The sequence below is a fragment of the Hemitrygon akajei genome, unplaced genomic scaffold (genome assembly GCF_048418815.1).
Source record: "Hemitrygon akajei unplaced genomic scaffold, sHemAka1.3 Scf000047, whole genome shotgun sequence".
In the NCBI taxonomy this organism is placed as follows: Eukaryota; Metazoa; Chordata; class Chondrichthyes; order Myliobatiformes; family Dasyatidae; genus Hemitrygon; species Hemitrygon akajei.
In genome coordinates this window covers 3,974,968-4,047,056 of record NW_027331933.1, presented here as the reverse complement: position 1 = coordinate 4,047,056, position 72,089 = coordinate 3,974,968, and the positions used below count along the sequence as shown (strand labels likewise).

Here is a 72,089-nt window from a genome sequence, read left to right as displayed (position 1 = left end):
AGACGTGGATTTAGCTGAGACGTTTTATCCGACCCTGTATCGGAAGGGGTTAGAGGATGAGAAGAAAGAGGATAGTAGAGCTGAGTAAGGAAAGGTGGTTGGATTTACCATTAGCGAGGAAGGAACTTATAAAGGAGCAGAGACGTGATGAGGAGCTTGTGGCATTGAAGGAGACAGCTCTCTCTGAAGCGGGATTTAAGAAGGAACCAGTGGGCTACTATATGAAGGAGGGAGTATTAATGAGAAAGTGGAGGACGACCACCGTGCCGGAAGATGAGGAATGGGCGGTGGTACACCAGGTGAGTGGTTCCGAAGGTTCATCGGAACATAATATTGAACCTGATCAAACAAGATACCCCTATGTGTACACTTTGGAGTGAGGGAAACGGTACATAGGGTTAAGAGGGACACGATTGAGGAGACCCTGGGGTTCAGCCCATTTGAGATTGTTTTCGGTCACAGGTCCAAGGGACCTCTGGCCTTACTTAAAGTTAAATGGTCTAACCCGACAGTGCATGTCAATGTGATTGACTATGTTTTGAATTTCCGAGAGAGGCTCAGCATAATATGTGACATTGCCGAGGAAAATTTGCGAGACTCCCAAATTAAAATGAAGCAGTGGTATGATAGACGAGCACGAGAACAGGGATTTCAAATGGGCGATAAGGTCTTGGTTCTGTTCCCATTAGTGACCAACCCCCTACAGGCGAGCTTCCAAGGTCGGTACAAGGTAATTAAGAAAATTCACTCTCTGAACTATGTTATCGAAACACCTGACAGGAGGAAGCCGAGCCAGTTGGTAAACGTTGATGTGCTGAAAGGTTATCGTGATTCATAAGCTGCGCCAGTCGGTGCTGTCACGAAAACAAATGAGGCTGTAAGGTCTGATAAGGAGGGGCCCGAGCATCTTGAAAAGATAAACATAGGGCCCACCAGACTAGAGAACTCTGTTATTTTGGCCAATTTTGCTGATAAGTTCAGTCATTTGAAGCCTGGACAGAGGGAGCAGCTGACAAAGCTAATTGACCGGTATGCAGATTTATGTCCAGACGTTCCGAGGAGATGCGAGGGAACAACACATGATGTTATTGTTACTTCAGCCCAACCTATTAAGCAGCCCCCCCATCGGATGAATTTGGAAAAGATCAAGCCAGTGGAAAAAAAAAATTGAACATATGCTAGCTGCTGGTATTATCCAGGAATCTTCCTCAGCGTGGGCATCTCCATGTGTGGTTGTCCCGAAGCCTGATGGTAGTGGTAAGGTTCTGTACAGATTACAGAAAGGTGAACGCCATCACAAAATCTGATGCTTACCCTATCCCAAGGGTGGATGATTGCATTGATAAAGAGGGTAAAGCGAGATACATCACCAAGATTGACTTGCTAGAAGGATACTGGTGGGTTCCTTTAACTGACAGGGCTCGAGAAATTTCAGCATTTGTCACTCCATCAGGGTTATATGAGTACAATGTCTTGCCTTCTGGAATGAAAAAAGCTCCAGGGACATTTCAGAGAATGATTGACTCAGTGATTAAAGTATTAAAGAACACTTACATCGACGATTTAGTGGTTTGGAGTGATACGTAGGACGAGCACATTGAGGCTGTGGAGGAGTTGTTTAAACGAATATCTGCAGCCAATCTCACAGTGAACCTCGCCAAAAGTGAGTTCGGCCATGCCACGGTCACGTACCTGGGGTATGTGGTAGGACAGGGGCAGCTGGCTCCGGTGCAGGCGAAAGTACAGGCTATTTCTGAAGTTCCCGTGCCGACTGATAAGAGGGCACTGAGAAGGTTTCTGGAAATGGTGGGGTACTATCGGAAGTTTTGTAAGAACTTTGCGGATATTGCCGACTGATAAGAGGGCACTGAGAAGGTTTTTGGGAATGGTAGGGTACTATCGGAAGTTTTGTGAGGACTTTGCGGATATTGCCCTCCCGCTTACAAAGCTCTTGCAAAAGGATGAAACGTTTGTGTGGAGCAATCCTTGCCAAGAAGCCTTTGAGAGGCTGAGAACTATACTATGTTACCTCCCTGAGTTAAAAGCACCTGACTTCGAAACCCTTCTCCCTGGCAACCGACGCAAGTGACGAGGCTGCAGGGGCAGTCCTACTACAGAGAGCTGAGGGCGAAATTGAACACCCAGTGGCTTATTTCTCTAGGAAGTTCAATGTGCATCAGAGGTATTATTCCCCTGTAGAAAAAGAATTACAGTCACTTGTTCTGCAGTAACAGCATTTTGAGGTTTACATTTGTCTGGCACAGAAGCAAGTGATAGTTTATACTGATCACAACCCATTGGTATTTTTGACTAACATGAAGAATCAAAATAGACAGTTATTAAGTTGGAGCCTGGTGTTATAAGAATTTGATATTAAAATACAACATGTAAAGGGAACTGACACTGTAATTGCTGATTGTTTATCTAGATGTTAGATTTGAAATTATATCTGTGTTACTCTGTTGTTTAATGACTGCATCTGTATTATATTAGATCCTGTAATGTGCCCTCCTATTGAATTCCCCCCCCCCGTAAAAATACTTTTAAGGGTGGGGGGTGTTATGTGTGATGAGAAAACCAGTTGGAGATGGGGTCCAGAGTTGACCTTCCTGTGAACTATGCTGCTAACGAGAGAGAGAGGGGTGGGGCAGGCATCCTGTTGCAGATGGGAGAGAGAGACACGCATTAAAATGGATGATTTAGTATTATGGCTTCTTCGCTAATTGTTTCCTTTAACGCCAAGGACATTTGGCCTGTTTGTGTGGATCCCTGCTGACACAGCAGACTGATGCCAGGTGCCTGCTGAGACAGGAGGGAGTGGCCAGTTTTATGGACATGGACATGGTCAGTTGATGGATGGCTGATACCTCGTCAGGGGAGATAAAAGACGGGTCTGCTGAGACGCCGGGAGACACGCCACGAGACACTGCAAGGGTGTTGTGCACCCACAGGAAGGTGGGGGCTTTGAGGAACTAATCGGGAGATCGGTCACAAAGCTCACAGTGTGACGGCAGGACCGGTGGGGGTTTGTGTGTGTGTCCACTCATGCCAGAGTGACGAGTCCGCCACGGAAGAACGGTCCAGCCGAGAACAGAGGGGTCATAAATGAATGACGACATCAGTACAACGGAACAAGAAGACAACGGAAGATTTGCCTGCTGCAGCTGCTCACATATCGCTCTCTCTCTCTCTCTCTCTCTCCAACTTCACAACAACAACTACCTCAACACAAACTGAACTGAACTGAACTCTGCATTATCTTAAGACTATTCATCTACCACTAGACTACGATAGAGCTTGTTTTTTTTTCCTTATTTCTACGCTTCTGTATTCACCATTGCTAACCTGTTTTATATGTATATTTGCATTTTTGATTCTGAATTGCAAAGTTTACTAATAAACACCTTTAGTTACAGTACCACCAGACTCCAACGTATCATTCCATCCCTGCTGGTTTGGTAACCCGGTCACAGCTACGTGACAGTATACTCAGTTTGCCCTGTTTTCTGTCCTTGCTCATATGAAGGTGGTTTACCTCCTTATGCAAGTACTTCTCTGACAATAGATGTGTAACAGCCTAATATAACATTGTATGGAAAAACAAGATAACACTGATGCAGACATTTTTATACGTTCAACAAGGGGCTTTGTTAACGCAACAGAGTTAGTCAGTCTTTCAATGTTCGTCCTCAGCCTGGTCAATCTTTCGTTGAACTCCCTGTCGGTTGCTGCCGCACGTTCTAGTATTTGTTTTTAGGTTTTCCTGCGAGTGAGCTAACGGCTGTCCGTCGTTTTAAGTTTTTCTAGTCTGTAACCCGCACTTCTACGGAGAGATTCGACACCAAACATGTCGCTTGTTTTCGGTAGATGTGTCCTGCGCGTGCGCAGCAGGAGGAGATTCGCCGAAATCTCCGTTTCAGTGTGGATAGAGATATTTTCAAAAACGCATAGTGTGGACGCCTATCGTTTTTACGCGAAACCGGCGTTTTCAAAATTATCCGGTCTAGTGTGGATGTAGCCCAAGAGTTAGCAATGTTATGCATATATATAGGTATAAATATAGTTCTCAATCTCATTCAAGCTCAGTGGCAGGAGTTACAGTCTTACGATGGTACGTAAGAAAGTTCTGTTCAGTCCACAGAACTGAGGCGAGAGACAGAGGTATTTGTAATCCGAATAAACAGGTGTCGCTGATCTTCCCGTTGCTCTCCGTATCCTTCAGGTGAGCCAAATGTTGACTACACCATGGGTACCGTCTTCAGGTGGTAAAGCTACTGACCCAGGCAGGGGTTAAACACAGCGGTACTTCCCACACAGTGACAGCCACTGGTCCAGTTCCACGACGTACGAAGTAACTCCAATAGTGATTTGCATTCTTCAGTGAACTATCACGCCCAGACAAGGGTAAACACGCAAGTGGTATTCACAATGGCTTCCGCCTCACCAGAGAACCCACTCCTGAGGATTAACAGTCTGACAATCACACTTCCGTATTCGAACGGAATCGAACTCACCCCTCACGGGCTACTTGGTGGGAGAGTCCAATCAGAGATCTCTTTGTCACTAGGTTTTCTCTGTTTCAAACCTTCCTCTCCTCTCTGCCAACTTTTTCTCGCTGCAGCGCTTGTGAGAGTCATTTATCAACACTCTGGATCGATCTCCACTCACCCCTTTTAAATTCCTGAATGTTTAAATCAGCCACCCCACGCACTGGTGTATTTTATTGACCGAAGCCATCTCGACTCTGACTGTGCCCCTGTATATTGCAACTCTACAAACCTCTGGTGAGACCGCACTTAGAGTATTGTGTTTAATTCCGGTCACCTCATTATAGGAAGGATGTGGAAGCTATGGAGAGGGTGCGGAGGAGACTTACCAGGGTGTTGCCTGGTTTGGAGAACAAGTCACATGAAGTAAGATTAGCAGAGCTGGGACTTTTCTCTTTGGAGGGTAGAAGAATGAAAGGGGACGATAGAGGTCTACAAGATTATGAGAGGCATAGATAGGATGGATAATCAGTCCCTGTTTCCCAGGGCACCAACAGCAAACACCAGAGGGCATCAGTACAAAATTAAGAGGGGAAGTTTAGGGCAGACATCAGGGGTAAGTTTTTTACACAGAAGGTTGTGAGTGCCTGGAATGACTTGCCAGGGATGGTGGTGGAGGCTAAAACATTAGGGGTATTTATGAGCCTCTTGGACAGGCACATGGATGAAAGAAAAATGGGTTTATTTATTTATTTATTTATTTGTTTGTTTGTTTGTTTATTTATTTTTCTTTACTCTCTTTCGGGAAAATCCTTATCCGTGAAGGTTCGGAGATAACTGGAAGGATTTTTTTTCCTCTCACTTTTTAAAAATTTTATCCTCAATTGGACTGCCCAATCTTTCTTTTTCTTTATTTTTTTCGTTCTTTTTTTGTTTCAGTTTAGTTAGTGAGGTTTTTGTTCCCTTTATCAAAAAAAATTCCAATCTTTTTTTATGATTGCTAGGAGGAGTTGTAATTTTTTTTTTACCGTTGTATATATAACAGCGTAACATTTTACCTGTCTGATTTTGACATTATATACATTCTGATTTGTATTACTGTTTATATGTCTTTTATATTATCTGTTTGCTAAACTCCTCCTCCGATTTGTATATTCTTTATTGGAAGATCAATAAAAAGATTGAAAAATGAAATGAAATGAAAAACTGGAGGGTTACGGGGTAGTGTGGGTTTAGTACTATTTTTAAGGTTTATTTGGGTCGGCACATCATGAAGGGCTGAAGGGCCTGTACTGTGCTGTAGTGTTCTATTCAAAACAAGCCGCAGGGAAAAACATTCATTGTCCATCAGATAACTCCACCTCCCTCACCATAGTAAACAAGTCTTTCTCACCCCCCACCTCCCTTCCAATTTCTCTCTCTATATCTCTCTTCCCCCCCTCTTCCTATCTCCTCTTCCTTTCGACTTTCTGGCTCTCTCTCTCTCTCTCTCTCTCTCTCTCTCTCTCTCTCTCTCTCTCTCTCTCTCTCTCTCTCTCTCTCTCTCTCTCTCTCTCTCTCTCTCTCTCTCTCTCTCTCTCCATCGCCCACCGTCTCTTATCTCTCTCTACCCCCGTCCACCTCTCTTTATTCATCCCTCTGTCTCTCACCCACACTCTATCCTCCCACTCTCTCTCCTCCCTTTTCAATTCCTCTCCCACTCTCTCTCTCTCTGTCCCTCCCCCCGCACCCTTTGCACACACACTCCTTCGCTTCCCCCTTCACTCGCTGCTTTCCCTGTTCAGTTTGTCTCCCCTCTCTCTCACATCCACTGTCCCTTTCAAACTTATCTCTCTCACTCATTGTCTCTCCCCATCTCTATTTCCCTCACTCTCCTCCTCCCCTACCCCGTCTCTTCTCAATTTAGCTCTCTCTCTTTCTCTACGGCAGACCATCGCCTGCCTGGTTGCGAATGTGATCTGCGCCCTCGCCTGCACTCCCGCCGTCATCCTGTACTCGCTGAACGTCCGCCTCTTCCCCTGCATCGGGTACTGCTACACCGGATGCCGGATGGTGAGTGTTCCGCCCGCCCCCCAACACACACACACACACACACACACACACACACACACACACACACACACACACACACACACACACACACACACACACACACACACACACACACACTAGCAAGCCAGCCCTCATCAAAACACCCCCACCTCACACCCACGGCCTTCCCCCTCTCCCGCGGCGCTCCCTCTCTCCATGCCAAGCCTCCTCCGAACCCTCCCTCCCCTCTGTTGTAGCGGCCTCTCTCTCCTCTCCTCCCCCTCCCTCGACCACTTCCTCTGGCAGCTCCTTCCACAGACGGACCACCCGTATCCCTCTAAACCTTTCCTATCCGTGTCCCTGTCCGAGTGTCGTTAATGTAGCTGCCCCGACCACTTCCTCTGGCAGATCCTTCTACAGACGGACCACCCGTATCCCTCTAAACCTTTCCTATCCGTGTCCCTGTCCGAGTGTCGTTAATGTACCTGCCCCGACCACTTCCTCTGGCAGATCCTTCTACAGATGGACCATACTCAGTGCGAAATAGTTTCCCCTCGGGTCCGCTATTAAAACTCTAAAATCTGTGCCCTCTGGTTCAAGATTCCCCGACCCTGGGGAGAAGTCTGTTCACATTCACTCTATCTGTGCCCCCTCGTAGTTTTCACACCTCTGTAAGGTGCCCCCCTACGCTCCAGGGAATGAAGTCCCTACCTGCCCGACCTCTTTCCGTAACTCAGCCCCTCGAGTCCCGGCGACGCCCACGTAAATCCTCATGAGCTCCCACCTCCGGTACACGGTGCCCTGTCTGACAATGGCGGGCATGCCAAATACCGCCTTCACCGCCCCGTCTGCCTGTGACCCCACTTCCAGGGAACCATAAATCTAGGAAAATCTAGGAACCTAGGAATAATGGTGCATAGTTCCCTGAAGGCGGAATCTCATGTGGATAGGGTGGTGAAGAAAGCTTTTGGTATGCTGGCCTTTATAAATCAGAGCATTGAGTATAGGAGTTGGGATGTGATGTTAAAATTGCACAAGGCATTGGTGAGGCCGAATTTGGAGTATTGTGCACAGTTCTGGTCACCGAATTATAGGAAAGATGTCAACAAAATAGAGAGAGTACAGAGGAGATTTATTAGAATGTTTCCTGGGTTTCAGCAACTAAGTTACAGGGAAAGGTCGAACAAGTTAGGTCTTTATTCTTTGAAGCGTAGAAGGTTGAGGGGGGACGATAGAGGTATTTAAAATTATGAGGGGGATAGATAGAGTTGACGTGGATAGGTTTTTTCTATTGAGAGTAGGGGAGATTCAGATAAGAGGACATGAGTTGAGAGTTAAGGCGCAGAAGTTTAGAGCCAACACGGGGGGGAATTTCTTTACTCAGAGGGTGGTAGCTGCGTGGACGCAGCTTCCAGTAGAAAAGGTAGAGGCAGGTTCGATTTTGTCATTAAAAAAATGGACAAGAAAGGAATAGAGGGTTATGGATTGAGTGTAGGTCGGTGGGACTCGGTGAGAGTAAGCGTTCGGCACGGACTAGAAGAGCCGAGATGGCCTGTTTCCGTGCTGTAATTGTTTTATGGTTATAAAACAAAACTTGGCGCGTTCCGTTAATCGAAGGCTAAAGTTCTCCGTCTCTCACCCCTCTCCGCCTCTCACCCTGTCCATGTCTCACTCTCTCTGTCTCTGCCCCCTCTGTTTTCCACCTTTCTCTCCCCTCCCTGTCCGACCTCTCTCATCTCCTGCCACTCACCTCTCTCTCCCCCATCTGACTCTCATGTCTCTCCCTCGATCAACTGTCCTCCGCCACCTCTCTTCTTTCTCCCCCTTCCCTACCCCCATCTCTCTCCCACCCACCCCTCTCTTCCTCACCCATTGACTCCTTCTCTTCCTCCCGGTCTGTGTCTCCCCACCGCCTACTCCAATAACCACTCTCACTCACTCGTCTCTCTTCCCCGGCCATCTTCTCCCATGCCCCTCCCTCCCTCTCTCTCTGTCTCTCACCTTTCACTCTCATCCCATTTCTCTCTCTCTCTCTCTCTCTCTCTCTCTCTCTCTCTCTCTCTCTCTCTCTCTCTCTCTCTCTCTCTCTCTCTCCACCTCTCCACTCCTCTCTTTCCGTCTGGCTCTCTCCCCCCCTCCCATGCTCCCTCCGCCAAACACCGAATCTCGCAGAGGTTTGTCAGCGGGATGACGGTGATCTTGCTGGTCAACTGCCTGGTCTCGCTGGTGATGTCGGTCCTCACGGCCATCGCCAACTGCAGGGACCTCGAGTGCTGCGCCGCACAGCCTTCGGTGGTGAGTGGGATCTTCCTGTGCACGGGGGAGGGTGTGTGTGGGCGGCGGGGGATGGAGCATGGGTACAAGAGATGGGGGAGGTGAACAGCTTGGGGAGGGAGCAAGAGAGCGGGATGGGTAGAGAGAGATGGAGGCAGAAAAGGAATAAAAGGGTGCGGAGTGGGGTGGAGAGAGGAGGATAGGGTGGGGAGAGGGGTGGAGAGAGGAGGATGGGATGGGAAGAGGGGTGGAGAGAGGAGGATAGGGTGGGGAGAGAGAGAGGTGGGGAAGAGATGGAGAGAAATGAGGGTACAGAGGGAGTGGGCAGTGGGTCTCATCTCCTCTCCTCACATCTTTCTCCCCACCCCTCCTCAATCCGAGCCCTCCCTCTCCCCCACCCTGCAGAAAATGGTGGTGATCCACGCCAACCAGCCCGCACCGCCAGACCTCGCCTCCATCTTCTCCGGCAAGCCGGCGCCCACTCCTGCCTTTGACGGGCCCCAGTGACGACACGTCCCCCTACTCCACGGGACAGCCTGAACGATTCGGGCTGAGCGATCTGAGGCTCAGCCCGAAAGAAAAGTCAAAGCAGGACTTTCGAGATTGAGGAGGGGAGGGGAGGGTAACGGTGCTAGCCTCTTCCCGAAGTCACATTCGTCCCCCGTGGGAACCCCGCAGTTCTTGCTCCCTTGTTACGAGCCGCCCTCTCCCACCCTCGGCTCCCGTCACTCCTCAAACACTCCGCTCTCTCTCCCCTCTATCACCGCCCATCTCACCCTGGCTGGCGGCCATTTTTTGATGGTTACCATTGACAACCGCTCTCCCACCATTGTAGAATGTGGCACACCCTTTTTCTCACCTTCCACTCACTTCCCTTCCTGTTTATTCAATCTCAACTCCTCATCCCTCCTCTCCTTTCCCTCGGTGCCCGATCTCCTGAATCTCCATTTAACCTCTGCCGACAGCCATTTTGTGACAGTGTCAGACACTCCTTCCCACTTCCTCCACCACGAAGTGTGTCACTCCCTCACACTCACCATGTTGTCACCCTCCTTCCCATCCCATCATTCCCAAACCCCTTCCCTCCCTCCCCTCGCTCTCCTCTCCTCGCCACCTCGTATGCTGGTTGGGGCTGCCATTTTGCGATGTCAATCTTCGCCTCTCCTCATCGCCCTCTTTCTCTCTCTCTGTTACCCAGTAAGTCACTCCTCTACTCACCCCGTCACTCCTGACACCCTTTCCCCTCTCTGGTCCCTTGCCCTTTCTCCCGCCATCCACCACATTTTGGTGAACATTTTCTGATGGGAAATTTCGCTGCCCCACCCAATCCCTTCTCCCCCGTCCGTTGAGTGAGTCGCTCCCCACTCCCTTCTTGAGACAATGAAAACTCCCCGACCCATCAGCCCTGACCGCGTCCCCGACCCCCGCTCTCCCTTTCTCCTTCCCAAGCCCCACTTTTTTGCAGCTCGCCTTATTTGCGAAGGATATGTCACCACCCATTCATCCACCACTACTGAAAAAGTCACTCCCCAACACCCCCATCCTGTCCAATCAGACCTCTCCCTCCCGTCCTATCACTACCCCACACTCCCCGTCCCACCACTCCCGCTCCCTCCCTCTCGCCCCGTCTTTATCTTCTCCATGTCGGGAACCAGTTTGTGACAGGAACTTTCGCCCCTCCCCTTTCCGTACCCTATTGAGTCAGTGACTTCGCCACGCTCATCGTCTCATCAGTCCACTCCTCGTCCCATCACTCCTCTTCCTCCCAAACCCCTCACCTCTCCTTCCCAAAACCCACATGTATATATGTGTGTGTGTGAATATCTGATGGGACGGTGTGGAGGGAGATTCACTCTGTGTCTGACCCCGGGAGGGTGTGATGGGACAGTGTGGAAGGAGATTCACTCTGTGTCTGAACCCGGGAGTGTGTGATGGGACGGTGTGCAGGGAGATTCACTCTGTGTCTGACCCCGGAAGTGTGTGATGGGACGGCGTGGAGGGAGATTCACTCTGTGTCTGACCCCGGGAGTGTGTGACGGGACGGTGTGCAGGGAGATTCACTCTGTGTCTGATCCCTGGGAGTGTGTGATGAGACGGTGTGGAGGGAGATTCACTCTGTGTCTGGTCCCAGCAGTGTGTGATGGGCCGGCGTGGAGGGAGATTCACTCTGTGTCTGAACCCGGGAGTGTGTGATGTGACAGTGTGGAGGGAGATTCACTTTGTGTCTGATCCGGGTGTGTGTGATGGGACGGTGTGGAGGAAGCTTCTCTCTGTGTCTGACCCCGGGAGTGTATAATGTCATACGGTGGAGGGAGCTTCACTCCGTGTGCAACGTCAGTATTCCATCCCCCATCCGTCTCGTACTCGGGACCGCAGCTGTTTACAATATACATTAATGATTTAGATGAAGGGATTAAAAGTAAAATTAGCAAATTTGCTGATGACACAAAGCTGGGTGGCAGTGTGAAATTTCAGGAGGATGATATGAGAATGCAGGGTGACTTTGACAGGTTGGGTGAATGGGCAAATGTATGGCAGATGCAGTTTAATGTGTATAAATGTGAGGTTATCCACTTTGGTGGCAAGAACAGGAAGGCAGATTACTATCTAAATTGAGTCAAGTTAGGAAAACGGGAAGTACAACGAGATCTAGGTGTTCTTGTACATCAGTCAATGAAAGCAAGCATGCAGGTACAGCAGGCAGTGAAGAAAGCTAATGGCATGCTGGCTTTTATAACAAGGGGAATTGAGTATAGGAGTAAAGAGGTCCTTCTGCAGCTGTACTGGGCCCTGGTGAGACCACACCTGGAGTATTCTGTGCAGTTTTGGTCTCCAAATTTGAGGAAGGACATTCTTGCTACTGAGGGAGTGCAGCATAGGTTCACAAGGTTAATTCCCGGAATGGCGGGACTGTCATATGTTGAAAGATTGGAGCGACTAAGCTTGTATACACTGGAATTTAGAAGGATGAGAGGGGATCTGATTGGAACATATAAGATTATTAAGGGATTGGACACACTGGAGGCAGGAAGCATGTTCCCGCTGATGGGTGAATCCAGAACTAGAGGCCACAGTTTAAGAATAAGGGGTAGGCCATTTAGAACAGAGATGCGGAAAAACTTTTTCACCCAGAGGGTGGTGGAAATGTGGAATGCTCTGCCCCAGAAGGCAGTGGAGGCCAAATCTGTGGATGCATTCAAGAGAGAGTTAGATAGAGCTCTTATAGATAGCAGGGTCAAGGGATATGGGGAGAGGGCTGTAACTGAGTACTGATTGTGTATGATCAGCCATGATCACAGTGAATGGCGGTGCTGGCTAGAAGGCCGAATGGCCTACTCCTGCACCTACTGTCTATTGGTCTCACGTGTGATATTATCGTCAATTGTTTCTGTCTGCGGGGATCAGTTAGCCAGGGCTTTGGTGGAGATCCTGGGCATCCGACCACCTTCAGCCTGGAGCTGAGACGCTACTGTGTCAGTGTGAGGAGCTCCGACCCACTGTTGCAGTGCACAGGGTGCGGAGGGCAGCAGAAACCTCAAATAAAACTCGAGGCCGGCACCAGGACAGGAAGTTACAGCGGTTTATTGATTTCATCATGACAAATGTAAATTACACAATGTGTGAGCTGCTGACGTGCGGGAATAAATAAGCTGCTCCCGACTCACTCACAGTCACACACAATTAACTGACCGGCGACAACGAGTGACAGTTTGAATAACCAGTCCCGTTTCTCACCGTCACTCTGCATCGGGGAACCGATGATTATAAAATCACACTTCAGGGCCGTGTCCGGGATCGCTGCATATCCAGAGTCACTGCCGAGTGATTTGTCAATTTAACATCATTATATCGGTCAGGCTGCCCAATGCACCACCCTCCGCAAAGGGAGCAAAATGATTCTCAGTCCAGGACTGAGCCTCGGAACCCTGGCTCTTCCTGTCTGGGTATTCTTCTGGGTGTCACGTGGGAGCCTCGAACACGCACAATCGGCGAAAGCTGCGCCGCCTGACAACAGGCGGAAATACGTCACTGCAGGACCGCTCCCAGCGACACACTGCGCGAGGCCAGTTCCGTTAAAACCGTTGGGAATCAGCCCCGGCGCGCAGCCATTAAAGGTAAGGACGGGAGTTAAAGGGGACGGCGGGGAATCGGCCAAATGTCCTCATCCCGCGGGCGGGGATGTTCACACGATCACTGACAGTCTGGGTCTGACTCCCCGCCGATATCTCAGTTCCTTCTCTCCGGACTCACTGAACTGATTGCTCGCCAGCCTGAAACAGATGGGAGAATAAAGATGAAATAAACAGATTACACAACAGTGTCAGTAACAGGGGACCGGGGTTAATGTTTCAACAACACTCACAGACAAATATCACCAGAAAACCCGCGGATCCGCTGATATTTTATCACATTGAACACTAACACAAACACTCACCAGATCCACTCCAGACTCGGGAGGGTCAGTATGAGGCGGCGGAGAGCGGGGACAGATCGGTCTGTCAGCGAGTTTAATCCCAGATTCAGCCCTGTCACTGATGGGTTTGTACTGAGAGCGGAGACGAGATCCTCGGCACCAGAATCTGTGAGACCGACACCCCACAGCCTGGAGATGCGAGAGAGTGAGGGTGAAGGACACAGAGAGACAGGAGACGGTACAAATCCCCAGTGTTTATCAGTAACACAATTACTGATCACATTAGTGTTCAGTATCAGACATCCAGTGACTGTAAACACAATCTCCCACAGTCTGGTACTTACCCCAGTGTCTGTATTTTACACTCCGGGTTCCTCAGAGCCGCAGACACCAGTTTCACTCCTGAATCTCCCAGTTTATTCCGCCCAAGTCTAAACACAAACAGACAGATTGATGAACAAAGTGATTCAAACCGTGGGTCTGAGGTATTTTCTCTCACTTGGATATTTCCGGAAACATTAAACTCTTCAGTAAATCACTGATCGGAGTTCCCATCACTGTCAATGTCCCTCACTGACCAGCTCCAGGGTATTCACAGAATGTCAGTAATTTCGTCTGTCGGTGTGACCCTGTAAACCCCACATATTCTGTCTCATTCCCCGATGGTTAGAAAAGTGTTCCTGACCGAAATGCAGAAATGTCTATGGAACACAGTGAAATAGACCCACCCGAGCTAAAGGGATGGGGAACAGAGATCCCACAGGAGAAAGGGGAATGGGGAAGAGAGATCCCACAGGAGGAAGGGGGATAGGGAAGAGAGATCCAATAGGATGAAAGGGGAAGGGGAAGGGAAATCCACCAAGAAGAAAGGGGGTGGGGAAGATAAATCCCACAGGAGGAAGGAGCATGGGGAAGAGAGATCTGATAGGAAGAGGAGGGACGGAGAAGAGAGATCATACAGGAGGATGGGGGATGAGTAGGAGAAATACCTGAGGAGGAATGGAGATGGGAAAGAGAGATCCCACAAGAAGAGGGAGCATGGGAACAGAGGACCAACGGGAGGAAGGGGGATGGGGAAGAGAGATCCCACAGGAGGAAAGGGGATGGGGAAGAGAGAGACCACAGGAAGAGGGGCATGGGAAAAGAAGATCGACAGGAGGACGGAAGATGGGGAAGTCAGCGCCCACATGAGGAGGTCGAATGCACGAGCTATCCCAGAGGAAGAAGGTGGATGGGGAAGGGATATCCATGGAGGAAGGGGGTTGGGGAAGAGTGATCCCACATGAGGATGAGGGATGGGGAAGAGTGATTCAACAGCAGGAAGTTGATGGGGAGGAGAGACCGCACAGGAGGAAGGGGGATGGGGAATAGAGATCCCACAGAAGTAAGACGGTTGGGGAAGATATATCCCTAGGAAGAAAGAGGGTGGGGAGGAGGTATCCCACAGTTGGAAGTAGAATGGGGAAGAGAGATCCGACAGGAGGATGTAGGATGGGGAAGAGAGATACATCAGGATGAATTGTGGAGGGAAAAGACAGATCCCACAGCAAGAGGGGGCATTATGATTACCCACAGGAGGAAGTGGGATGGGGAAGAGAGAAGGAACAGGAGGAATGGGTATGGGAAGAGAGATCCCACGGGAGGAAGGGTGTTGGGGAAGAGACATCCCACAGGTGGAAGGTGACGGGGAAGAGAGATCCGACAGGAGGAAGGGGAAAGGGGAATAGAGATCCCATAGGATGTTGGGGCATGGGGAAGACAGAACCCACAGGAGGAAAGTGGAATGGGAAGAGAAATCTCACAGAAGGAAGGGGAATGGGGAATAGAGATCCCACAGGATGAAAGTGGATGGGGAAGAGAAATCCCACAGAAGGAAGGGGAATGGGGAATAGAGATCCCATAGGATGATGGGGCATGGGGAAGAGAGATGAGACAGGAGGAAGTGGGTGGGGAAGTGAGATCATACAGGAGGTTGGGGGATGAGTAGGTGAGATCCCATAGGAGGAAGAGGGATGGGGAAAATAGATGCCACGGGACGAAGTGGAATGGGGAAGAGTGATCCCACCTGATGTAAGGGATTGGGAAGAGAGATCCCTCGGGAGGAAGGGGTTTGGGGAAGAGAGATCCCACAAGAGGATGGGTAATGGGGAAGAGAGATGCTACAGGAGGAAGGGAAATGCGGAAGCGAGATCTCACAGGTGGATTGCTACCCATGCCACGTGCTAGTCAGGCTAGAAATAGGAAGATAATGCAGCTAAATACGTGGTTGAGGGGATGGTGCATGAGGGTGGGGTTCATGTTTCTGGACAATTGGGCTTTCTTCCAGGGGAGGTGGGACCAGTTCGAATTGGACAGTTTGCACCTGAACTGGAGGGGGACTAACTTCCTTGCCGGTAGGTTAGCTAGTTCTGCTCCGGGGGTTTTAAACTAGATTGCAGGGGGAGGGGAACCAGAGTGTTAGATCAGATAGTGATGTGGAGAAGGATAAGGGTCATACGAGGACTGCTTGTATAGACAGATATCAAAGGTTTGAACGTGACATAAATGTTCTCAGGAACATTTATTTCCATGCAAGGAGTATTGTAGGTAAGGCAGATGAGTTTTTGGCGTGGATTGGCACGATAATGATATCGACATTATTGCTATTAGTAAGACTTGGTTTGCAGGAGGGGCAGGACTGGCAGCTTCATGTTACGGGTTTCCATTGTTTCAGACGTGATAGGGGGTAGGGATGAAAGGGGGAGGAGTGGCATTACCAGTCAGGGAGAATCTCACAGCTGTGCGTAGACGGGACTGCTTGGAAGGTTCGTCTACAGAGGCCATATGGGTGGAGCTGAGGAATGGGAAAGGTGTGAGCACACAAATAGGGTTGTATTATAGACCGCCCAATAGGCAGAGAACTTTAGTAAGGCCTTTGACAATGTTCCACGTAATAAGTTATTTCAAAAGGTGCAGACACTAGTTATCCATGGAGAGGTTGTAAACTGGATTCGAAATTGGCTGTGTGGGAGAAGACAGAGAGTGGTAGTGGATGATTGCTTCTCAGACTGCAGGCCTGTGACTAGTGGTGGGCCTCAGGGATCTGTGCTGGGACCATTGCTGTTTGTTGTCTAAATCAATGATCTAGATGATAATGTGATAAATTGGATCAGCAGGTTTGCGGATGACACTAAGATGGAGGCGTTGTGGACAGCGAGGAAGGCTTTCAAAACTTGCAGAAGGATCTGGACCAACTGGAAAAATGGGCCAGAAAATTGCAGATGGAATTTATAACATGTAACTTGTAACCATATAACAATTAAAGCACAGAAACAGGCCATCCCGGCCCTTCTAGTCCGTGCCGAACGCCTACTCTCACCTAGTCCCACCTACCTGCACTCAGCCCATAAGCCTCCATTCCTTTCCTGTCCATATACCTATCCAATTTTTTTTAAATGACAAAATCGAAACTGCCTCTACCACTTCTGCTGGAAGCTCGTTCCACACAGCTACCACTCTCTGAGTAAAGAAGTTACCCCTCCTGTTACCCCTAAACTTTTGCCCCTTCACTCTCAACTCATTCCCTCTTGTTCTAACCTCCCTTACTCTCAATTGAAAAAGACTATGGACGTCAACTCTATATATCCCCCTCATAATTTTAAATACCTCTATCAAGTCCCCCCTCTACCTTCTACCCTCCAAAGAATAAAGACCTAACTTGTTCAACCTTTCCCTGTAACTTAGGTGCTGAAACCCAGGGAACATTCTAGTAAATGTCCTCTGTACTCTCTCTATTTTGTTGATATCGTTCCTATAATTCGGTGACCAGAACTGTACTCAATACTCCAAATTTGGCCTCACCAATGCATCGTAGATTTTTAACATTACATCCCATCTCCTATAGTCAATGCTCTGATTTATAAAGGCAAGCATACCAAAAGCTTTCTTCACCATCCTATTCACATCAGATTCCACCTTCAGGGAACTATGCACCATTATTCCCAGATCACTCTGTTCTACTGCATTCCTCAATGCCCTACCATTTACCATGTATGTTCTATTTGAATAATTCCTACCAAAATGTAGCACCTCACACTTATCAGCATTAAACTCCATCTGCCATCATTCAGGCCACTCTTCTAACTGGTCAAAATCTTTGAACTACACGCTTTGAAAACCTTCATTATCCACAACGCCATCTATCTTAGTATCATCTGCATACTTACTAATCCAATTTACCATTCCATCATCCAGATCATTAATGTATATGACAAACAACATTGGACCCAGTATAGACCCCTGAGGCACACTACTAGTCACCACTTTAATGCAGACATGTGTGAGGTGTTGCATTTTGGAAGGACAAATCAAGGTAGGACATACACAGTAAACGGTAGGGCACTGAGCAGTGCAGAGGAACAAAGGGATCTGGGAGTTCAGATACATATTTCCCAGAAAGTGGCGTCACAGGTAGACAGGGTTGTAAAGAAGGCTTTTGGCACTCTGGCATTCATAAGTCAAAGTATTGAGTATAGGAGTCGTGATGTTATGGTCAGGTTGTACAGGACATTGGTGAGGCCAAGTTTTGAATATTGTGTGCAGTTCTGGTCACCTGACTATAGGAAATATATCAGTAAGATTGAAAGAGTGCAGAGAAGATTTACTAGGATGTTGCCGGGTCTTCAGGAGTTGAGCTACAAGGAAAGATTGAACAGGTTACGACTTTATTGCTTGGAGCGCAGAACAATGAGGGGAGATTTGATAGAAGTTTACAAAGCTCTGAGGGGTATAGAAAGGGTAAATGCGAATGGGCTCTTTCCACATAGATTAGGAGAGATAAATTGCAAGAGGACTTGGTTTCAGGGTGAAAGAGGAAAGGTTTAGGGGGAATGTCTTCACTGAGAGGGTGGTGAGAGTGTGGAACGAGCTCCCATCTGATGTAGAAAATGCGGACTCACTCTTAAGCTTCAAGATTTAATTAGATAGATGCATGGATGGGTTATGAACTGGGTCTGAAGGGTTATGGACTGGGTACAGGTCAATGGGACAAGCAGAATAAAGTTTCGGCACAGAGCAGAAGGGCCGAATGCCTTGTTTTCTGTGCGCTGGTATTTTATGATTCTATGAAGGGGTGTGGGGAGGAGAGTTCACTCAGGTGGAAGGGCGAATGGGAAGAGAGCTCCCACAGGTGGAAGGGAGATGGGGAAGGGATATCCCACAGGAGGATGTGGGAAGGGGAAGAGAGATCCCAGAGGAGGAAGGGGGATGGGGAAGAGAGATCTCACAGGAGGAAGGGAGATGGGGAAGGGATATCCCACAGGAGGATGTGGGAAGGGGAAGGGAGATCCCATAGGAGGAAAGGGGAAGGGGAAAAGCGATCCCACCGAAGGAAGGTGGAAGGGGGATGGTGTAGAGAGATCGCACAGGAGGAATGGGGATGCGGAACAGAGATCCCATTGGAGGATGGCAAATAGGGAAGAGAGATCCCAAAGGAGGATGTGCGATGGGGAAAATAAATACCACGGGAGGAAGGGGTTTGGGTAAGAGAGATCCCACAAGAGGATGGGTAGTGGGGAAGAGAGATATACAGGAGGAAGGGAAATGGGGAAGCAAGATCCCATAGGAAGTGGAGGAATGGGAACAGAGCCCCCACGGGGATCAGATGGATGGGGAAGAGATATCTTTCAGGAGGAAAGGGGTTGCGGAAGAGAGATCCCACAGGAACAAAGGGGTATGCGGAAGAGTGTTCCAACAGCAGGAAGTTGATGGGGAAGAGAGATCCCACAGATGGAAGTGGGATGGGAACAGATGCACCAGAGAGTTAATGGGGATGCGGAAAAGAGATCCCACAGGAGCATGGGGGGTGGAGAAGAGAGATTCCACTGTAGGAATGGAGATGGGGAAGAGAGATTCATCAGGAGGAAGGGAGCTGGTGATGAGAGATCCCACAGGAGGATGGGGGATGGAGATGAGAGATCCCACAGGAGGAAGGTGGATGCTGAGGAGAGATCCAACAGTTGGAAGGAAGGGGGAGTGGGAACAGAGAGGCCAGAGGATGAAAGGGGGATGGGAAACCGAGATCACACAGGTGGATTGCGATCCATACCACGTGCTAGTAAGGCTAGAAATAGGAAGATAATGCAGCTAAATACGTGGCTGAGGGGATGGTGCATGAGGGAGGGGTTCATGTTTCTGGACAATTGGGCTTTCTTCCAGGGGAGGTGGGACCAGTTCAAATTGGACAGTTTGCACCTGAACTGCAGGGGGACTAACATCCTTGCAGGTAGGTTAGCAAGTTCTGCTCCGGGGGGTTTAAACTAGATTACAGGGGGAGGGGAACCAGAGTGTTAGAGCAGATAGTGAGGTGGAGGAGTATAAGTGTCATGCGAGAACTGCTTGTATAGACAGATATCAATGGTTTGTCCGTGATAGAAATGTTCTCAGGTGCATCTATTTCCATGCAAGGAGTATTGTAGGTACGGAAGATGAGTTTAGGGCGTGGATTGGCACATGATGATATCGACATTATTGCTACTAGTAAGACTTGGTTTGCAGGAGGGGCAGGACTGGCAGTTTCATGTTCCGGGTTCCCATTGTTTCAGACGTGATAGGGGGTTGGGATGAAAAGGGGAGTAGTGGCATTACCAGTCAGGGAGAATATCACAACTGTGCGTAGACGTGACAGTCCGGAGGGTTCGTCAATAGAGGCCATATGGGTGGAGCTGAGGAACGGGAAAGGTGTGACCACACTAATAGGGTTGTATTATAGACCGCCCAATAGGCAGAGAGAATTGGAGGGGCAAATCTGTAGAGAGGTAGCAGACCGATGTAAGAAACAGAAAGTTGGAATCGTAGGGGATTTTAACTTTCCACATATTGACGAGGCCGCCAACTCTGAGAAAGGGTTAGATGGCGTGGAGTTTGTCAAATGTGTTCAGGAAAGTTTTCTAAATCAATATATTGAGGTACCAACGAGAGACGGTGCAGTACCTGATCTCCTATTAAGGAACCAGACAGGTCAGGTAACAGAAGTAAGTGTTCGCAAACATTTTGGGTCCAGTGACCATAATGTCATTAGTTTCAAGATAATTCTGGATAAGGATAGGACTGGTCCATCAGTTAAAGTTCTGAATTGGAGAAGGGCCAATTTTGTGGAAATGAGAGAGGATCTGGGAAGAGTGGATTGGGATCAGTTGTTTTCCGGCATGGATGTGTTCAGTAAGTGGAACACCTTCAAGGGTGGAATTTTGAGAGTGCAGAGTTTGCATGTTCCTGCCAGGATTAAAGGCAAACTTAACAGGCATAGGGAACCTTGGTTTTCAAGGGATATTGGCGATCTGGTTAAGTAGGTGTTTAGCATGTATAGGCAACAAGGGACAAATGAGGTACTTGAAGAGCACAGAAAATGTAAGGGAATACTAAAAAAGGAAATCAGGAAGGCAGAAAGAAGACCTGATGTTGGCACATCATGTGAAGGTAAACCCGAAGGGTTTCTTCAAGTAAATTTAGAGTAAAAGGATAGTAAAGGACAAAATTGGTCCCCTAGAAGATCAGAGAGGTCGTCTATGTGTGGAGCCTCACGAGATGGGGGAGATCTTAAACAGGTTTTTTGCATCAGTGTTTACACAGGAAACTGGCATAGCGGATATGGAATTAAGGCAAACAAACAGTAGTGTCATGGAACATATAGAGATTAAAGAGGAGGAGCTGCTTGCTCCCTTGCAGTGAATAAGGGTAGATAAATCTCCGAGCCTGACATTATATTTTCTCGGACCTTGAGAGAGACTAGTGTAGAAATTGCAGGGGCCCTGGCAGAAACATTTAAAATGTCCTCAGCCACGGTTGCGGTGCCGGAGGATTGGAGGGTAGCTCATGTTGTTCCGTTGTTTGAAAATGGCTCCAAAAGTACATCAGGTAATTACAGGCCAGTAAGCCTGACATCATTAGTAGGTAAATTATCGGAAGGTGTTCTAAGAGATCGGATATACAAGGATTTGTACAGCCAAGGGCTGATTAAAGATAGTCAACATGGCTTTGTATGTGGTAGATCATGTTTAATGAATCTCCTAGTGTTTTTCGAGGAGGTTACCAAGAATGCATATGAAGGAAAGGCTGTGGATGTTGTCTACATTGACTTTTGTAAGGCCTTTGGCAAGGTCCCACATAAGAGGTTAGTTCTAAAGGTCCAGACTCGAGGTATCCATGGAGATGTTGTAAACTGGATTCGAATTGGCTGTGTGGGAGAAGACAGAGAGTGGTAGTGGATGATTGCTTCTCAGTGTGGAGGCCTGTGACTAGTGGTGTGCCTCAGGGATCTGTGCTGGGACCATTGCTGTTTGTTGTCTATATCAATGATCTAGATGATAATGTGATAAATTGGATCAGCAGGTTTGTGGATGATACTAAGATGGAGGCGCTGTGGACAGCGAGGAAGGCTTTCAAAGCTTGCTGAGGGATCTGGACCAACTGGAAGAATGGGCCAGAAAATGGCAGATGGAATTTAATGCAGACAAGTGTGAGGCGTTCCATTTTGGAAGGATAAATCAAGGTACGACATACACGATAAACGGTAGGGCACTGAAGAGTGCGGAGGACAAAGGGATCTGGGGGTTCAGATACATAAGTCCCTGAAAGTGGCGTCACAGGTAGGCAGGGTTGTAAAGAAGGCTTTTGGCATCCTGGCATTCATAAATCAAAGTACTGAGTATAGGAGTTGGAATATTATGGTGAGGTTGTATAAGATATTGGTGAGGTCAAATTTGGAGTATTGTGTGCAGTTCTGATCACCTAACTAAAGGAAGGAAATCAGTAAGTTTGAAAAAGTGCAGGGAAGATTTACTAGGATGTTGCTGGGTCTTCAGGAGTTGAGTTACAAGGAATGATTGAACAGGTTAGGACTTTATTCCTTGGAGCATAGAAGAATGAGGGGAGATTTGATAGAGATTTAAAAAATTATGAGGGTATAGACAGGGTAAATGCGTTTAGGCCCTTTCCACATAGATTAGGAGAGATAAATATGAGAAGACTTGGCTTCAGGGTGAAAGGGGAAAGGTTTAGAGGGAAATTCTTCACTGAGAGAGTGGTCAGAGTGTGGAACGAGCTGCCATCTGATGTGGAAAATGTGGACTCACTCTTAAGCTTTAAGAACAAATTGGATAGATACATGGATGGGAGAGGACTGGAGGGTTATGGACTGGGTGCAGGTCAATGAGACGAGCGGTATAAGGTTTTGGTACAGACTAGAAGGACCGAATGGCTTATTTTCTGTGCTGTAGTATTCTATGATGTTATGATTCTATGGGGAGGAGAGTTCCCACAGGCGAAAGGGAGATGGGGATGGGGAAGAAAGATCCCAAAGGAGGAAGGAGGATGGGGGAGAGAGATCTCACAGGAGGAAGGGGGATGGGTTTGAGAGATCGGCCAGGAGGAGGAGGGATGTGGAAGAGAGTTACCACAGGAGGATGTGGGATTGGGAAGAGAGATCTCACAGGAGGAAGGGGGCCGGGGAAGAGAAATGCCACAGGACAATGGGGCATGCCAAAGAGAGATCCGACATGAAGACGTCGATGGGGGAGAGAGATCCCACAGGAGGAAAGGGTATGGGGAAGAGAGTTCCAACAGCAGAAGGGATGGGGAAGAGAAATCCATAGAAGGAAGGGGATGGGGAAGAGCGATCTCACAGGAAGGTGTGTGGGTGTGTGGAAAAGACATCGCACAGGAGGATGAGGAAAGAGTAATAGAGAGCCCACAGGAGGAATGGGGATGGGGGCAAGATTCCAAAGAATGGAAGGGGGATTGGGATGAGAGGTCCCACAAGAGGATTCCAAGGGTAAACGATAATCCTACAAGACGAGAGTATGCAGAAATTTTTTGTACGTGTTTGTTGGATCTGAACAGAGGCCCCGAGGAGATGCGCCCTCTCTTTTTTCGTATCTGGAAGTGAGCAAAGTCACACACGGGGAAGGGCAGGGGAGGACAATCTCACAAAGGTATTTCTCTCCTTCTCACTTGGACAATCTGCTGACGGTCTCTTGTCCCTGACCGGGAAGGGGGTGTGAATCTCTGACCCACCTACTGCAGTCAGTGTCGGTCTGGGTGACAGTAACAGTGAGAAGGTACATTGTCAATGCACGTGTCACAGGCAGCGAGAAACACGGCCATTCCTGTGATTTACTACCATTCTTCACTGATCTGATGAAGTCTCCAACATCCCTTCACAAGAAACCACAGAACCCTCCCGTCCTGGGGGAATTACTGACCGATCCCCTGGGTATTTGTCACAATTCTTCACAATCAGATTTACTACAAATTTACCGAAATTCCTTTACATTGAAACAACACAATGAGAGTTTCAAAGTTCAGAGTGAGAGATAAATCAAGTTACCTCAACTTCTGGCACTTGTGCAGCTCGGGTCCCAGCCCCTGAATTCCTTCACACTGAATGTGGCAGTTCTCCAGGTTGAGGTGTTTTATTGTATCACAGAGTCCGATGACATGAGACAGGACCGCGCAGTCCACCGGGGTCAGTGTCATTTCACTGAATGAAAGTTTTTTCACAGATCCCAGTGCGGTCTGAGCAAGTCCACGATTCGGAGACTCAAATAGGTAGTGCAATGTGTTTAGGAGTCTCCTTTTACCAGCTTCACTCCTCGTGTTTCTACTCTGGCGTTTAACCTCCTCCTGTACCCAGTCAATCACCCGGCAGGTTGTTTGATGAGGAAATGGACCCAGAAACTCCTCCAGGCCCCGAGCTGTCATTGGGTTGGAGAGACCAGCAACAAAACGGAGGAATACCTCAAATCGCCCATCCTTCACGCAGTGGGCTTCAGTGAGGAGTTTCATAATGTCTCTGCCATCTGGGATCAGGAATTGTGCGACTGCAGCTACAAACTCTTGGATGGTGAGGTGTGGGAATGTGTACACCACACACCGGGCAGAATCCTCTCTCTCCAAAAGCTCCATTAGGAACCCGGACAGGAACTGGGAAGGCTGCAGATTGTGGTTGATCAAATCTCCATCTGTAAACGAAATTTTCTTCTCGGACACTCCTCTGAAGGCCATCTGACCAACCCTGAGTAACACATCACGGGGGTTCTCAATCTCACGGCCGTGATTTTTCAGGATGTTGTAAATATAGTAGGAGTACAGTTGGGTGATGGTCTTGGGAACTCGCTGCGGGTCCCTGACTCTTTGTGTGAAGAAGGGGCCCAGTGCCAGAGCGAGGATCCAGCAGTAGGAGGGGTTGTAGCTCATGGTGTACAGGATCTCGTTCTCCTTCACATGCTTGAAGACAGCTGCCGCCACCGTCTGATCTTCAAAATGTCTGATGAAATAGTTCTTCCGTTCCTCACCAACAAATCCCAGGATTTCAGCCCTGATACTGATCTCTGCCTTTTCCAATAAATGTAACGCAGTGGGGCGGGTGGTCACAAGCACTGAACACCCTGGGAGCAGCTTGTGCTGGATTAAACTGTATATAATGTCAGACACCTTGCACTTGAATTCAGGATCTGTGCATGTGGACTGAGGTTCTGTGTCTCTCTGACTGTCAGCAAAATCAATTTTGTCGTTGAATTCATCCAAACCATCGAATATGAATAGCAATCCCACTGGGTTCTTCCAGACCTCTCTCAGTATATTCCTGAAGTAAGGATATTGATCCAGAATCAGTTCCCTCAAGTTTATTGTGCAGTTAATGGAGTTTAACTCCCGGAATTTGAAACTGAAGACAAACTGGAATTGTTGGTATATTTTTCCCGTGGCCCAATCATAAACGATCTTTTGTACCATTGTTGTTTTCCCGATCCCCGGGACTCCGGCCACTGCTGCCGAACTCCCAGATTTGGATTTACTCCGGGAAAAGCTGCTCTGGAACAACTGAACCTTCCGGAGTTTTTCCAGGAGTCCACGGAGATGTGTTTCTCTCCACTCCTCGTGGTCTCTGCCTCTGGCCAGCAGCTCATGTTCCACCAGTCTCCGATCTCGAACAGTAGAAATGACCGTGAGTTCAGCGTATCGATCAACCAGCTGGAAAACATTCACCTTCCCCGTCATCAGGATCGTGTTCACTCTCAGTGTTTCAGTTTGTGCCCGCAGAGTCTCCTTGTGTTTCTGTTGAACATCTTCCATGAGAACAGACAGTGGACAAACTGTTAGATGCCTCAACTCAGAGCTCAGTATTTAAGCACACAAGAGTTAGCTCAAAGCCATTGCATTAATTGGGTTCACCAATGGATATTCGTGTAGTAAAGTAAATCCAATTAACAGACCCCTGACTGGACAGGGAAACCTGGTCTAGATAAACACCAGATCATCACAATTCCATATTAATCGTGCTGTGAAGGTGAGTATTTCCCTGGTAGTTTACTGACACCCGACTGTCCCGTACTGGACACCCTCGCACAACTGTCACACCCTGGATGGGTGTGTGGGGTCTCACAGTGTGTCAGCACCCTGTCAGATGTGTGTGGGATCTCACAGTGTCTCCGGAACCTGACAGGGGTGTGTGGGATCTCACAGTGTGTCTCGACCCTGCCAGCTGTGTCTGGGGTCTCACAGTATGTCAGGATCCTGCCAAGAGTGTGTGTCGACTCACACTGTGTCAGGAACTGTCTCACAGTGCATCAGGATACTGTGATGTGTGTTCGGTATCTCACAGTGTGTCAATACCTAGCAAGAGGTGTGTGATATCTCACGGTGTGTCAAAACCCTGCCAGAAGTGTCTGGCTCACACAGTGTGTCAGGATCCTGTTAGGTGTGTGTCGGGTCTCAAAGTGTGACAGGACCTTAACAGGCATGTGTCGGCTCTCACAGTGCGTCAGGACCCTGTCAGTTATGTGTGGGTTCTCAGAGTGTGTGAGGACCCTAACAGGCGTGAGTGTGTCTCACAGTGTGTCAGCAACCTTTCAGGGTTGTATGGGGTCTCGCAGTGTGTCAGAACCCGCTGGAAGTTGTGTGAGGTTACAAAGTGTTTTAGGACACTGTCAGGGATGTGCGGTGTCCCACAGTGTGTCAGGACACTTTTAGGTGTGTTTGGGGTCTTACACTGAGACAGGATCCTATCGGTGGTGTGTGGGGTCTCGCACTGTGTCGGAACCCTCTATGGGCTATGTGCGGTTCACAGTGTGTCAGGACCTAACAGGGTTGTGTGGGGTCTCACAGTGTGTCAGGACCCTGTCCGGTGTGTGGGGGCTCTCACAGTGTTTTGTGACCCTCTCAGGGCTGTGTGGTGTCTCACAGTGTGTCGGAACCCTGTCTGGGGTGAGTGGGGTGTGGCAGTGTTTCGGTACCCTGTAAGGGGTGTATCGGGTCTCTCAGTGGGTCCAGACCCTGTCTGGGGTGTGTCTGCGGTCTCACAGTGTGTCAGTGCCCTGTCAGGGATGTGTGGGATCTCGCAGTGTGTCACTTCCTTGAAATGGGTGTGTGCGGTCTCACAGTGTGTCAGGACCCTACCAAGTGTGTCTGGGGTCTCACAGTGTGTCAGGACCCTGTCAGGGGTGTGTGGGGTCTCACAGTGTATCAGGACCCTGTTAGGCGTGTGTAGGGTCTCACAGTGTGTTATGACCCTGCCAGGAATGTGCGTGGTCTCACGGTCTGTCTCGACCCTGTCAGTTGGAGTGTCTGGTCTCACGTCCTGTCAGGACCCTGTCAGGGGTGTGTGGGGTCTCACAATGCGTCAGGTCCCTGACAGTGGTGTTTGGATTCTCACAGTGTGTCAGGACATGTCTGGGGTGTGTGGGATCTGACAGTGTGACAGTACCCTGTCAGGTGTGTGTGTGGGGTTTCACAGTATGTCAGGACTCTGTTAGGGATCTGTGGGGTTTCATAGTGTGTCAGTACGCTGTCAACTGTGTGTGGGGTCTCACAGTGTGTCAGGGCATGTCATGTGTGTGTGGGGTCTTACTATGTGCAGGAACCTATCAGGGCTTTGTGGGGTCTCACTGTCTGTCAGGGGTATGTGGGGTTCACAGTGAGTCAGTACGTAACAGGTGTGTGGGGACCCTGCCTGGGGTGCATCTAATCGCACTTCCTGTCAGGACCCTCTTAGGGGGGTGTGAGGTCTCACAGTGTGTCAGGACTCTGTCAAGTTTGTGTGGGGTCTCACAGTGTATCAGGAACCTCTCAGGGGCGTATGGCGTCTCGCAGTGTGACAGGAATCTGTCAGGGGTGTGTGAGGTCTCTGTGTGTGTCAGGACCCTGTCAGCTGTTTGTGAGTTCTCACAGGGTGTCTGTGCCCTGGCAGCTGTGTGTCAGGGGTCTCACCGTGTGTCACGACCCTTTCAGGTGTGTGCAGAGTCGCACGGTGTATCATGACCCTGTCAGCGTTGTGTTGTGTCGCACAGTGTGTCTGGACCCTGCCAGGGAGGTGTGGGGTCTCACAGTGTGTCAGGAATCTGCCAAGTGTGTCAGGATCCTCTCAGGTATGTGTCGGGTCTCACAGAGTGACAGGACCCTAAAAGGCATGCGTGGGTTCTCACAGTGTGTCAGGACCTTGTCTGGTTTTGTGAGGTCTCACACTGTGTCGGGACCCTAATAGGCGTGAGTATTTCTCAAAGGGTGTCAGGACCATGTCAGGAGTGTGTGGGGTCTCACAGTGTGTCAGGACCCTGTCAGAGGTGTGTCAGGTCCCACATTCTGTCAGGATCCTCTTAGGGGTGTGTGGGCTCTCACAGTGTAACAGGTCCCTGTCAGGTGTGTGCGGAGTTCACAGTATGTCAGCACCCTAACTGGGGTGGGTAGGATCTCACAATATGTCAGGACCCTGCCAGGGGTGTATGGGGTCTCACAGTGTGTCAGGACCTTGTCAGGGATGTGTGTTGTCTCACGGTGTGTCAACGCCCTACCAGGTGTGCTTGGGGTCTCAGGACCCTGTCAAGGAGTGTGTGGGCATTACAATCAAGTATTCGGGAGAAACAGTAGGAAAACCTAGATTTTTGAAATGTTTAGAGAATGTGACAGTGGTAGAAATAATGTTGTTCAATAATCAGGGAGAGAATATGTTTCATATTCCGAAATAGATGTGGGAATTTCACTGCCGTGACAGTTCCCTCGGCAAACAGCATGAAGAACATTGAAGAACAAGTTTGCAGGCAAATTGTCGAGAATTACCAAATCCTTAGTGCAGGAAAATGGAGGGGTTTTATTGTCTGAATGTGGACTGGAAAAGCATTAACACTGGTGACAGAAACGAGAGCAGTTTGAAAACTTTAGATAGATATATAGATGGATACTTTATTCATCCCCATGGGGAAATTCAACTTTTTTCCAATGTCCCATACACTTGTTGTAGCAAAACTAATTACGTACAATACTTAACTCAGTAAAAAATATGATATACATCTAAATCACTATCTCAAAAAGCATTAATAATAGCTTTTAAAAAGTTCTTAAGTCCTGGCGGTAGAATTGTAAAGCCTAATGGCATTGGGGAGTATTGACCTCTTCATCCTGTCTGAGGAGCATTGCATCGATAGTAACCTGTCGCTGATCCCATTTCAAAACTAACATCTTTTGGACTTTGTTCTTGGAAATGAAACAGACTGAATGAGGGTGTTGGCCAAGATTCCTTATATTACTGTTCAAGGGCATCGAGTTATCAGTTAAAACATGGGCTAATGTAAGATTAATAATTTTTATAATACCTTCTTTGCTTCGCTCTCTCCTCTGTTAAATGTGCAGTTGAGTGATCCAACTCAGTCTGCGATGATGAAACCTTACGATCTCTGAGCCCATGGACTGCGCTGGGCTCCATTTTCACCGACACAAAGTGCTTACGGATGTAGTGAGTTTCTTATCCAGACGGTCACAATTTAATTAATTACAGTATTATTTATAGATATTTTCAGTCCTTTCCACCTCTTTGCCGCAAGCTCACAACCCTCGGTTTCTCTGCCCTAACTCCCATCTCTCACCCTTCCACAGTGTCCATCAAACATCACATCAATTTCAGCTTCTGTGGACTGAGCTGAGGATTTGACCCCCATCACACCCTCACTAACACTGTGTCCTGATGGAATTCCCAGGATTATTAAGTGGGAAATTGAACGGGATAACTTTAGCAGTATTTGCAGATGTGAACAGAGTGGGTTTCATATGCTGCTATGAGAATAAACAGACTAGTTGTAGTGTTAACACGAGGAAATCTGCAGATGCTGGAAATTCAAACAACAACACACACACAATGCTGGTGGAACACAGCAGGCCAGGCAGCATCGATAGGGCGAAGCGCTGTCGACGTTTCGAGCCGAGACCCTTTGTCAGGACTAGTTGCAGTGTTACCTGCTTTTCTCATTAAATGGATGCTGTCACTGTTATTCTGCGACGGGAACTTCAATGGATTCCCAATTCTAAAAAAGAATGATATCCTGTAGGAGATGAGGGAGTTTAGAAAAGTGATTTAGGATGAGGGCTATTCCGGGGGTTGGGTGGTTGTAGGGATATAATTTCACCTTTCGGAGTAAGAAATTTCCCATAGTTTTGCTCCTCAGATTGCCCTCTTCTCCATTCTGACCCCGGTGGAGGGATCTGTAGTTGCAGGACCCAGAGAGGAGTGATCCCTTTCAGCAAAGCCTCCAACTCTCTGCGTTTTTCCTCATACTGTACTGTGAAAACTCTCCCTCCAGCAAACATTTTTCCATGTGTCTCACTGTGCGCTGTGTCACGGTGGAACATTTACCCGATCAAATCCCCGTGACTCAACAACGACATGGCCCTATACAACATCAAACTTACCTTTCAGTTCCCTGGGAATCTCCGGTACGGGTCGACGGACCGGAACACAACCTGTTCAGATTTAAACAATTTGAGGAATTGAAATGTGTCAAGTTATTAAGTATGTAATTCTTGATTCCAAAATTAAATTAGTATCTGATATTATCTCACCATGTTCCTGTATTTCTTTCAGTATTTTGTCAAACTTTGGGACTCCAATCCTCATTTTCACAAAGGTTTCCCACATCACCCTCCGGGCGCGGGAGCCTTTCTCCATCACCAGGCTCAGGAGGAGTTTAGAACTGACCGCCCGCTCTCCCTTATCAGCGAGATCAGAGATTTTCTGTGAAGAGTAACGGAGAACATATTGGGGACTGACAGATTCACACAGAGAATGAGAAGTAAATGATGTGCTCTGTAACGGGATCACACTGAGCAGTCACCCGGACGGGTGCTGATCCTGTCTGGACATGGACTGTACATTCTGAGTGCAGAGCACACGGAGGGACATTCACTGTGAACCTGGTCCACCAGTTAATGAGATCCTGACTGGTCTGTGACCACTTCATTGACGTGGCTCCAAATCCATAAATAATTCCTCACCGGATCTGACCGTGTAAAATAGAAATCATAAAATGACGATCACAGATGAAGAAAGAAGTCAGGCAGGTTTTTATAACAGAGTGAGCAGTCTCGGAGAAGTTGCAGAAAAGATGATGTGATTCAGCTCCTCAGTCCGCCAGTGTCCAACATGACAGCAAATTACCGGCTGACACCTGAAACCTTTCCTTTGCCTTTTCCAGTGGAGGTTTATTCAGTAATTACACATGACAACGCGGTAGTGTTACCCGATCCACACTGTTTACAGCTACAGATTTTAAAAGACTCATCTCCACCCAGAACAGAACACACTGGAGCTCCTGTGGCATCCAGTGATAATGCCCCGGTTCTCACTGACGTCCTGCCGTCACGCCGCACGGTCTTTTCAAAATGAAAATTCCTACCATATTTCCATTTAAACTCCTTTATTGCAACCTCATACAATTGTTCCCTGCTCCCCCCGCTCTGAGCATTGAGCCGCCACTGTTGTGTTTGCACCTCTTTCAATCATTCCTTCTGATTCAAATCTTTAAGAATTATATATATTTATTTCTGATTTGTTTTTATGCTTTATTATCCGTTGAGTGAGAGTTCCGACACCCATCAGTCCTGTGATGTGTGAAAATTCAAACCCATTCTCCCTCCCACTCACCCGATGTTCCTCTCCGCTGAACTGATTCTCGGCCGTTAACGCCAGGCTCACTCTGTGCACCCCTCTTTCCATCGCCTGCTCCAGCCTGTCCCGGTAGAAGTCCGTCAACTGCAGCAGCTGGAAATCATCCCAGCTTGCCAGGAGCTCGGTGATCACTGAGCTCGGACCTGTGGGGAAAATGGGGAAAATTAAAGAAATTACTGACACTATATTGGGCAGCCACTTTCTCTCTCGAACCTAAAGATCACCAAGCTCAGTTCGAAATATATATATGGGGGGAAGGAACGGGGCTTTGGCTGGTGGGGGGGGGGGGGTGCGTGGTGCCGGTCGGGCTGGGTGTTTGGGAGAGGTTATTGAAGGCTAGTCTTCCGTGTCTCTGCGAATATACCTCCCTGTTTGGAAAGGACTCTGCTTATTGCTGAGAATATCACCATCACTCTCCTGGTACTGCCCATCACCACCGCTTTGCTCTGGGTTACTGTCTGCCTGCCTGGTCAACCCCTTCCTCAGAAAATCTCTGGGATATCTCACAAAATTCTGCAGGTACTCAGCAGGTCAGGCAGCGTCTATGGAGGAGAATAAACAATCAATGTTTCAGGCCAAGGCCCTACATCGGATTGGAAATGAGGGGACGGAAATTCTAGATATTGCCACATTACTTCGTATTCCCCTGGTCATGATCGAAAACGTCATATGTTTATTCCTCTCCATGGATGCTGCCTGACCGGCTGAGTTCTGCCAATATTCTGTGTGACTTTGCGTTGCCCAAAACTTTCAGCATCTGCAGAATGTCTTGTCTTCTGGAGTAACTCGCTATTTTAATGTGCATCACAATCTGTCAGAGGAGCAGGAGCAGACGGTAAATGTACTCCTTCCACGTGTGACTGTGTTTCCCCCAGAGATGTTAACTCTCTCTCTCATCTCTCTGCTCCGTTTTCACAAATCGTTTGTGAATTGCAGATATTGAATTAAACCCAGAACAGAATCATCAGAGTGTTTATAAATTAAAATAATTTGCCACAATACCCGAGGCCTTTCCCGATGTGGACATCAGTGGAACTCCTCCAATGCCCGCACCTTGATCCATTTTGAGACCAGGTGTGATTAGTTTATGCTGCTCTGTAACAAAAAAAAAGTAACAACATGTGGGTCAAACATTAATTGGCAATATTAGCTGCAAAACATCTTTAAAATAAGTAAAACAAAATACTGGAATCATTCAACAAGACAGTCAGTATGTTAACATTTCAGCTGGGAGGCACTGTATCAAAGCTGAGCCTGAGTGTAGGAGCCATGTATCTGTTTTCTACCTGCATTCTATCCTGCGTTGCTTAATCGTGATATTTATATGGTAACTGTTCGCATCAGTGGGGGTGTGGTCAATGTGAAGGGAAATCTGTTACATATTTGCTGGATGTCATATCTTTTGTTATTATCCTCTCAAATCCGCTGACATGACATTTGCGATTGTATGTTTGCTAATTGCTAATAAGGGATCGAATACATATCATCAACATTTGTAATGACAACTTGAGTTCGTTAGAAATCACGCTACATTCACAACAGGTGTCTCTCAATCTGTCGTTTATTTTAAATATTCTGAGCTACTTGAGTGTATTGACATTCAGAAAGAGGATGTGCTGGAGCTTTCGAAAGGTATTAAGTTAGATATGTCTCCAGGACTGTCGCAGATATATCCCAGGCTACAGTGGGAAGCGAGGGAGGAGATGCTGAGCCGCTGACGATGATCATTAATATGCTGGGGAGAAATACTAGAAAATTGAAGGGTTGCAAACCTTGTTCCGTTGTACAAGAAAGGGACTAGAGATAACCCAGCAAATTATAGAGCAGTGAATCTTACTTCAGTGATGGGAAAATTGGGAAAGAAGATTCTTCGAGGTAGGATTTATGAGTATTTGGAGACACGTAATCTGACTTGGGACAGTCAACATCACTTTGTCAAGGGCAGGTCAAGCCTTACGGACCTGATTGAATTATTTGCGGATGCAACAGAACACATTGACGAAGGTAGAGTAATGGAAGTAGTGCATATGGATTTTAGTAAGGCATTTGATAAGGTTCCGCAGACAAAGCTTTTTCAGACAGTAATGAGGCATGGGATCCAAAAGACTTTGCTTTGTGGATCCAGATTTGGCTTGCTCACAGAAGGCAAAAGATTGCTGTAGATGGTTCGAATTCTGCTTTTAGGACGGTGACCTGCGATATCAAATTTGAAGACAGAGTATATTATTAATGGTAAAATTCTTGGCAGTGTGGAGGATCAGTGAGATCTTGGAGTTTGTGTTCATAAGACACTCAAAGCCGCTGCGCAGGTTGACAGTGTTTTAATGTGTATGGTTTGATAGCGTTCATCCACTGTGGGATTGAGTTCAAGACCTGTGAGACATTGAAACACTGAAACACAGAAACCCTACGGCACAATACAGGCCCTTCGGCCTAGAATGCTGTGCCGTACATGCATTTACTTTAGAGATTACCTCTGGTTACCCATAGCCCTCTATTTTTTCGAAGCTCAATGTTCCTATCCAGGAGACTCTTAAAAGACCCTATCGTATCCGACTCCAGCACCGTCGCTAGCAGCTTATTCCACGCACTAACCACTTTGCGTAAAAAAAAACTTAGCGGTGACATCTCCACTGTAACTACGTCCAAGCATCTTAAAACTGTGTGCCCTCTCGTGTTAGCCATTTCAGCCCTGATAAAAAGCCTCTGACTATCCACCCGATTGTTAAAGCTATGTAAGAACTTATTTAGACCTCAATTGGAGGACTGTGTTGAGTTTTGCTCACCTCACTACAGGTAGGATGTGGATACTGTAGAGAGAGTGCAGAGGAGATTTACAAGGATGTTGCCTGGATTGGAGAGCATGCCTTGTGAGAATACGTTGAGTGATCTTGAGCTTTTCTCCTTGGTGCGACGGAGGATGAGAGGTGATCTGATAGAGGTGTATAAGATGATGAGAGACATTGATCTTGTGGATAGACATAAGCTTTCTCCAAGGGCTGAAATGGCTAACACGAGAGGTTATATTTTTTAATGTGCTTGGAATAAGGTACAGGGGAATGTCGTGCAGCTCCTGGTGGGTGCATGGAATGCACTGCCAGCAAGATGTTAGAGGGGGACACAATAGGGTCATTTCAGAGACTTCTAGATAGGCACAGTGACATGGAAAAGTTTGGGATCCCCGGTCAAAATTTCTGTTACTATGAATTGCTAAGCGAGTAAAAGATTAACTGATTTCCAAAAGGCATAATGTTAAAGTTGACACATTTATTTAATATTTTAAGTGTTACAAATCAGCAACAATGAATATATAATTGAGCCAGGTTTTTCTTATAAGAAATAAAACATTTATTAAACACAGTAAAAACCCACAAGTAAACAAACGACTTACATAACCGGAAGTCAGCTGCGATACGGCAGCTCGAACAGTTCTTAAAGCGGTAATGCGAAAACAGTTCATAAAGTAATAATGCGAAGGTCCAAAGTTTTACACAGGCAGTTAAAAGGAGAGACTTCTTGAAAGGTGTTAAATTCTCTTTCGCTGTGTTACTGCTGATCCCAGCTGCAGTATGCTTTTCCCGGAGGATTTACGATCGAAGGAAATAAATGGCTTAAAAGGCACTGACCTTTATTTGCCGAAGCTTTGTATCCAACTCACTGCTCTTTTTTATTGGCAAAGCATGAATTATCACGGACACAAGTTACTACTTCCTCGTGCGAAGATTAAACAAAGGTCGAATCTGTTTCACCGTCGACCTTAGCTTTCCAAATCCTTCAGTATGTCCGAACTCTGACGAATCTTCACTCTCCACTGACTTTACTGGCAGTAATATATCGAAACTGCCAACAATAACCTTTGAGACTTAAGGCAGAAAATAAAACTCCACTTTTATACGAAAACTGCCCACGTCACAGAACTGCCCACGTCATGGGGTTCTCCTTTTATACCCGGTTGGAAAAAACTATCACAGGACTCTCTCACTGGCGGGAAAATGACGTCACTCCCCATCACAAGACCATTACCTCATCTCCTGCATAATATCAATTATATCATTGTCACGTGACAGCTACACGACACCCACGGGTACTTAACATTAGCAAGAGTACTTTTTTTTATTTCCATCTTTTACAGTTTCAAAATAACAAAAAAGGAAAAGGGTCCGAAACAAAGCTTTGGGCACCCTGTATGGTCAGTACTTAGTAACAACCCCTTTGGCATATATCACAGCATGTATAGGCTTTCGGGAGCCAGTTAAGAGTTTGGGGGGCTTTCGCCCATTCTTCCTTGCAAAAGGATCCTAGTTTTGTGAAATTCTTGGGCCGTATTGCATGCACTGCTCTTTTGAGGTCTACCAAAGATTTTCGATGATATTTAGGTCGGGGGATTGTGAGGGTCATGACAAAACCTTCAGATTGCGCCTCTTGAGATAGTTCATTTGTGGATTGTGATGTGTGTTCAGGATCATTATCCTGTTGTAGAAGCCATCCTCTTTTTTACCTTCAGCTTTTTTACAGTCAGTGTGATGTTTGCTTCCAGAATTTGCCGGCATTTCATTGAATTCATTCTTCCCTCTGCCAGGCAAAGGTTCCCCGTGCCACTGGCTGCAACACAAGGCCAAAGCATGATCGATCTACCCGCGTGATTAACAGTTGGGGAGGTGTTCTTTTCATGAAATTCTGCACTGGAGAGACTTGTTCTAGAGCAGCTCTGGCCTATTGCTAGGCCACACTTAGACCCCCTCCAGTTCGCCTACCAGCCCCGACTAGGAGTTGAGGATGACATTGTCTACCTGCTGAACCGTGTCTACGCCCACCTGGACAAGCCGACGAGCACTGTGAGGGTCAGGGTTTTTGACTTCTCCAGTGCGTTCAACACCATCCACCCTGCTCTGTTGGGTGAGAATCTGACAGTGATGCAGGTGGATGCTTCCCTGGTGTCATGGATTATTGATTACCTGACTGGCAGACCACAGTACGTGATCTTCCAACACTGTGTGTCAGACAGAGTGGTCAGCAGCACTGGGGCTCGACAGGGAACTGTCCTGTCTCCCTTTCTCTTCACCATCTACACCTCGGACTTCAACTACAACTCAGAGTCTTGCCATCTTCAGAAGTTTTCTGATGACTCTGCCATAGTTGGATGCATCAGCAAGGGAGATGAGGCTGAGTACAGGGCTACGGTGGGAAACTTTGTCACAGGGTGTGAGCAGAATCATCTACAGATTAATGTGAAAAAGACTAAGCAGCTGGCGGTGGACCTGAGGAGGGCTAAGGCACCAGTGTCACCTGTTTCCATCCAAGGGGTCAGTGTGGACATGGTGGAGGATTACAAATACCTGGGGATACGAATGGACAATAAACTGGACTGGTCAAAGAACACTGAGGCTATCTACAAGAAGGTTCAGATCCATCTCTATTTCCTCAGGAGACTGTAGTCTTTTAACATCTGCCGGGCAATGCTAAGGTCGTTCTACGAGTCTGTGGTGGCCAGTGCTATCATGTTTGCTGTTGTGTGCTGGCGCAGCAGGCTGAGGGTAGAAGACGCCAACAGAATCAACAAACTCATTCGTCAGCCCAGTGATGTTGTGGGGGTGGAACTGGATTCTCTGACGGTGGTGTCTGAGAAGAGGTTGCTTTCCAAGTTGCATGCAATCTTGGACAATGTCTCCCATCCACTCCATAATGTACTGGTTAGGCACAGAAGTACATTCAGTCATTAGATGTAACACTGTTACATTCAGAGTTGAAACACTGAGCGTCATAGGAAGTCATTCCTACCTGTGGCCATCAAACATTACAACTCCTCCCTCGGAGTGTCAGACACCCTGAGCCAATAAGCTGGTCCTGGGCTTATTTTTCCACTTGGCAGGATTAACATTATTATTTAATTATTTATGGTTTTATATTGCTATATTTCTTCACTATTCTTGGTCGTGAGGCTGTCCGTTTTTTTTTCTCCGAACATACCTCTGCACATTGCGGCCACAAGTTTAATTTTAACTTCATCAGTCCACAGAACTTGTTTCCAAAATGCATCAGGCTTGTTTAGATGCTCCTTTGCAAACTTATGACGCTGAATTTTGTGGTGAGGAAGCAGGAAAGGCGTACTTCAGGTGAGGCTTTCTTCTGATTACTCTTTCATCAAGGTCATCTATTTAAAGTGATCTAAAACAATTCCATATACAAAATTCAAAAAATATTGATTGTGTAAGTATTCATCATCATCATCACAAAACCGGAATTGCCAGCTGGGGAACACAGATTCTATCAGTTAACAGAAGACCTTTCGTCCGTGCAGTCCTTGTGTCCCGGCAATCTAAGCACCCCGACAGTGAGCGAATAATTCAGATAGCTGATCGATGAGAGGGATTATATCTCTTGGTCGTTAATGTTCGCCGAAAGTCGGTTGGAAGGAGTTGTTGTGAAGTTTGGAGTGTATCACAGTGAATGAACCGACACCCGAACGCTCTGTGTTTTCCCTCCGACGTCCTGCCACAGGTGGCGCTGTGGGGACCTCCTGCAGATCAGAGTACAGTGCCGAACCCAGAGGATGCCGGCGGTTCTCCTGATCGGCCGGCGCTTAGGAAGGGGCGGATCTTGGGTTTGTGAAAATCAACGGTCGGTTGCAGTAGCTAAGGGCCGGGACTGAGCCAGTCTTCTGGGGTGTCCGGGTTCTCCTATGCTGCAGCCCTTGTTTTATTTTTGCGCCCGAGCCGGGAATGTGGGAACAGTTAGTTATGATACCCAAGCTGAGAGAGTGGATGTGGATGAAGGGGATCTCTCCACGTGTACGGTTGTGGGGTGAACGATGGGAAGGATGCTGGGTTATTTGTGGGGTGTGGGGAGGATGGGGTCGTGTGGGTAAGCGGACGCAGCGTGACCGGGGAGGACGGGTGCCGGGGAAAATCAAGTTTTAAACAACAAAGGATCTTTCCCTTTGGATCAGACAGGAGACGTGTTCTTTCAGGAAGCAACAAATCTTTTATATTAATTACAGTCTAATATTGCTGTTAACATTGAGTTTGTTACAGAGCCCCAGAGTTTGGGAATAGCTGGGTGGTAGGACGCAGAGGGTGACGATGAGGGGCTGTTTCTTCGACTCGAGTCCCGTCCTTAGTGACGTATATCAATAATTTGGTTGAGACTGTACAGGGTATAGGTAGTAAGTTTGCAGAAAGTAAATTTAAGTAATTACATTTTTTGAAAGATAGTAAGTATAAGCAACCCACTCTGATTCCCTCTCCACACTCACAACTGACCAAAAGCTACTTCAGAACATGCAAGACCTTGAAATGAGCAAACACTGAGGGAATGTGAGTGGCTTTAAAGGGCTGAGCTGCTGACAGCATATTACCAGACCTGGAGAAATTGCAACTGGGTCTGACAGAGGCATAACTGGTTCTTCTGGGCACATTCAGTCTCACTCCAACTGTTTCCCAACTTCCTTCGTACAGGTATGTAATGTCTAACGGGGCAATGTTTGAGTAAATGAGACTCACCAAACTTTCTCCTGACTGAATCACTGGAATCTCCGAGTCAGATGGGTCCTCTCCAGTTGATGCTCTCAGTCCTCGGGCCGGTTCACTTGTTGCTGTTCCCTCGTCTTCAGTCGTATTTTGCTTCCAGTTGTCGGTTTTTCATCCAATAAATCTCTCACCGCAGGTCTAACTTTAACCAGACGGATAATAAAGCACATTAACAATACAAAGGAGAACAAAATATTTCTGCCTAACGAAGTTTAAATGTTGAAGACAAATATAACGATCTCAATGAACAAATCTGAAATTGCCCCTCGCACTTCACAAAACCTGATCTGGGATACAAAGGACTCATCGTTCAGTTATGGTCAGACACAAGATGTAGGAGGAGAATGAGATGATTCGATACAACGAGTCTGCTCACCATTAAACCATAAGTTTTATTCCACCACCATATTCCTGCCCTCATCCTTTAACTCTGAAGCTACTGATCAATCAAGAAAATATTTAAATCTGCCATAAATATATGCAAATCGAAGCCTCAGCCACACTCTGCGGCAACAATTTCCACACAGCAGCCATCTTTTGGCTGAAGAGTTTTTTCTCATCTCAATGTTTAGGGAAGCGTCTTTACTCTGAGACTGTGCTCTCAGATTGCAGACTCTCCATGTCCACTGTATCGAGGCGTTTCAGCATTCAGTAGGTTTACTTCACCTCCCCACACCACTCCCAACGTCTGAACTCCACTGAGCACGTCCAGACTCATCAAATACTCCTCATACATAAAGCCGATCATTCCTGAGATTATTCATGTGAACCTTGTTAGCAACAACTGCACTGGACACATTCCCAGGAACAACAGGCAAATTGGTACCAGGATAACTTACTGGGAAAAGTTGTGGTTTCTTCACAGTTCTCCTATCACAGAACGAGCCATTTCCATTCCCAGTTTAAATCAGGCCCATTTCAGGAAATTTAAACCATTCCAGGGTGAATGTAATAAAAACAAAACTGGAATTACCAGAAACATTCAGCAGGTAAGGAACAGCTGTGGGGAGACGACCAAATTTGACGATTCAGGTTCACACATTTCATTAGAATTACTTCAAACATTTTAAGTTTTTACCGCAGACATCCATCATCAAAATCCGTTAGATTTCCACTGCCTGACAGACAGGTGACAATGAGGGGGAATTTCCAAATACGGTTTGAACACTGAACCCCCAGACCAGAAATACTTGATCAGCACTATATAAACTTGGGCCGGTTGATCCCCTATCAAATTTACTTAGATCGAAAGCTATGATATCCCATGACCCACCCTCACAGTGTCACACAGCTGAATCTGTCACTTCCCGACACTAGAAGCCTCGCATATCGTCCTCACATCTCACAGCAAGTGATGTATTCAGGGATATACCCACAACCAATGTCCAGGTGCCCGAGACTACCGAATCATTTGGAAGGAGAAACATCGTGTCAAATCTGTATTACTGACCTTGGCCAAATGCCAAATACTGAGAGCTCCATAGTCCGGAGTTTCCAAGGATTACATCCCAAACAGTAACTCTACCAGGACTCCTTGCTCCGATAATATGATGTAGTGTTTCGACCAATCAGAATTCAAAAACTAACACTCCATCAACCTATGGCAGAACGGGAACGTGATGACTGGACCAATGATAGGGCTGGAAAAACTGGTCGTGTGTCACCACATACCGGGGATACGTTTACCATTGTCTCCTGCAGCTAAACTGAACTCAATTTATCATTATTTTATTATTAAACGAGGCCTTGCCCAGCACAATTGGCCATCACATTTCTTGTAGGATAACAGGAATAAAATGTTTTTAATATAAAATTTTTACTCGTTTCATCAGATTGGATGCGCGGAAGGAGAAACTGTGGAAGATTCAGTATCAGAGCTGGGACTGTCCAAGATGCTGCCCGATCTTCTGAACGTTTCCAGCATTTTCTATTTGTACTTTAAATAATGCACAACTATTGTCTGATTACAAGACGATTGTGACGGCCTAAACAAAGTTGCACAAATGTAATGCCCACATTCAATAGTTTTCTCTTCATTCTAACACTGGGCTAATACAGTGGATAGAGTCAATGTTCACAACATCATCCCTACCCCACTATCGGTCTGTTACATCTGCTCCCGAGGCCGCTGTCTCTCACTGAGGGACCGTGACCAGAGAGCGATAAAAATGTGCACCACTCCCTGCAAGTCACATGGGCTGTTACCCTGGCAACAGAGAAAGTGGCTCTCCAATAAAGACAAACAAAGAAATAACAGAGTTACTTTAAAAGCTGTCAAGATTAACACTTCGCCATTCTGTAACGTTGAATTTAAAATTGTAATTATTGATGCGATACAGAATGGCCAGAAATTAATAAGATGGTTGATATATAACATTGAAATGGTGGGATACAGGCTGGACAGTGTCTGAACAAGATGTTTGATATATATCATTGAGGTGGTGGGACACAGACTGGACAGAGGTTGAACAAGATGGTTGATATATATCATTGAGGTGGTGGGATACAGGCTGGACAGTGTCTGAACAAGATGGTTGATATATATCATTGAGGTGGTGGGATACAGACTGGACAGAGTTTCAACAAGATGGTTGATATATATCATTGAGGTGGTGGGATACAAACTGGACAGAAGTTGAACAAGATTGTTGATATATATCATTCAGGTGGTGGGATATAGGCTGGACATAGATTGAAGAAGTTGGTTGATATATATCATTGCGGTGGTGGGTTACCGGCTGGACAGAGTTTAAACAAGTTGTGCGGGGAATGCGCAGATGGAACCAGATGGGAAAAAGGATCATCATTAGTTTTCTCTTCATTCTAACACAGGAATAATTCAGTACACATAGTTAATGCTCACAACATCCTCCCCAACCCTTTATCGGTCCGTTACATCTGGTCCTGAGGCCACTAACTCTCACTGAGCTACAGTGACCAGAGAGCGATAAAAATGCTTACCACTCCCTACCGGTCACATGGGCTGTTATTCTGGCATGCAGAAAGAGGCCATCCAAATATGACCGAAAAAGAAAGAAACGGTCTCAATTTTAAACGCTCTGAGTCTCGTTCTGTCAAGATTAACATGGTTCAATATTACATGTACTTGTTCAATATAAGTCTGTGAACCTTGGTTTTCAATAATTGGTGTGATCACCCCCACCCCCCCCCCACCCCCACGACACACAATAACTTCAAATAAGTGCTTCTGGTAACTGCTGATCTTCCTGCACATCGGCTAGGAGGAAGTTTAGGCCATTCTGCCTTACAAAACTGCTTCAACTCTGGGATGTTGATGGGACTCCTTGCCTGAACTGCTGCTTCAGGCCATTCCACAACATTCCTATGGGATTAACGATAGGATTTTGACTTGGACATTCCAAAAACGAAATTCTCTTTTGAAATCATTCCCCTATCGATTTACTCTTGTCTTTCGGATCATTGACTTGTTGCATTATCCAACTTGAATTAAACCAGTTGACAGACTGCTACCCTGACATTCTCGTGTAAAGTGTCTTAATATAAAATTAACACAATAGCTATTTTATAACGTTGAAACTAAAATTGTAATGTTTGTCTTTACCTTACCTTATCCTGCATTAAACAAATCCTCTGCTATTTCTAGGTAACAAACACCGATAGTGAAGCAAAATACTTGACAATGAGGAGGCAGTAGTAGTTTCAAGGATTACAGCCTAAACAGTAACTCTCCCAGGACTCCTTACTCCGGTAATATGATGCGATGTTTCGGCCAATCGGCGTTCAAAAACTAACACTCCACCAACCCATAGAAGAACAAGAGCCTCATGATCATCTGACTGGACCAATGATCGGGCTGTAAAACCAGGGAGTGAGTCAACAGATACCGGGGATACGGTTTACATCGTCTCCAGCAGCTAAACTGAATTCAATTTATCATTATTTTATTGTTAAATGTGCTCTTGCCCAGCACATTTGGCCATCACATTTCCTGTAGGCTAACAGGAATAAAACGATTTTAATATAAAAAATGAAATAATAGTGCTGGACTCTTGTTGCATCAGATTAGATTTCTGGAAAGAGAAACTGTGCAAGACCCGGAATCAGAACTGGGACTGTTCAAATTTCTCCCCGATCTGCTGAACGTTTCCAGCTTTTTCTCTTTTTACTTTAAATGATGCACAACTATTGACTGATGACAAGACGTTTGTGACTACCTGAACAAAGTTGCACAAATGCAATGCACACATTCGTTAGTTTTCTCTGCATTCCAGCACAGGGTTAATACAGTCGAGGTTTACATCATCCTCCCCACCCCACTATCAGTCTGTTACATCTGCTCCGGAGGCCGCTGTCTCTCACTGAGTGACCGTGACCAGAGAGCGATAAAAATGTGCACCACTCCCTGCAAGTCACATGGGCTGTTACCCTGGCAACAGAGAAAGTGGCTCTCCAATAATGACAAACAAAGAAATAACAGAGTTACTTTAAAAGCTGTCAAGATTAACACTTCGCCATTTTGTAACGTTGAAACTAAGGTTGTAATTATTGATGCGATACAGACTGACAAGAAATTAACAAGATGTTTGATATATATCATTAAGGTGGGGCCGTACAGACTGGACAAAGGTTGAAAAAGATGGTTGATATATATCCTTGAGGTGGTGTGATACAGGTTGGACAGAGGTTAAATAAGATGGTTGATAGATATCATTCAGCTGATGGGATACAGGCTGGGCAGAGGTTTTACAACATAGTTGATATATATCACTGAGAAGGTGGGAAACAGGCTGGATAGAGGTTGAACTAAATGGTTGATATATATATATATATATCATTGAGGTGGTGGGTTACAGGCTGGACAGAGTTTAAACAAGCTGCGCGGGGAATGTGCAGATGGAACCAGATGGGAAAAGGGATCATCATTAGTTTTCTCTTCATTCCAACACAGGAATAATTCAGTACACATAATCCATGCGCTTCAACACTGGGATGTTGGTGGGATTCCGTGCCTGAACTGCTGATTCAGGCTATTCCGTAACATTCCTATGGTATTAACTTCAGGGCTTTGGTTCGGCCATTCCAAAATTCGAAATCATTGTCTTATTTATTTACTCTTGTCTTTCCGATCATTGTCTTGTTGCATTAACCAACTTCAATTAAACTTCACGTGTCAGGCTGCTTCCCTGACATTCTCCTGTAAAGTGTCCTGATATAAAATTGACACAACGGCTATTTTATAACGTTGAAACTAAAATTGTAATTGCTGTCTTTACCTTACCTCATGCTGCATTCAATAAATACTCTGCAGGTTCTCGGTAACAAACACTGATAGCGGAAATAACTCAGTGAGGCAACACACTGCACAATGAGGAGACAGTAGGAGAAGGATTGTTGATATATAATCATTGATAAGATACAGGCACAATATGAACAACATGACATGGAATGAGCAGATACAACTATGTGGTAGAACACATCAGGGATGGTCCTACAGAAATAGACAGTTAGTGAATTAATAGCACATACTATAATATAAATGATCCTAAAGTGGAAAAGCTGGGACAACCAAATGTAACCTTTGGCATTTACCCTTAGAAATCATGCATGCCCTGTAATCCAGGAAAATTCCTGGTAAAGCTTGTCTGCACTCACTCCAAAGCCTCGACATTTTTCCCAGATTGAGGCTACGAGAACTGTATGAAATACTCCAGATGTGACCTAACTCGAGCATTAACATAACTTCCTGACATTTAAAATCAAAGCCTCGACTATAACCGTAAGCATACTATTTGCCTTCCTAACCACCCTGTCAGTCTGTGCAGTCTCTTTCAGGGAGCGGTGAACTTGGACTCCAAGTTCCCTCTGTTCATCTATAATGTTCAGGTTCTTGTATTTAACAGTGTACTGTCTCTTTACATTTCTCCCACCGAAGTGCCAAGTTGATAATGAAATTTCACTGAGTTTTGTGAGGTCCAGTCGAATTCATTACAAAGTTTCTAAGTACGGGAAGGCACAGATACAGAGAAACACTGACTTGTAGCAGCTTCACGGGCAAGTACGTTCAGATAACACACGGAACATAAATTATACAACTGTGTCATTAACAATATGGAAGTGTGTTTTATGTCATTAAATTCAGGTTTTATACAATGATCAATATATAGATATATACTTCGTATCAATAACAGACATAGAAATCTCATTAACAATGCAGAGATATGTTTTATGTCCTTAACAATGTATTAACATACATTTGTGTCTATCAGTATATAAATATACATTTCGTGTCTACAAGAGAGTTGGAAATGTTGGATTTGGTCCGTCGGCCAAATTATTGACACAGTTTGGGAAAAACTGGGCTACAAGCACCGGTCCTTACAACACACACTGCGACATCTTGCAGACCCAGGAAGGCTCTGGTTATTCCAACCCTTTAAACACACAGAGAACAGGAACCGGAGCAGGCCACTCAGACCCTCCAGCCCATCCTGCCATTCAATAAGACCTCGGTCCATTCCATCGTTGTGCCTCCCCCCCCCCCCATACCACTTCTATCCCCATTTTTCCCAGACCATTGGCCCCACTTGGAGATCAACAATCTTTCGGTATTTTCCCACCGGTGGTGAATCCCTCTGCTCACCTCCACCATGGGCTCAGACATAAACCCTCCTCATAAAACCCTCCTGCCTGTACTGGGACAAACTTCCTGTGTACAGCACCGGTATCGTTTCAATAAAATCCCCCTCCACTCCGTCTTCTGCCGGGATCCCTCCCTCCCCCTGCGAGCTGACATCAAACCGATGGGACGAGCGGTTTCCTCCTACCTCTCAGCGATACACTAGACTCCGGCGGCAGGAGACGATTGACAATGTGAACCATAGATGCCCCTTCCTCTCGAAGTTAGTGAATCATTCAGACAGTTGATCGCTGAGAGAAAATAAGTTTGTTGGTCATTAAAGTTCGCCCAGATTCGTTTGGACGGATTTGATGTGGAGCTCGGGGTGTCACAGTGAAAGGGCCGGACGGCCGAACACTCTCCGTTGTCCAAACATCCTTCCAGGTGAGGCGACACTTCACCTGTGAATCTTCCAGGGTCGCCTGTTGTGTCCGCTGCTCCCGATGCGGCCGCCTCCACACTGGTGACACCGGCTCCTCCGCTGTTGTGCGGGGTAGGGTTTTATTTTTAAGGAAGGAGGAGTCGATGTTCTCGTCGCGTTTTGTGCAAGTGTACAGGATTTTTTGGACGTTGACGATTTGGATGCCGTTCTTTTTTTGTGTACAGGAGGGTTGCTTCTCTCTGAACGGCGGTCATTCTCTTTCTTTGTTTCGTTGTTCACTAGAGAAGAAAAAAAATCAGAGTTGTATATGGATACATGCTTTAATATTAAATTATTATTTGAACCATCCGCTAAAAGCGGGATTTCTCGGTGTCCAAACATTTTCATTCCGATTCCCATTCCCGTTCCGGCGTGTCAACCCATCGCCTCCTCTTGTGCCAAAATGAGGCCACATTCAGGGTCCAGGATCAGCTCCTTATAATCCGTCTGAGTACCCTGCAACGTGATGGCATGAGCATTGACTTCTCCTTCCAGTGAAAAAAAAAATTCCGCCTCACCCCTCCCTCCCTCCCACTCCCTCTCTTCCTCTGGGACCTTTCAACTGCTAATCACTTCTCCCTGGGTCCACGTCCTCATTCCTTTCTCCTATTCTCCAGCTCCAGAGCTTTCCCACCTACCTGGCTTCGTCTGTTACCTACCTGCTAGCCCTTTCCTCTCCCGCCCCGTATTTATTCAGATATTTTCCCCTTCCTTCTCAGTTCTGAGAAAGTATCTCAACCCGAAACGTCGACTGTTTACTCTTTTCGATAGATGCTGCCTGATCTGCTAAGATCAGCCGGCAATTTGTGTGTGTTGCTTTGGATATCCAGCATCTGCAGATATCGCGGTGTTTGTGACTTACATCTCTGTTGTAGATCCAGCATTCGGCCACTGGTGGCGCTGCGTGGACCTTCGGACAAAGGCCGCGATGTTCAAACCACCAACAACGATGGCTCACCTCCTGCGAAATTCAGGCGCGGTGCCGATCGCAGCTGTCGCCGTTGTTTCTCGTTTTCGGATGGCAGTATAAGTAGCGGGTGATCCCGGGTTTGTGTCAATCGGTTGCCAGTGACATTCGGAAATGGTCGGGCCCGAGCTGTGCCGGAGTACTGGAGGCTCCGGGCTTTCTGGTCCGGCAGCCCCGGTTTTAGCTTTGCGCCCGAGTTCGGTCAGTGGGATTAGTTAGTTGTGGTTCCCCAAGCGGGGTTGGTGATTGGGGCGAAGTGGATATGTCGATGTGTGTGTGTAGAGGTTATAGGTGAACGTATGGGTATGGGGTGAGTGGTCGGACGGGAGAAGTTGCGGGTAGAGGGGGAATCAGACGCTGAGAATGTATAGGCTATGGTTAGTAAGTTTGCAGCAAGTAAGTTCAAACAATTACATTTTTTTGAAAGATCATAAATATAAACAGTCCCCTCTGTTTCCCTCTCCTCACTCCCACCACTCACGACACTTTCGTGTCTTCGTGCCTTCCTTCTCTGCCCCGTCATCGTTCTCCCTCCGTATTGGACGGCTAAGAGTGAAAGGTGAAATATTTTCAGGGGACTCTGAAGGGGAAATCTTCTCTCAGATGTTGGTGAGAGTGTGGCAAGTGCTGCCAGTGGATGTAGGTTCAATTTAGACACTAATGAGAAATTTGATGTGAACATAGATGGGAGGTGTATGAAGGTTAAGGTGTAGGTAGATGGAAATGGGCAGTAAAAACAAAAAAAATGAGAGCACTGAGTGGAAGGGCCGAAGGGCGTTTTTCAGATCTGTTGGGCTGTGTGACTCTAATAATATTCTGATTTGTAATTTCCATAGTCAGTGCTTTGTTGCTAATGACCGAAACCAGAAATTTACAGAATGGCTGAAGAAGCTGCCCAGAGACTGTTCCTTTTGCTCAAACTCACTGGGACGACCCATCACTGAGCTGATATTCTCTTCTCCATTCTCGTTCACTCAGTCTGTCACTCAACGTGTTCATTGTTTACAGGAAATCACAGAACTCACAGAGAAGGGAATCCTGACAGAGGATTCCGCGCTCTTCCTCAGCCTAGGGATGGGGAAAGGTTCTCAGTCCCGGGAAGTGATTTGGGAATCCTTTCTGGAAATGAGGAATGGGTTGGCAAAGTTGGACACAATACTGAAAGAGGTTCTGGAGCTCGGTATGGTAAAACAACACACTGAACTGAAAATCACATTGAAACAATGTAGATGTAACAATATTGTAGAACATTGACATAGAAGATAGATTAGTATAGCACAGAGACAGGTCATTCGGCCCACAATGATCACAGCCTCCTAGAAAACAAATGGATTAGTTATCAAACGGCTATCTACATTTATCCATTATGCATTCAAAATATACATATCCTTCTATTTTCTGCAGATTCGTGTGCCTATCTAAGAGTCTCTTCGAAGACATTAAATGCACATCCTTTGGTATTAGACATTTCAAGACCTCAGAGTCTGCCTACTCTATAAGCCTCTCATAATCTGATCAACTCTATCAAATTTCACTTCACACCCCACCGCTCCAGAGAAAACCACCCAGGTTTTTCCGATCACATGCCCTATAATCCGGTCAATATCCTGGTAAACTTCTTCTGCACTCTCTCCAAATTCTCAACATCCTTCCTAGAGTGAGGCAACAGGAACGGCACGCAATACTCCAGATGTGGCCTAACTAGAGTTTTATCAATTTATAAATTCAGGCATGTCAACTGCCTTCTCAAACACCTCATCAAATTACAAGGGGCTTTGATTTTGAATCCCAACATCTTTCTGCTCATTAACACCTGTTAACTGTCTTGCACTGTGCTGTCGCTTTACATTTGACCTACCGAGGTACAACACTTCACATTTGCCTGGATTAAACTCCATCTGCATTTTTCTGCCCATATCTGCAATTGATTTACAGTTCATCCCGCTGTGTTCTTTGCCAGTCATCCGTGCTATCCATAAGTATGTTCATCTTCAGTCAGATCGGTTATGTACATCACAAACTGCAGGGGTCACAGAACTGATCCCGGTGGAGTACCACTAATCACAGAGCTCCAGCTACAACTGGTCCCTTCAACCACTACCCTCTGTCTCCAATGGGCAGGCCAGTTCTGAATTCAAACAGCCAATTCACCACTGATCCTAAACTTTTGAATGAGACTCCCATATGGGACCTTGTGAACTGCCTTTCTCAAACATGTTGAAATGTCAACCATAGCTGTCTCTACCAATCATCCTCGTCACATTATTAATAAAATCAATCAATGTAGTAAGGCACAATTTACCGCACAGAAGGCCATACTAGCTCTCCCTAAGTAGGCTATGATTTTCCAAATACTCATAAATACTTTCTCTGGGAATTCTCCTCAGCATCTTCCGTGCCGCTGATGAGAGACTTTCCGGTCTATGGTTTCCAGGATTATCCCGGATTTCCGTCTTGAACAATGGAGCAACATGAGCTTCTCACCAGTCCTCCAGGACCTCGCCTGTGGCTGTGGAGGACGCAAAGATATTGATCAAGGCCCAAGCAATCCCTTCACTTCCCGTTCAACAACCTGGGGTATATCCCACCAGGCATGAGGGACTTATCCAAACTTAGCTGCTTAAGATATTCGACACTACCGTCTCCCACAGTTCAAAATGCCTGAGCATATTAATACTCTTGGTACTGATCTCCACATCTTCCACGTCCTTCTCCTTGGTAAATATTGATGCAAAATACTCATTATGGACCTCACCCACATCCTTTGTACCCAGGCAACTGCTCTCCTCCCCCCCCCCATATTCTTGTGTGGTTCAACCCTTACCTTGTTATCCTCCGGTCCCTGATGTATGCACAGATGCCTTGGGGTTCTCTTTAATCCTACTTACTAAGCGCTTTTCCTGTGCCCTCCTGGCTTTCTTAATTCCACTCCAGTTATTTTCTGGCTTCCTTATAATTCGTCAAGAAAACCGTTTGATTCTAACTACCGAAGCTACACCATTTCTTCCTTTTTATTCCTGACTACAACATGACCACCCTCGACATCCACAGTTCTCTTTGTCCTTCCTTCTGACTGGAACATACCTGTCCTGTACTCTGTGTAGTGAAAGTTTAAGCACTTTTCACATGTTGGATGTGGACTTGCCCAAAGGTAGCTGATCCCAATGATCTCTTCCTAGTTCCTGCACGATGCTCTCGCAATGTAACCTGCTCCACTTTAATACTCTTTCACAAGCTCCATGCTTGTCTTTATCTGTAGCTATCGTAAAACTTAAGGAGTTGTGGTAACTGTTTGCTCTGAAAGGATCGGTCAGCTGGCCAGGTTCATTGCCCAATGCAAGATCCAGTGCAGCTTCTGCTCTTGTTGGACAACATACATATTAATTTACGGAACCCAACCCGGACACCCCATCTAAACCACTTGCTCTGACAAGGTTTCACCTTATATTCCTTTGTTTGCTCTGTGCTGGGTCGCTTGATATAGGTGATCATGATCTTCCAATGAGTATGATTGCTTGCCATTTTTTTCTACAGAAGTGATTTTCTAATTTCTTCTCACAGACAGTGTCTTTACAGGACAGCTGACTGCAGCCATTATCAATACTGTTCAGCGATTGTCTGCCTGGTGTCAGTGGTCAAATAAGCAGAACATGTGACCAGCATCGGCTACTCATACGACCATCCACTACCTGGTCCCATGGCTTCACGTGACCCCGATTTCCGGGCTGGAAATGCATTTGCTACATCTCGCCCTAGGGTAACGTGCAGGCCAGTGAAGGGAAGACACGCCTTGTACTTCCTTCGGCAGAGACGTGTCTTGCACAAATCCATCAAGTCAACTCTCAACCTCCTTTGCTGCAAACAGAATGTACAGAATGTCTCATCCAGACAGCATCATAGTTAACATCCTCTGCACACTCGATGAAGTTTCCATATCCTTTCCATAATGCGGCACTCAGAACTCAACACAATATTCCTGGTGTGATCTTACCAGGATTTCAGAGTTACTAAAATACTTTGTGACTCTTGTACTCAACCCCGGACTAATGAAGGCAACACACAATACGCCTTCTGAACCGTCCTATTAACGTGCAAAGACGCTTTGAGGGATCTTTGGATGTGGTCCCAATCATCCCTCTCTTCTACTACACTGTTAACGATTCAGACTTTAACCCTGTATTCTGCCTTCAAATTTGTCCTTCCAAAGCAAATCAGTTCACACCTTTTCAGGTTTGAACTCCATCCGTCACATCTTAGCACTGTTCTGCGTCCTGCCATTCTCCTGTTGTAACCCACGAGAATCTTCTACAATTCCACCAATACCCATATCAACTGTCAAATTACTAATTCCACACTTCCACTTCCTCATGCAAATCATTTATAAATATCACAAAAAGAGGGGGTCCCAGAACAAATCTGTGCAGAACAACACTGGGCACCACCCTCCAGGAAGATGATGCTCTGTTTATAATTATCCTCTGCATTCTGTGGGAAAAAAGCTCGTTCTGAGTTCAGAAGCCATTATTCCTAGAAGCCCATGCCTACCGACTTTCTGATGGACACAACCATGGTCAACCTTATGAAATATCTTACTAAATATATAAACACCATAAACGCCATATCACCCACTCTATTTTTATCCTTTGCTATGTCACTTCACAGAATTTAACCAGGCTCTGGAAGCATGACTTGCCTTTAACAAAGACTCACCCTAATCAGGAGATGGTTCTCTATATTCATGTAAATCCTGTCTCTAAGAATCTTCTCCAACAGTTTCCCACCACTGAAGTAAGACTTAGTGGACTATAATGTTCAGAGTGAATGATCAGAGCAGTGGTGTTCCTTTGGATACTGACACGAGTCTGTGGGGCAATCGTGGTGCACTGGGATTACTTTGGGACTGACACGTGTCTGTGGAATTATTTTGAGAACTGATGCAGGACTGCAGGGTTCATGTGTGTACCCTGTTTATGACCGGAGGCTGCTGAAACAAAGTGAATCACAATAAAATATTAATATTATTATATTTACTGAAGTCCTTCGTTTGTGTTACTCTATAAGTAATTAAAGTGATCTGTTGAGTTAATTTAAGACCTTCCTGTCCATCGAGGAGCGCCCCCTCCTGGCTCAACGCCGCGTTACGGCGCTCTCACTCCACACTTTCTTTGAGCTCAGGACCATGGAATCCGGAGCGCAGGAGCACCGCCCAACCCACAAGTGCCGGGAATCTGGGATTCCCCACCCTCCCTCACTCTCCCTGCCGTTGCTGACTCCATGAATCAGCCCCACGGAGGTCAGAAAAATCTCCAAATTTCCATCCCCTTCGTTCGACATTGCCAGCTTCAGGACGCTATCAATCCGGAACGACTCAGTAGGGAATATCAGCTCCTCCCTCCTGCCGGGGCAGCAGGAGCAAGAGCCTGCCATTACCCCTCCGACCGTCTAGGTGGTAGCACACCCTCCGGTAAAAGCCTGCGCCACCTCCCGGGAAACTGAAGCCAAGATGAATACCCGAAACTCGCTGCCTAAGCTCATGGGCCCGAAAAGGTTGCGAGGCCTCTCTGTACACATTCCCGTGACCTGCCCCCTCCTCCCGCTCCCTTAGCGCCTGAGACAGAAGCCTGCGGTAGCTTGGAAAAGCCACTCAGGAGGCTGAGGCGATTTGGGCAGGGAATGAGGCTAAGCACTGGCCGGTCTCGCGATCGAAGAGAGGTAGATGGAAACAGAAGGGGTTGGGGTTCTCCGGGGTATGATCGACCACGATCCAGGCCAGATCCTTGCCAAGGGACTCTCCCCGGGCTCCATTCCGCACCGACTCCAGCGGGCACCGAACACCATCTGCGACTCCAGACTGGACAGGGTAAATCATGCTTGACTAATCTGTTGGAGTTTTTCGAGGATGTAACCAGGAAGTTAGACGGGGGAGATCCAGTGGATGTAGTGTACCTCGATTTTCAGAAGGCATTTGATAAGGTCCCACATAGAAGGTTGGTGGGTAAAATCAAAGCTCAGGACATCGGGGGGAAGGCATTGACATGGATAGAAAACTGGTTGGCAGGTAGAAAGCAAAGGGTAGCGGTGAATGGGTGTTTCTCGGAATGGCAGGTGGTGACTAGTGGTGTGCCACAGGGCTCGGTATTGGGACCACAACTGTTTACCATTTACGTTAACGATTTGGATGAAGGCATAGAAAATAACATCAGCAAATTTGCTGATGATACTAAGCTGGGTGGCAGTGTGACATGTGATGATGTTAGCAGAATTCAGGGTGACTTGGATAGGCTGGGTGAGTGGGCAGATACTTGGCAGATGACGTTTAATGTGAATAAGTGTGAGGTTTTCCACTTTGAGAGTAAGAACAGGAAGGCAGATTATTATCTGAACGGTGTAGAGTTGGGTAAGGGAGAAATACAAAGAGATCTCGGAGTCCTTGTTCATCAGTCACTGAAGGTGAATTAGCAAGTGCCGCAGGCAGTGAAGAAGGCTAATGGAATGTTGGCCTTTATTACAAAGGGAATTGAGTACAAGAGCAAGGAAATCGTCTTGCATTTGTACAAAGCCCTGGTGAGACCACACCTGGAGTATTGTGTACAGTTTTGGTCTCCAGGGTTAAGGAAGGACATCCTGGCAGTAGAGGAAGTGCAGCGTAGATTCACGAGGTTAATTCCTGGGATGTCTGGACTATCTTACGCATAGAGGTTAGAGAGAGTGGGCTTGTACACGCTGGAATTAAGGAGATTGAGAGGGGATCTGATTGAAACATATAAGATTATTAAGGGATTGGACAAGATAGAGGCAGGAAATATGTTCCAGATGCTGGGAGAGTCCAGTACCAGAGGGCATGGTGTGAGAATAAGGGGTAGGTCATTTAGGACAGAGTTAAGGAAAACCTTCTTCTCCCAGAGAGTTGTGGGGGTCTGGAATGCACTGCCTCGGAAGGTAGTGGAGGCCAATTCTCTGGATGCTTTCAAGAAGGAGCTAAATAGGTATCTTATGGATAGGGGAATCAAGGGATATGGGGACAAGGCAGGAACCGGGTATTGATAGGAATTGATCAGCCATGATCTCAAAATGGCGGTGCAGGCTCGAAGGGCCGAATGGTCTACTTCTGCACCTATTGTCTATTGTCTGTTGTCTATTGACAGGTTGCTGGCTTTGTCCCCGGCTTGATCTTCCTGGGGAACCTTCGCCTTCCGACGACAGACAGCGAGACAGTGCTGTCCGAGAAGCGCAGTGATCGCATACAGGGACGGTGATCCCTGTGGAGAGAGAGAGCGAGGGTCAGGTCGGAGGGAAGAAAAGGTGCCATGGAGATGGGAAGAAGTGCAGGGGAAGGATGTGAACGTCTCTGTCAGATCGATTGCGTCAATGTGGTAGGTGCGCATGCGCTGTTTGATAGCGCGGTGTGTATTCGCTGGACCTCTTGCGCGTATGAGGCGCTGTCTCCGCGCGGTCTTTCTAGTGTCCGTGTTTTTCGTCTCGGGTGGGTTCGGTTCGGTCTCACACTGTAAATTTGCCAGAGTGTCCCATTAGTAACATCACTCAGTATAAGTGTTTCATCATGCTACTTTGCGCGTCCGTAACAGGAGCCAACGGGTGTGCTCACAGAGACGGGGAACGAGGGTGAAGATCGCGAAGACGGGTTGAGGAAAGGGAGATCGTGGATACGGTATGGGAAAGAGTGTGGTTAAGCAGGCGTGGTGGGAGAGTTCAGCGAGATGGCACAGGGTTGCTTGTCTCAGAGGGACTTTAGAATGGAAGCGCTGTAATCTCAGAATGACCTGCAGGAAGGAAAGTCCTGTAATCGCTCAGTGCATTTATGGACAGTATTCTCTGACTCACACTTCCCTACCTCATCCCGTCTCGCTCTTGCAATGTCCAGTGTCTATATCCCGCCCCAAGTCTTTTAACCTCCCGTCTGTGTATCCACCAGTCTCTCCAAAACCCCGGTCACCAGTACCAAACCTCCCTCTCTCTCTCTCCAGATTCACTCCCCAATCCCGGTGTCCCTCTCCCATAAATTCCTCTCCCTACCCGCCGTCACTCCTCCTCTACCCCATCACCCCCCCAGCCCCACGTCTCGGGCTCTCCCCTTCCGAGTTCACTTCCAATCTCCCTCCTCACACCGATCTCTCCCCATCCCCGGCCTCTCTCTTCCTGGTGTTTCTTTAACCCCTCAGTCTCTCTGTACTTCACTGGTCTCTCTCCCAAGTCACTTCTCCATCTCTCTGCCCTAGCTCTATCAGACAATTCTCCCTCTACCCCGCCCACACTCTGTCTCCCTCCGGTTCCCTCTCCCTCTGCCGTTTCTGCTCTCTCTCTCTCTCTCTCTCTCTCTCTCTCTCTCTCTCTCTCTCTCTCTCTCTCTCTCTCTCTCTCTCTCTCTCTCTCTCTCTCTCTCTCTCTCTCTCTCTCTCTCTCTCTCTCTCTCTCTCTCTCTCTCTCTCTCTCTCTCTCTCAACCCCCGGTATCTATTTCCGCCCTAAATACATTTACTTTGGTTTCTCTGAATCCTCCGGTCTCTCCGACTCCTCCGGCCACCAGTATCTAAACCTACCTCTCTCTCCCTCGTTTAACTCCCCAAACCCGGTCTCCCGGTCTCTCACCGCCCACCTCTCCCTCACTCGTTTCTCTCCCTACCGGCAATCACTCCCACCCAAACCCCACACCACCCTACCACCACACTAGACTCCCCCCCCACCCCCACCACACCCCGTCTCGGTGTCTCCGCTTCCGAGTTCTCTTCCAATCTCCCTATTCACATCGATCTCTCTTCCTTTCCCAAATATCTCTCCCCACCCCAGATCTCTCGGCTTCCCCGGCCTCTCTCCCCCGGTCTTTCTCTGACCTCTCGGTCTCTCTGTACTTTACCGGACTCTCTCCCAACTCTCTCCTCCATCTCTCTACCCTAGATCTGTCAAGCAATTCTCCCTCTACCACGCCCCCTCTCTGTCTCCCAGCGTTACTCTCTTCCTCTGCCGTTTCTGCTCTCGGAGAATCTCGGCTGTCTCTCTCTCTCTCCCCGTCCTCTTCTCAGACTCTCGCCGTCGTCTCTCTACATCCCCCAGTCTCCTTCTCCTCCCACCAGTCTCTCACATTCTCTCTACCCCATCTCCCCACATCCACGGCCTCTGTTTCCCAGCCTCTCTCTCTCTACCTGCCCCAACCCTCGACCTCCCTCCGGAATTTCCCTCCGCCATCTGTTTCTCATCCTGTCACTCTCTCGGCCCCCGGTCTCTGCACAGTCCCCCTCTCCGTCGCGTTTCTCTATTCCGGGTATTCCCCTCCCGCCTTCTACCGACACCAAACTCACGACTCCGATCTCCCTCCCCATCTAAAATCTTTTCCCAAACCTCGATCTCTCTCAACACCAGATCCCTCGACTTCCCCGGCCTCCCTCCCCGTGGTCTTTCTCTACCCTCCTCTTTCTCTCGCTATCTCACCAGTTTCTGTCCCCGTTTCTTTCTCCCCAGTCCCTCTGTCCCGTCTCTCTGGCCAGAGTCGACTACTTTCCCCGGTAATAACTTTTCTCTTCATTAACTGCTCATGCAGTGTCGTGGAGTGAAGATGGCGTCTGGACCTACGTGCTTCTTTAGTTGAAATAATAAAAGTTACATGGTGGCAAATGCAGATTCTCTGTACCTCACTGATCATTATTACTGGGGGTGATTCTTGTAACAGTGGCGTCCATCATTAAAGTTGCCCACCAACAGGAAACACCCTCTGCACAGTGTTACCACCGGGATGAAGATACAGATGCTTGAAAGCTCCCGCTCAGCGATTCAGGAACAGACACTTCCCCTCCGCCACCAGAAACTCAGTTTGTTTTCTCTAAATTTATTTATACTTTATTTCATTGTACTGCTGCAGTAAAGTTAACAAGTTTCACCACATATCCCGATGATATTAAATCTGGTTCTGATTCTGATTCAGATGCGGCGGGGATGTGTTAGTTTGAACTTAAATTAGTTGAAAGTCTGTCAGAACCTCGTGAGACGATGGGCTGTACTGTGCTGTAATATTCTATGTTCTGTGCCCTATCTAGTGTACCGTATCTCATCATTTAAGTCCAATCGATTAATGATTTAAAGCTACGACGCCTTCCTTTTCCAGATTACTGTCAATGCAACTGATAATACTGCAGGAGAATTTAACAACAAGAGGCCGTAAATGTGAGTGCCGACCGCAGGATGATATCAATAGTTTTGCTCGGAAATGTCTCGTCAAGAACTGCGGAATGAGGAATTGTCCTCGGTGTTCAGACTACGCTGGTCATGGGGTATGAAGGGAAGTATCTGGACAAACAGGAACATTAGCGATAGTCAGTATGGGCCAGTGGGTCATGTCTAACCAATCTCACAGATCTTTACCAGGTTGTTACCCGCAATGCTGCAAATCTTTCAAGTTTCCATGTTGGAGGATGCTCGGGAAGGATCAGTCGCTTGGCTCTCACAATGAGGAAGTAAATTGGATTGGTCATTGGGTACGTTGGGGGAAGCTGGAGTGTGGTAATGGATGGTTGTCTCTCTGACTGGGGAGCTGTGATGAGTGGAGTGTCCCAGGGATCGTTGTTGCGTCCGTTGTTGTTTGTCATCTATATCAGTGATCTGGATAATGATGTCGTTAACTGGATCAGCAGATTTGCCGATGATAACAGCATTACGGGTGTAGTCGACAGCGGGGAAGAGTACCGGAGCATGAAGCGGGATCTGGAGCAGCTGGAAAGACGGGTTGAAAAATGTCAGATCGGATTTAACACACACAATAGTTAGATATTGCCCTTTGGGAGGACCAGCCAGGGTGGGTCTGACACAATGAGAAATAGGGCACTGAGGAGTACGATAGAACAAACGAATCTGGGAATGCAGGTCCATAATTCAATGAAATTGCGGCGCAGTTACACAGGGTTGTAAAAACAGCTTTTTGCACTTTGGCTTTCATAGAGCAAAGTACTGAGTACAGGAGTTGGGATGTTACGTTGCTGTTATATAAGGGTTTATCAGGGACCAATTTGGAATATTGTTTGCGGTTGGGTTCAACTACCTGCAGGAAAGATGCAAATACGGTTGAAAGAATACAGAAAAAAAAATTACACGGCTATTGCCGGGACTGAATGTTTTTAATTAAAAGGAAAGATTAAGATTACATATGTCAGCAATTTATTTCCGCGCGGGTAGGAGGCTGAGGGGAGATTTGTTAGAGGTATAGAACATTATGAGGCGTATAGAGAGTGTAAATAGAGAGTGTATATTCTCCAATTGCCTGCGATGCTTTTGAAGGAAGATAAGTGTGAGACCAGATATTTGCTTTGCCTTCGCTGCGTTTTTACTTTGTGTAGTTTTGTATGTTTCATTTATTAATGATTTCAGAGAGAGACATGGATTCCACACCCGCCATGTGGATTCAGGGTTAAATAAATCGAAATGTGAGCGCATCTACACCCGTTACTATAAAACTACGATTCACAGGTAAATTGGTATTAGAATAAATTGGTGTGTTCTTGAATTGGGAATTTGGAATTGACATTTTGGAAGGGTGGTTCTTTTAATGAGCACCAGAAGCTGCTGCTGAACACTTTGAAATGCTGGTTTTAAGTTGTAGGGTTTAATTTCAAAAGATTGTTTTGAAGTCATTGTAGCATCTGCCCTGTAATATGTAAATGACAGGTCAGTTTAGAAAACGCGCAGGTGCAGTCAATCGCTCAGTGATTTGCTTACGTCGTCAGCCCTCATTCCATTAATTATCCAGGGGCTGCTGTGTGATCAGATTAAATCGATTATTTCTTCAGCCCTATTTCTTGGAGCACTGTAACTGCAGACTCGCAATAGAATTGTAAATTGTACCGAAGTTTCGACTCTCCATGCGGAACACGGCTGCCCTTTGTCTTCCAGCCAGAATTCACTCTGTCTACCACATCATCTGCCTTCTGTTAGGAAGCCAATTCTGAATCAGCGCAGTCAAGTTTCCCTCGATCCCATGCCTCCTGACTTTCTGAATGAGTTTACTATGGGGAACTGATCAAACGCCTGACCATAATTAATGCACCCACATCGACTGTTTCTGATTCTTCTGTTTGCTTTATTTTCACTTTCAAATAATTCAATCTGACTCATTAAGGACAACATGCCATGTTGTCTCTCCGCAGCAAGACTACGTTTCTCCAAATCCTCATAAATTCCCTCTTCAATAATCGTCTCCAGTAGTTTACCCACTACTGATGTAAGACTCCCTGGTCTATAATTCCAAGAAGTATCCCTGTTATTATTCGTCAACCAATGAAAAACATGTTTCATCCTCCAATCATCTAGTTCTACTTCCGTGGCCAGCGAAGACACAAATATCCTGACCAAATGCTCAGCAATATCTGAGCTCGCCTTCCAAAATTACCTGGTCTATGTCTCTTCCGGTATCGGGGAATCATCTATTACAAAGACTATATCCCTTCTGGCACCGTGGAATCATAGTTTCCTAGTTTCCAGCGCATCCTCTTTCTCAGCGTCGGCACGTTCGAGCATATCTGCCTTTTGACGCTGTGTTCACATTGATCAATGTATTCAATGAGGAGCTTCACTGTCTCCTTGGAGTCCAGCCATAAGTTTTCATCTTTTACCTCTGATCTACACACACTCTCTCCACTCTCTTCCTTTTCTTCACAGTGCAACTCGTCAAGTATTTCTCAAATCCCCCTATCACTTCTTTAAGTAAATTGTTAAATTCCTTCCTGTCTACATTGTGACTCGCTATAGCCTTACCTGATCCTTTCTTCCTGTTTTTTAAGTATCGTTCTTTCTTCCTCTTGACGTGTTGTTCCAATTTTCTTGTCTCCCAGGGTTACTTTACACTGTCATCCTTTCCCTGCGTCACTCAGACAAGCCTATACTGAACCCCGTGTAAGTGCTCTCTAAACAATCCCCACATATCAGTTGCGCAATACCCCGAGTGCATCATTTCCCAATGTACGTTCCAAAGCTCCTGCCAGGCAGCACCACACATCGCAGACCCCTAATTAAATAGATCCCATGCTCCCTGTTCCTAACTCTGTGCAAGGTAAATGTCGGGGAGTTCTCCCTGTTGTTCTGAAATGCGGACCCGCGGAAAGATCTGTCACGACCCGTTTCCTTTTCTAATGTCAGATCTGGTACGGAAAGTTCGCCAGTCAGCCTTTCTTCTTACAGTGACATGAATCCTTCCTGAACACAACTGAGAGTTTATGCCATTCCTAAACATTTTACCTTGGGTCGGTGCCAAAGACTATTAGGGAAGTTGCAGTTGCCCGTGCCAATAACGGCTCATGTCCAGTTTCCGCTTCCCGGTCGGTTCCTCACTGTTCCCGTTGCGTTTTTTTTGTTAATCATGTGGGCGGCTGTACAGAATACTCCAAGTGGGGAGATCGCGCCCATTTCAAAACGGAGAACAGAAGCAGTGTTCGTCTCCCAGTCTATTAACAAACGAACGCTCCACGTTGTCCTCCCTTTCTGCAGCTGCGATACTATCCCTGGTTTCCCATCGCACTCCCTTTACAATCTGTTACTCAACTCTGTCCATTTTGAAACATGTAAAACCCAGAAATTCCTGAAGCCATCCCTGCCCTTGTGACAGTCGAGTGTCTGTGATAGTTTGGAACATACTTCAACCAATGTAACAATCACGCCAGCAGCATTGAACGTTTGTATTGCTACCTACCTGAACCGTATGAAGTCAGCAATCTTCCGCCAATTTTGCAATTTCCGGATGACCAGGATGAATTCGGATGAATTTATGACAAGTTTGCCAAATCTGTTCATTGTAAAAGGACTTTATTTGAAAGCTCCGCTGATTTACCATTAGACACGGGCGTTATCTACACAGATGGCCATTTAATGTAAACACATACTTCATTCCATTCCTCAGCTCCTCTCTGAATTTCCTCTGTGTCAGTGTATAGATACAGGTATTGGTGCACATGCTGAGAATCTGCAACATGTACCCAAATTGTTGGAGGATGTATACCGGGGAACTCAAATATCTGTCCTGGTAAAAATAGTTTTGTGTTTGCCATTTCAGGGAATGGGCTACAGAGGGCATACAAAATAATATGAAATTAGCTGATATAGAAAACAACAAAATCATCGATTTTCTGTGTTTTTCAACCTCGGCATCTTTCTGATTGTCGCTGCTGTGCCGAAGCCTTCTGCGGACTCTATTTGCCACAACGATATGCCTTACAGTTAACCCGTTAAACACCAGGATTAAGCCGATTGGTAGCAATGGTGTTAAAATACTGTCCAGTAATGTGTACCCTCTCCACACGGGTGAAGTAGCGTATTCATGTGTGCGGATGCAACGCCACGGCGTGTTGTCAATGATGACGTAAGGTTCAAGGGCAAAGTAAAACGGGACACATTTCCCGCAGCTCATTATAACCACGGTCACGATAACAACCGTTGCTGTTCTCTTGGTGCAATATCGCTCCCGCAACTTTCGGCAACATATTGCGATGAAGCGATCGAAGGTAAAACTGACCGTGAACCAAACAGAACAGTCCTGCGTCACAACCTTAAATACAAGTGTCAGAGCGCATACAGGAGTGATAAGCAGGAATCTAGAATAAATGTAGATATTGTTGGTCTGTTCCACTAAAGCAGCAACAATAACCACCATCAGATCCGCTGTTGCCAGTCCAACCAGGTAACGGGTGATGCTTTTGGAGAGTCCGCATTTTCCACGAGATAGGATGACAATCGCCGTTAAATTAACTGCAAGAAATTTGGAAACATAGCAGAAATATGGTCAGTTCCCTGAATGCCCCCATTCTACCGATGCTATGCAGGGTTTGGTCTGTTTGGAAGTGGAAAGCGGGAATCCAGTGTGTGCGGTCTCCGTCGCTGCACTCCGGCTGGAGGACAATGATGGATGTGAGTGTCAGTGGATTGGCGACCTTCCCACAGTTTAAAGCGAGGCATCCGAGTTCAACGACTCACGGACCGGTGAATGGAAGATTGTAAACAACACCATTTCCATTATTAGGGGAGAAACATTTGAAGGGATTGTTTGCAGCGGTGAGAAAGTGGAATCAAAAGAACAGAACACAATTTATCATTTACTGACTTATGTAAGAAGACATCTACTTGTCGAAAATAGACTGGACCGTCATTTAAACAAGCTGCCACATTATCATAAGGTCGAAGTGTCTGCACTGATAGAAACTCGGACCCAGAAAAGCAGAAACCGGCATCACTTCTGAAAGCCTAGCGAGGTGAAATTATGAAACAATGTCAATATCGGCACGAACCTAATTAACAAAAGAAAAATCACTTCGCTCAAAGTACGAAAATAAATATAAAACAACGAGAAGCTTGAATCCTCCATACCGGAAACACGTTTCAGCCGATTGCAGCATCTGTGCTCAGTAACAGTGCGAATACCGCAGCAGAGTAACGACGGCACCATACATAAAGTGACCAGCTCCGGCATCTTACCGGGGACACCAACCGCTACAAGTGTGGGATAGAAAATGGCCGCAATGTAGTAAATCGTCGAATATTCCATATTCCGTCAGAAGCAGCGTTCAGTTGTGCGGGGCGTTTCAGCTGCTCAGATGGACTGGTGATCGGTTTAGCAGACTTTTATTGAGGAGAGAGCAATTCCACTGAGGCAATTAGCGTGGCGATCACGCCAGGGACATTAGTGACAACCAACTGCACAAACACTTACGTTAAACTATTTTTATTCACTGTTCCCGTGTCATTTACTTGACTCCTCAAGGGATATTGCAATCTATTTACTTTAAAACAAAATATGATGTGAATTTTCCATGTTATTTTCCATGATACCTGGCTTCAGCTATTTAGATAGGATATTTTTTAAATCTGTGTTGCTTTTAAACTAGACATTCATCTTGAAGTCGATTTATTTTGTAACATTTGACGGAGCACATTCGCTTCTGAAATTGAGGGAAGGAGTTTGTTCAGGCGGGAGAAATGGAGAACACTTCTTTGTTAAAGGGGAACATTCGCTCTTTCTTTTCGTTCGTTCGTTTCAGTCATTCCGGGCGGTTTGAGTGATGGGAATCACAGTGACAGCTGACATATGTTTAAATAAAATACACTGCAAGTATTTCTGCAAACACTGTAAAAGATCCACAGCGATATTCCAGAGACCTGTGATCAAAATCCGTAGATTCCCAGGCAGTTTTATTATTTGCCAGGGAGTTGTATTTTCTTTCTCCTGATTTACTGTCAGGTATATTGCCTTTCAAGCGTCACTGTAAGTATGTGCAGAACAGCGGATGTGGTGAAGCTCACCTGTCAATCACACTTTCTTCTGCTCCTGCAGTGCACCGCTCCGTGCTGATTGTGGTTCTCGTACCGATGCGCGGCCCTCGGCGTATCGGAGAGAGTCTCATCACTCTGTTTCCATTGTGGAACTCTTACTAATGTGCGGCCCTCGGTTGACTCGAGAAAGTATCACCTCTGTCTTCAAATTCACCCTTCCAAAGTGAATCGCTTCGTACTTTTCCGGGTTGAAATCCGTCTGTAACTTCTCAGCGCTGCTCTGTGTCCTGTCACCAGTATCCATGGAGAAAACGCTTCATCCACAACTATCCTCTGCCTTCTGTGGGCGTCAGTCCCGAATCCACCAGCCAACTTTCGCTCAATACCAAACCTTCTGACGTTATGAATGGTCCTACCATGGCTAACCTTAACGCCATGTTAAAATCCATTCATATCAGATCAATTATCTCCCACTTTATTTCCAGAAGACCAGGCAAAAAACACGTTCTCTCATCTGTTTCTCTCTTTCATTGACTCCGCCTTCGCTCGGGCAAGTGTAAAGATGTGAATTATCCTCATCCTCCGGGGGCAATCTGGAAGTGGTTACTCAACTCCTTCATCCACATCACCGTCGATTGCCTGAAATGCAAATCCAAGAGAATCATCTTATCTCGGTCCAGGGCATCCCATTGACAATATGTTTTCTGGAACTCAGCTACTAGAGGACATTGACTATCTCCAATGGGTTTGTGTTGGTTAATATATCACCCCAACTTGTTTGGAGCGGTCTGGATTCAATATACTGATGGACTTGCTTTGTCAGCGACAACATATGTCCCTGCAAATCGGGGAGCTCTAAAGGGCCTTGGCTGATGTAGTGAGTTCCTAACCCTCTGTCCAATTTCCGACTCCCGCTGTTTTGTTCACCCCTCGAAATCAGCATTGCTTTGCTGTTAATTCCGTCCCTTATTATGGGCGGCATCATAATGAACCTCCTTAATAGAGCCAATTGATTGCTGCTTGCATTTGTCCTTTCCAATAACATCATACACGGTGTGTAACAAATCTAGTCAAAAGAGGGATTCTAACCATTTCATTTTAGATAACATTGTCTTTAAAGTTCTGTTCATCCGTTCAGCAAATGCACTCAATTGTGGTCGATAAGGGATACCAACTTGCGTTTTACCCCAAACAGTCTCACATGTGGATGTAGCGGGGACCATGACTGATTCTAGAGCGCTTTGCAATCCCCAACGGGTAGAAACTCTGTCCAACAAAATCCTGGCTGTAACATCAGCGGTTTTCATTATCTAGTTGGGAAAGGCTCTCTCCATTTAGTGAACGCATCCACTATCTCCAAGACATAATTCATTCCTCCAGAGGGTGGAGGTGAAGATCGAACAGAATTAACCAGTAAATTAAACATGGTTCCTCTATGGAGCGTATCCTGAAACGGCTTTCTTAGCCGATTTATCTGGGTTCTCACTGGGCACAAATCAAAAAAATTCTTACAATAATATACATCTCCTCGCAGTTTTGGCAACCAACACAGATTCTTCAACTGTTCCATAGTTCTATCTGATCCTTGATGCCCACAAATGTCACGGTGCAATTACATCATCTGGTTTCTTTCACAGTCCCGCTCCTCAAATTTACCACTATCAAGTATAATCCAGATTTGTGCCTGTATCCAATCGAATTTTCCAAACTCTTCAGAATCCTCTCCTGTTTGTACCTTTGCTCAGTCCTGATCCTGTTGCGGTGTCGTGACTAAGTCTATATGTGTAGAGTTTGCTGGTTTTGCTGTCATCCCTACCCATACATCTGCACTCACTTTCATCACCCAAGTTGATTTCAGTTATGAATAACTCACCAGCCTTCCTGCTCCTTTCTGGGGATGCCTTTAAGTGAATCTCCACCTTTTTAATCGATCAGTGTTTTCTCTTGACTTCTCAAATATTTATTTCAACAAGGGAGCTGATGACAAAGGTTTGCCTTCTAATGGGATATAACCTCTAGATTCCCATAACGGTAAATATTCAGTCAAAGCACATGAGCATCCAGTGAATGAAGGGAGACGGGTCATGCACAGTCATCCGAGTTTAGTCTCATTCGGTATCGTGTTCAGCGCAGGAGTAGTGAGTCACAGGGCTTGTTCCTGTTCTCTGCTGTTCCATGATCCCAACATGTCCAGGTGATGTGTTCACATTGTAATATCAGTCTGTTCATCATCTTCTGTCCATTCACCTACTTTCATCTCGTTCTTCTGCACTGACGTGGGTAACATAGGCCACGGTGTATTGCATCACCGGAACAAGATCTCCCGCCAGCCATGTCCCTGACGAGCGGGACGTTCCCGGCTGTGCAGTGACGTAGTAATGACAGCAAATTCTCAGAGTTCATCAATCAACCTCCTGCTGCAATGCGGACCTTTACATGATTCCAAATGTCAGACCTGAGCTTCCCTCGATTTCCTAATGGCAAACTCTCTCAGTGCTGCACCGAACAACGTAGTTACAATTTTCTCAATCAAAACGCATGGCATATTGCAGACGAGTCCGAAACTGTCATAAGGAAATCGAAATTATTCTTATATTATTTATGAGTGGGACATAACTCGAATAAATTCACGGTTTGGTTCACATTGAGGAATATGTGACAGAATCAGCAAATGTAAGAGTGCAAAGATACATGGTGAAGGCTGCAATTTAGAATTGCTCAGGGAAATGTATTCATATAAATAATGCTGGTACATGAATCAAGCTGCCTTAGTGGGTTTTATTTCGATCAATTTATGAAATTAATTACGCACTTATTTATTTAAAATAAATTCATATATATATATTTTTTTCATTCAACGTTTCAGAAGTTGTGTTGCCGCACCACAGAGGTTTACGGATCAGATGCTGCTCACTTGGCGCTGCGTGGTTTAGCAGTGAATAGCATGCAGAATTATGCCGGGCCGAACGGTCTGTTTTCCAAATGACCCTATGACGCTGAATGTGCTGCTCAACACAACCGTCATTATTCATCAGTTCACAGTCCCTCATAATTTTAACATAATCCAACTGTAGAAGACTCTTGTTCTAAGAATAGCTCAGTGAATACAGATTCTATTTTAAGAGTATTCACTAGATTGGTGGAACGGTGGGAAAGAAGGAGAAAAAAACCCACCGGCTCACACTGAGTCAGATATTCACAGGTACGGGACTGAGACAACACCGGTAACGCTGGAGCAGACAGATACAGAACGAACCCCACACTTACATGATAGTAGAGACTGACAGATACCGAATGAAACCCACACTCTCACACTGTAGCACAGACTGACAGATACAGAATAAAACCCACACTCTCACACTGTAACAGAGACTGACAGATACAGAATGAAACCCACTCTCTCACACTGTAACAGAGACGGACAGATACAGAATGAAACCCACACTCTCACACTGTAACAGAGACTGACAGATACAGAAAGAAACGCACACTCTCACACTGTAACAGAGATTGACAGATACAGAATGAAACCCACACTCTCACACTGTAACAGAGACTGACAGATACAGACTGAAACCCACAGTCTCACACTGTAACAGAGACTGACAGATACAGACTGAAACCCACTCTCTCACACTGTAGCACAGACTAACAGATACAGAATGAAACCCACACTCTCACACTGTAACAGAGACTGACGGATAGAGAATGAAACCCACTCTCTCACACTGTAGCACAGACTAACAGATACAGAATGAAACGCACACTCTCACACTGTAGCAGAGACTGACAGATACCGAATGAAACCCACAATCTCACACTGTAGCAGAGACTGACAGATACCGAATGAAACCCACACTCTCACACTGTAACAGAGATTGACAGATACAGACTGAAACCCACTCTCTCACACTGTTGCAGAGACTGACAGATACAGAATGAAATCCACACTCTCACATTGTAACAGAGACTGACTGATACTGAATGAAACCCACACTCTCACACTGTAACAGAGACCGACAGATACAGAATGAAACCCACACTCTCCCACTGTAACAGAGACTGACAGATACAGAATGAAACCCACACTCTCACACTGTAGCAGAGACTGACAGATACCGAATGAAACCCACACTCTCACACTGTAACAGAGATTGACAGATACAGACTGAAACCCACTCTCTCACACTGTTGCAGAGACTGACAGATACAGAATGAAATCCACACTCTCACATTGTAACAGAGACTGACTGATACTGAATGAAACCCACACTCTCACACTGTAACAGAGACCGACAGATACAGAATGAAACCCACACTCTCCCACTGTAACAGAGACTGACAGATACAGAATGAAACCCACACTCTCACACTGTAGCAGAGACTGACAGATACCGAATGAAACCCACACTCTCACACTGTAACAGAGATTGACAGATACAGACTGAAACCCACTCTCTCACACTGTAACAGAGACTGGCCTGTACAGAATAAAATTCACATACTGACACCGAACCAGAGAGTGACACCTACAGAACCCCACACTCCCAGTGTGTAGTAGGGACTGTTACCCACAAAATGAATCCGCCCCCCATTCTCACATTGCACCCGAGACAGGTGGGTACAGAATGAAGCACCCTTTTCACTTTCTACCGGCGATAAGCAGGAGAAAATGAAACATACATCCTTATATTATCCATCTGAATGTCTCCCCTTTGTTGAATTGTCTTTGCACTGCTGTCGTTCTATCTCACTAATTCTACATATTATGTGAACTACTTATCAACCATCTCTTCATTTTCAGCTAGAGACCTACTGAATCATGAATCCTTTGCTCTCTGGCAGCCTGGGCTATTGCTCTCTGCTCTCCCAGTTTACTGTTTGTGTGTCATTCTGCTATGAGTGTTCTTATTTTCTACAACATGGTCCTGCGGCTGTTTCAATGTCGCTTCTGTTTCTTTTTTCATGCTGACTCAACCACACAGTGCATTCTTAAACGCGTTTGGAGTGGGAAGGGAAAGTCATGGGCAGTGAGATCGGCAAAGGATTTCATACATGCACGGGCGTTTACTTGCCTGTGTGTTGGGGATGGGGAGAGAGAGAGGGAGCGTGTCTGCATTTAGGTTTGTGTGTTTGTGGGAGAGATGGAACGTTCTGGGTTTATGTTTCTGTGCTTGTTTATATGTGTATGTGAGAGGGATAGTATCTGTGCGTGTGTGAATGTGTGCGCGTGAGAGAGAGTGAGTGAGAGAGAGAGAGAGAGAGAGAGAGAGAGAGAGAGAGAGAGAGAGAGAGAGAGAGAGAGAGAGAGAGAGAGAGAGAGAGAGAGAGAGAGAGAGAGAGAGAGAGAAAGAGAGTGCTAATAATGGTTTCTAACATGGTTTTATGCGATGGTGTGACCTTATTTGGTGGTGCTGCATTTATTTATTCAAAGGCATTGAGGAAGTAATGCCAAAGTCATTATGTATTCTTATGTTAAACCATGACATGAAATTGGAATGGAATCTATACACGGCAGAAGGTATTTTGTTAACTCATGTCGGTATTCTCACCTGAGACAAACGTGTTGATGGTTGTGCCCGTAACCCACGGGACAGTGAATGACAGCCTTATCAGCACATTATATTCCTACACCACAGTATTTCAGCATCAAACTGTTCCTCAGGTGGATTAACAGCGGTTTTTCCGTCACTTTACCCTTACAAATCCACAGCTCTAGTAAGAAATTTTATACATATAAATTACATGAAGTACACTCACACAGACACACACACACGCACTCACTCACGCACACACACACACACACACACACACACACACACACACACACACAGACACACACACACAACACACACACACACACACACACACACACACACACACACACACACACACACACACACACACACTCACACTTTTTCTTGGGCTGTCCATCAATTTTCTTTTTTTAATACTTTATTTACAATTTTCAGTTTTACAAAGACAAAAGATATTGAAGACGTACAAAACAATACAAAGGAAATGCAGCTCCAGGTGGAGCACAGACACAACAAATCAAAAGCAAGAACAAAAAGGCTGCCAGACAATTTACAAGATTACATAAATATACTTTCAAAAAAAAGTTGAAAGAATAGTGGTATCACGGAAGCAATGTGAAATAAAATGAGTAAAGGAATCCGATTAGGCACCACACCCACTCATGGGACTAGACAGGTCAAGGTCACAATGTATATGAGGTAATATGACACCGAGCCAAGAAAAGTCCCCTTATTCTCTCAAATATATTCCGTGTATTGGGGTTGTGCAGATGCACAAGTTCAATCTTCCAAATTCACATTTTTTCGCTGTCTCCAAGTTAGACACAACGTTAAGGAAAAGTGCCCACACTTCGAGCCTATTTCCACCACACATCCCCTATTTCTAAAACCTCTTGCTCCCTCCAGACTCCAAACAGTTAATATCAAAATTTGTGAATTGTTTTACTCCTTTGGTTTCTACAGATTTTATCAGGGAAGCCTGGGCTAGGGACTTGAACTCAGAGATATCAGCTGAACTTTGGGAGGAGACAATGTCCCGGGTTTACTGTTGTTCTATTAACGCTGCAGCTTAATCCAGCACAAGGTGATGCATAGATTGCATTATTCAAAAACAAAACTGAATCGCATCTTCCCATCTGTGTCTCCTGATTGCGACAAGTGCCACTCTGCCGAGGGCTCACGAGCACATCTTTTCTGGTTTTGCCCTACATTATACAACTTTTGCACTGCAATTTTTGAGTGGCTCTCAGAAGCCTCTTGTAGAGACATTCAGCCGAATCACGACCTCGCCATCTTTGGATGCTCTGCACTGACTCTTGAGTTGCCGCATGACATGCGGATTGCTCTGCATCTAGGAATGGTGGTGACTAAGAAACTTATTCTTCTGACCTGGAAGTCTACTAATCCACCCACCTTTGCACACTGGCTCAAGGAGATGTCCATCGATTTTCGATGTTGACTGAGGCCTTCGCAAGCTTGTATGGGAGACCGGCAGTTGCTCATGCTGCAAGTCTCCCCTCTTCACGCCACCGATGTTGTCGAAGGGAAGGGCATTAGGACCCATACAGCTTGGCACCGGTGTCGTCACAGAGCAATGTCTACTACTCCACCCACCTTTGCACACTGGCTCAAGGAGATGTTGTCTAATGTACAAATGGAAAGACTGCGCATGCTCAAACCCAGTACATAGAATATATTTGAGAGAATAAGGGGACCTTTCTTGGCTCAGTGCCATATTACCTCACATACATTGTGACCTTGACCTGTCTAGTCTCATGAGTGGGTGTGGTGTCGAACCGGATTCCTTTACTCATTTTATTTCACATTGCTTCCGTGATACCACTATTGTGTCAACATTTTTTGAAAGTCAATTTATGCAATTTTGTAAATTGTCTGGCAGCCTTTTTGTTTTTTTGTTTTTGATTTGTTTTATCTGTGCCCCGCCTGGAGCTACATCATCTTGGTATTGCTTAGTGTTTCTTCAATATGTTTTGTCTTTGTAAAACTGAAAATTCTAAATAAAGTGTTTTTTTAAAAAAAACAGCAGCATTGCTCGATATTCAATGTGTTCTATACTTATTTTGTTTGTTTGGCGCAACCCTCGTTCGTTCCTAGCGCTAACATTTGGGATTATGTGTGTGGTTCTAGTCTACTCTATGTGATGCAGTCGAGAGGTTACCTGGTGTTTCAGCCTCCTTAACGAAATGAACAAAGTTGCAGAGGACAATGGATGAGGTTGGTACAGATCCTCGGGGAAGAGTGAGGGACATAAAGATCTGAAAATAGAGAGTTGTGTCCATCCATCAAGGGAGAATTTGGATCGACACAGTTATTCAATGGACAACAGTTCGACCTCCTTCTTGACAGCAGAAGAGATGCTCGCTTGCCACGTGGACCCACAGTGCCGAATAGTTTTCAACATGAGTGTCAGGGGAGAATCATGCACCTCCTCCAGCTTCTCCCTGAACTTAGTCTGACAGACGAGGTAAAGAGCTCAGATGTTGCAGCATGTTCATGGAAAATGAAGGTACCTGCAAACAATGTGGGACGACCGCTGCATGAACCATCCTGTTTCAGAGAGCCATCGCCCCATACAAGGCCCATGACAGGATGAAATTTCCCGAGGCGACCAGCAGTAAAATGAGGGATTACCTAGGGCTCCGCATCTCCGGGTCTCTGGACTCTGATCATTTTGGGGATCTCGGATGTCGCCGCGGACTCTACTGGCCACTAAGTTATTCGTGATAGTAAAGGCATTAAGCAGGTTAAACAGCGAGAAATGGGATAACAGTTCAAAAGACGTAAAGAAAGGCATCGATTACTGTCCAGAATAGTGAACCCAGTAATTCCTACCTTTGCATGCAAGGCCACACTATGTTACACATATATCTTGGACCATGAAGAACCGGAACACGTTATTTAAACCACTCAGTGAAGCCACACAGTTCAGAACCACAGTCGCCGCTCTCCTAGTGCAATACTTCACGTTTGGATCCTGAAACCAAATGGTCACAAATCGATCAGAGGTGAAAGCGACGGTGAAGCAAACAGAATAAACTGTGGCGGCCTGCAGTGAAAGGACGTGTATTCTGCACAGAGAAGCCTTCGGAATTTCCAGCAATGTAACGCTGAAGAAAATGACCGCTCGGCTTGTCACTGACATGGCCGACTGATGACGGGTGACAGTTTTAGAGAGTGTAGTCTTACCCCGCGATAGAAAGGCAAACGTCGGCAGTTCACCGTGAAAAGCACAATTCCAGAAATTATACATAAAACTGAGAGCATGTATGTGCCAACGTTTGTTTAATCGTACCCAATATATCAGCTTCTATCATCATCTTCGGCAGCGCTTTCTCTTCACCTACCTCTCCTTGTATGGAAATACTATAACCACACACCCGCTATATTTTCCCCCTCGTATTAGTAATTTCATCAGGGGAACAAAAGGCACAAGCGGTTGAGTCTATCTATGCCTCGTACAATCGTGCATAACTCTGTAATGTCACCTCTCATCCTGCAAAGAGATAAACCCAGGCTCTCTCCAGAGCTTTCCAAA

The 72,089-nt window shown here is 46.4% G+C and overlaps 1 protein-coding gene across 6 annotated transcripts; it reads right to left on the bottom strand.

The window, feature by feature from the left end:
* Positions 1-12,358: 12,358 nt before the first annotated feature.
* Positions 12,359-45,991, bottom strand: LOC140720827 (NACHT, LRR and PYD domains-containing protein 3-like). 6 transcript variants are annotated; one of them, XM_073035670.1, is made up of 10 exons: positions 45,504-45,991; positions 38,671-38,839; positions 32,174-32,266; positions 31,148-31,314; positions 30,067-30,238; positions 29,917-29,967; positions 23,570-25,307; positions 13,551-13,637; positions 13,228-13,395; positions 12,359-13,063 (listed from the first exon to the last, which is right to left on the bottom strand). In XM_073035670.1, the coding sequence occupies exons 3-10, from the start codon at positions 32,232-32,234 to the stop codon at positions 12,976-12,978; spliced, it is 2,532 nt and encodes an 843-aa protein (XP_072891771.1). In that variant the 5' UTR covers positions 32,235-32,266; positions 38,671-38,839; positions 45,504-45,991; the 3' UTR covers positions 12,359-12,975. The 6 variants fall into 6 exon arrangements, with proteins under 6 accessions (XP_072891771.1, XP_072891772.1, XP_072891769.1 ...); XM_073035671.1 differs by having other exon boundaries at positions 38,671-38,835; XM_073035668.1 differs by lacking the exon at positions 45,504-45,991 and adding an exon at positions 42,286-42,412 and having other exon boundaries at positions 38,671-38,835.
* Between the last annotated feature and the right edge of the window lie 26,098 nt (positions 45,992-72,089).

What these genes read in the sequence shown, in the direction of transcription:
- LOC140720827 (XM_073035670.1), bottom strand. Translation starts at nt 32,234, where the DNA reads ATGGATCAAGGTGCGGGCATTGGAGGAGTTCCACTGATGTCCACATCG. An exon ending in CACAAGTGCCAGAAGTTGAG is followed by an intron (nt 13,638 to 23,569) that starts GTAACTTGATTT and finishes GTTTGTGTTTAG; the next exon opens with ACTTGGGCGGAATAAACTGG. An exon ending in TGTAAAATACAGACACTGGG is followed by an intron (nt 13,396 to 13,550) that starts GTAAGTACCAGA and finishes TCGCATCTCCAG; the next exon opens with GCTGTGGGGTGTCGGTCTCA.